At 40.9% G+C, this 72,089-nt stretch overlaps 1 long non-coding RNA gene and 1 pseudogene across 1 annotated transcript; both read right to left on the reverse strand.

The window, feature by feature from the left end:
- Positions 1 to 10,823: 10,823 nt before the first annotated feature.
- On the reverse strand, positions 10,824 to 11,182 carry LOC112130462 (small ribosomal subunit protein uS10-like; annotated as a pseudogene).
- Positions 11,183 to 18,423: 7,241 nt separating this feature from the next.
- LOC134760854 (uncharacterized) lies at positions 18,424 to 19,143 on the reverse strand. The gene is made up of 2 exons (XR_010138884.1): positions 19,012 to 19,143; positions 18,424 to 18,684 (listed from the first exon to the last, which is right to left on the reverse strand). It is a non-coding gene; the product is annotated as an uncharacterized LOC134760854 (long non-coding RNA).
- Positions 19,144 to 72,089: the final 52,946 nt, after the last annotated feature.

The raw sequence follows: 72,089 nt of genomic DNA on the forward strand, positions 1-72,089 counted from the left end.
TGGGGTTTTTGAACAAAAACAGAACCTGGGTAAGGACAGTTTGGAATTCAGTGAGCCAAAACATGAAGGAAGAATCAGTGAGTGAGAAAGTAAATACAGACAATACGTGTAAGTGTGTCAACAGTTTTTAGGGAAGTACACAGGTTATTAATCTTAGAGAGGAGAGCAAGCACCAGGGAGGGGTGAGCGCATTTAAGTCTTAATTATAGACTGTGCAATCTCCATGTCCAAGGAATCAAAATTCTTAGCTCCATGGATCCTCTTTCCAGTCCACTTGCCAATCAGCTTTCTGGAGCAATTTGGCACAGGAAGGAGTGGGAGAGTGATGAGCAGCCCAGACCCCCCCGCTAGCCACGTTGCACAGTCCCCGGAGGGTCCTTCCAGGGAGCTGGGTCTCTATAGAGTACTCCCAAATCAATCAACTCCCTTTAACCAATCTCTATGCTGAGCCCCATAGTACAGCACCCTTGGGATCCAGCCTATGCATATTCTCCAGGCCCTGCTGGTTCACGCTACCTGGGCTTTACAGTGCTTTACCTTCAATTATGGGGCCCAGCACAGCCTCCATTGGGGCATGCTGTGCTATAACCACAGTGATAGGTCTAAGGGTCAAAAGGGGTGGGGTAGGCACAGACTGAGGAGACGATTCTTGTTATCTTGCAGAGGAGAGAGGTCTCTGTACTATCTCCAGGCTAGAGGGGAGTTCTAGCTCTTCCCAGGAGGTGTGGGCTCCTTTTGCAACTTAGAGGGCCCAGGAGAACCCAGGGATTCAATATTTTAATGGCATCAACACAGATTCCTCTACCCGAGCAGAGCTGGGGATGAGGTGAGGTGAGGGAGGCATCTAGGGGACAAAATTTCAGGACTCGCATACTCCCCGCACATGCACGGACCTGAGAGTCAACACCTCCTTAAATTTTGCACTATAGGCCCCTTGCTTGCCTCACCCTAGCTGCTGCCCTGCATCTAAGTGTCAGGTCCTGTTCCCTTCCAACCAGGAACCTGACTTTGGCATAGAACACTGACCTTGCTTGGTATTTAACCTACTTCAGCAAGGACCCGAGAAGACTGCATAAATTGGCTATTAGGATGGAGCCTCAAAGCATGAGAAAAGTGATGTCTGAACTTAGTGAGGTTCCGATGCCAGAGATGCTGGGAGCAACTGCAGGGAACAAGCTGGAAAGGAGATATGACAGAAGACTCCCAGAAAACCCACCAGATCATCACATTCCATAGGAAGTCCCCTGCAGAAACTGTCTGGATCCTGGAGGATGATGGTAGACCACTCAAACTCAACTAAGCAGCAGCCATTTTTTCCTTCAATTCCTGACATGACATCTTTGTTGGAGAGATGAATAATGTCTCAGGTACATTCTACACAGCCACTGATATGGTGAAGCCATTCCTTTCTAATTCTATCAAAAAAGAAGATCAGAAGCTATTTGCAATGAAATCGAAAGAATAAAAAATATTCCTTTACAGTTTTGCCCCAGGACTATGCTAACTCTTGCACCTTTGGTCATATTATAGTCTGTGGAGATCTGGACATGTCTACACCTAGGCATTCCATAGAATGTCACACTGATATGCGATATAGATGACATCATTCTACTCAGGCCAAATGAGCAAGAATTGACTAGTACATTGCAGACCTTAGTAAGATGCACATCTTCCAGAGGATGACAGATAAAGCCCATGAAGATTCAGAGGCTTGCTACATCAATAAAATGTTTAGGAGTCCAATGGTCAAGGGGTATGCCAGGGCACTTCATTCAAACTAAAGGATCAAATACTGCATCTTGCATCTCCCCCCATGAAGAGGAAAGCCCAAAGGTGAATCCAAGGACCAACTTATAATATTCTCCACTAGCAATGATCATTCTACCATTAGCAGGAGAGGGGATTACCAACAGTGCTAGGTTTTCTGTATAAATAAACATTTGTTGAGGCTCTCCAAAGAACATTCGCAACAAGAAAGAACAGACAACACAAAACTTAATCAAATTTCCAAGCTAGTACATCAGTTAGCTATTCCTGCATAACAAATCTAAAACTTAAGCCACTAAAACTTAGTGGCTTAAGACAACCACCATTTGCTTAGCTTGTGATTCAGTCAGCAACTTGATCCGGGCTCATTTGGATGGGTACCATGATTTTGCCTGGGCTCATTCATACATCTTTGCTCAGCTGAGGAGTCAGCTAAGGATTGGCTAGTTTGGGGTGGCCTCAGCTAGAACATCTTACCTTTGCTTTATGTGTTTGCTCATCCCCAGCAAGCTACTCTGTCTCGTCTTATTCATAAAATATCTGGGCAGGGTTCTAAGAAAGAATAGCCACATGTAAGACCTCTTGAGTTCTCATGCTAGGCTCAGAAAGGGCACATCATGACTTCTGCTGAATTCTATTAGCCAATGCAAGTCACGGGCCAGTAACAGATTCAAAGATAGAGGAAATAGACTCCACCTCTTGAAGGAAGAGTTGCAAAGTCACATTACAAGGAACATGGATACAGGGGAAAGTGAAGGGTTATAGCAGTTTTTGCAGTCTATTAATCTGCTGGATTCTGTATGAATTAACATTTATGAGAGCTCCCAAAGAAGAGCAGCCCGTAAGAGGGTGAGAGAAGTAAGAGCCTGATCAAATTTCTAGACCAGTCTTTTCAAGGCAAGAGTCAGAAATTTCTAAACAGATTTGATGACCCTCCTTAGAAACGCAGCAGGAAAATGTGGCCCCACTCAATCCCTGACCTTTCTCTGTATTCAGTCCTACCCTCTGAAGTGACCTCTGTGTGTCCCTGTCCTCTTTTATAGTCAACTTAGAAATGACTCTATCACTTCTGCCTTCAGAACACAGCAAATTTGTAAACATACTGAAAAAGGTGGACAATGTGTTCAAAAAATTGGAACAAATTTCTATAATCTGCCTGTCACCCTCCTGCATGATTTTTAATGACATTCTTTGCTTCAAAGGAAAATAAAAATAAGGAAGTAATCTGACATATAAACTGCACTTAAATGCTAGTAAGTCTTCACACACAAAGAAAGAAACAATAAGAAAAGAGAAAACCCTAAAAATATTGAGGTCAGGAGCCAAATGCAGCATGTTTTTGAGAATCTAATCCTTCCAGTGAATCTCCCAGACAGCTGTCAGAGTGACTTCGGTGGTGGGGTGGATGAGGTGATAAGACGTGGTACTGCGTAAAGCTCCACCCTAGGCTTCATCGTTGGAGTGTCAGCCATCATCCTTCTCCTTTGTAATGAAACAAAGCACAATTTCTTAAATCCCAAATCCTATTTTTACTTCTATTTGCCAAATTATTTTCTCTGCTCTTACTTTTCCTGATTTTCCTTTGTCTACTCTTTTTTTTTTCTTTTTCCTTCCCCATTAAGGAACAAGGATTTTCAAGCTTTGCTTCCTTATCAAGCTAAAAGTCCACAGAATCAGACCTTTTGGTTTCCCTTTTCCATTTCAAGATATGATGAGGTCAAGTAGATTTGCAGGGTAGCAGAGGTACTCTGAGTTTACTCAATCATGGCTCCAAGAACAGGAATGCGGAAGAAAAAAAAAAGGAAGTAATAAGGCCTCTCCCTGTTCCAATCCCTTTAAAATGTAGATTTAAGAAAAGGTGCTAGGGAGTCAAGCAGGAGGAACTAAAAGAGCTTTTTGATTTCAAACACTGAGCTCAGAGCTTGAACAGAATTTAGAGACCTTCTAGCTGCAAACCAATCTGATCTCTCTAAATTTAAGCACATCCCTTCCTGGGCTCAAGAAAACATTGTCCACAAGAGCACCTACCCTGAGGAGAAGTCTTGGATAGGGATCAATAAGATACTCAAATCAAACTTGCCCTAATGAGTTTTATCTATTAAAAAAAAAAGGACCAAACAATGGGAGGCAGCATAGCATGGTGGTTAAGAGCACAGACCCAAGACATCATGGGTTTGAATCCTGGCTCTACCACTGTTATGGGTTGAATGTGTTCTCACCCTCCAAAATCCACATGTTGAAGTCCTAATCCCTAGCACCTCAGAATGTGACATTATTTGGAGATAGAGTCTTTATAGAAGGTAATCAAATAAAAATGAGGTGATTAGGGTGGGCCTTAATTCAATATAACTGGTGTTCTTATATAAAAAAAAGGAATCTGGACACATAAACAAGCACACAGGGAGACTGCCCTGTGAAGATAAAGACAGAGATTGGGGTGATGTGTCTAAAAGCCAAGGAATGCGAAAGATTGCAGCAACTCCCAGAAGCTGGGGGAGAGCCAGGAACAGATCCTCCCTCACAGCCTCAGAAGGAACCATACCTGCTGACCCCTTGATCTTGGACTTCTGGCCTCCGGAGCTGTGAGAGAATAAATTTCTGTTGTTTAAAGCACCTAGTCCGTGCTACTTTGTCTGGGCAGCCCTGGCGAGGTCACGCAGCCAGTCACCATCTATCTGTGTGACTCTGGCATGGCTTCTCCTTGCCCTGTCTGTCACATGTAGATGACAATAAATGTCTAAGTCAGAGGGTCGTTAGGAACACCACTTAAATAAATTAACATGTGCAAGTGTTTCAAATAGAAGTTGATGCAAAGAAAGAGGTATATGAATTTATTAGTCCATTCTCACGCTGCTATAAGGACATACCAGAGACTGGGTAATTTACAAAGGAAAGAGGTTTAATTGACTCACAGTTCCACAGGGCTGAGGAGGCCTCAGGAAACTTACAATCATGGTGGAAGGGGAAGCAAACATGTCCTTTTTTAAATGGCGGTAGCAAAGAGAAGTGTAGAGCAAAAGGGGTAAAAGCCCCTTATAAAACCAACAGATCTCGCGAGAACTCACTCACTATCACAAGAAAAGCAACATGGGGATAACCGCCCCCATGATTAAATTACCTCCCACCAGGTCCCTCCCATCCATGACATGTGGGGATTATGGGAACTACAATTCAAGATGAGATGTGGGTGGGGACACAGACCAACCATATCAATGAATATTTCTTAAATAAAAAAAATTAAAACCAACATCTGCATGAGTCATTATAGGTATTATTAGTGAATTTGCTTGACTCTTCAGTCAGTGTGGTATTAGAGGGAAAATAAGAAATCCTTTGGAAAGCCAAAATGCCATTGCTTATTCCAAGCATTGTCTACAAATTGTTATAATCAGAGCTATGTTGTTTTCTTTGTTTTTCTTTAAATTGTTCGGATCTGGCAGTGCCCAGGCCTTTAGGTTTCTAATAAATTATTAATCTAGGAGTTAATAATTCATGTTAATTGGTGGTATAAGCCACTTTCTCTGGCAAATGTGAGCAAAGGTCACAACTTTTTAACAGCAAGGGTGAAACCTTTTCTGAGGTTTTTTCCCTCCCCCATGGTCTATCATGGAAATATTAAGATATGAAAGAAAAATTTTAACCAGAGCTGGGAAAGCAAGATAATTCCAAGGATAAAAGTATAGACTGTCAGCCATACTTCCTGGCCAAGCACTGCCTCCATAGCCCTGCTGGAAGAAAACGAGGTCTCCAGGGAATTCAGGGGACTCCAGCCCCACAGGAGCCCACCCAAGAAGGACACAGCCATGCAGGTTTGTAAACCTTTGACAAGACAACTTATAATCATTAAACATGTTGACTCGTTGATCAAAAAAGTTTTTTTTTTTTGTTTTTTTTTTTTTCAGAAAATAAAAGAAGGCATTTGAGAGATTAGCTCACCAATGGGATTTTTCACATAGAATGATAATTTTCCTAAATTACAAGGCACAGGCTTAAGAATAGAGAACATCCATTCATACTGGGTGACAGCCATAGAATGCTAAGCAAACCCCTTCCACCACTGACTTCTTTGATTTTAATTAATGTATATATGCTCCGCCTTTTTGTTTCCAGAAAGAATTTCAGGTAATTCCTGATTGCAGGCCACAGAAGCCAAGAAATAAAAGACTTCTTACCCGAACTAATGTGCCTTTACTTTCCAGCTCATGGATTTGCCCCTAGATCTGTGAAGCAGCCACAAGTGGCCTAGATGTTCTGGGTGTTTTATACCTTTTTTGGCCTTAATGCTTATTTGCAAGGTTCATGTCAAGTTACAGGCTGATGTGATGAAATGACTTTTTCCCATTTGGAAAATAAGACTATTCTTAGTAGCTTGTTTCAGTCTTGATTAAAAGACAGATGTAAAATATGCAAAGAATGATGTCTGAAGACTTAAAGATAAAATTTACATGGAAGCCACTCATTTAAAGAGATTCAGTCAGCTCCTCCAGCTCTTGTTTTTCTAAAGAAAATTTGAATAGCATATGCTTTTCATTGTGCTCTTTTTCAGCCATTTACATATTGGGGAAATACATATTTGGCAACTGGTCCTATTTTTAGGAGTCCTTGAAACTTGCCCTTTGAAAATGTTTTCATTTTTGGCACATATGTGTGTCTTAAGCAGAATGAAAACACAAAGCAAAAAAGAAAAATATGTACAAAAAGGAATGATTTTTCCAGCCCCATGTAGCACAATAAGAAAGCAATCATTCAGTTGTGACTTTAAAAAATGGATTCTTGCCTGGATTTTCCAACGATTTCCTTCTAAATGAGCGTTTCTCTGCAGAACTGAACTAATGTAAAGAGACAGTTTGTTCCAGTGCCAGAAATGAACCAGCAAAAAAAAAAGGACGGAGGCTCTATTTTCATAGGAGGAAGTTAACAAAATAATACCCACTCTGTTTCTCTGCAGCCTCTTGTGTCAATTCAGAAGAAAGTGCCATATGCCCATTGCGTGATTTGAAGCGTGTTTTCCCAGCCTGACTCTTGGTCACCACTCGTTCTGTTATTTGCAGTCAGTAACAAAGATTCATCCTTGTGTCCATCACGCAGCAAGGAGAATCTTTGTCACTTAGTGTAATTAATAGCTGGACCTCGCAAGGGAAGGTGGGAGAAGGAAGCTGTTCATGCATAGACCTGGATAAATTCGGAACAGACTTTGGGGATCCTTGCTGCCTTTTGACCAATTAAGATGCCAGAGCCCCAGCAGAAGAGGAAATAAGGTAAACAAAGTGTTTTCTCTGAGGCTGTGTGTGTTATAACCCCAAGCTCTGTAACTGTGGTTCAGGAGAGCTCTCTAACTTTCCCTATCAAGCCAGATGACCATCAAGGACTCCCCTCTACGTCTATGTCCTATTTCAGTGTATCCTTCCCACTCTTCTTCCACCACACTGTCTTCACCAGCCTCTAGATAGATACCACTATAGGATAAAAATCAAAAAGAGAGGCCTAATGTTTGATGAGTGCCTCCCCTAGACTATGTGGTTAAATCACTTAGCAAGCTTTCAGTGAATGTGTAATGGGCCCTGTTTTCAAAATGAGAGGACTGAAAAGAGGTTTGGAGAGGCCACCGCTGAGGTTAGGCTCAGGGAACAGACAGAAATAGCCGAATCAGGACCACATCAAGGGCTCTCTAATGCCAGGATTCTTAGCTCACTTTTCCCTGTATTGTGATCTTTTCTTTCACTTTCTTTTTTTGTTTTAATAGAGATGGGGTCTTGTTATGTTTCCCAGGCTGGTCTTGAACTCCTGGCCTCAAGCAATCCTCCTGTCTTGGCCTCCCAAAGTGCTGAGGTTGCAGGCGTGAGCCACTGCATCCAGCCTCCTTAACTTTCTGAACTCCTACTTATTTATTTTTGTGACCCTACTTCTTTTATCTTTCTCCTCCTATACAAAAATGGCTGGATGGATTCCACTTGTCCCTGAGCCTTTAAATTCCTGCCCTCCATACCTGAAGAAATCCAATTTATCTCTCAGTTTCAGAGATCTCCTAAATACTAATAGTTCCTCACCATCATCTCACTTGCAATCCGTGCATCTCAGAGTTCCCTTCCCAGAGGCCATTTTTTTTGCCTTTAATTCGCAAATGCATACAATTCTAGGATCCATGAGATTTTTTTCCTGCTATTTCTGCCCAAGGAGAAAGCAAACACATACTGCTGCATTTGCCATCCCCGGTCCATAATCTCTCTGATCTTTCTTCACCTTTAAAAATCTCACCTCATGTATCTTTTCTTAGGCTCATCCCACAAATATTCAGGTTATTTTCCCCAGGCTTCCTCTCACCTCTCTCCTTGTGGCTACATTGGCGAGGAGTGTCCAGCCTCATTCATGAGGGGGTCGGGTCTCCTTTCCCTGCCCTGTTGCTTTCCACGGTGGAACCAGCATCCTCCCTGACTCCCTGCCCCTCCTCAGGAACCACGACTCCCTGTCGCCCTCCTCTGAACAGGACTGTTCTCCATCCATCCTCCTCCCTGCTCAGACCTCTATCCATAGCACTGTTTCTAAACCTCCAGCTCCCTCTCCCTCATCCCATCTGTGTTAGTCTGTTTTCACACTGCTGATAAAGACATACCTGAAACTGGGCAATTTACAAAAGGAAGATGTTTAATTGGACTCACAGTTCCACGTAGCTGGGGAGGCCTCACAATCATGATGGAAGGCAAAGAGGAGCAAGACACATCTTACTCCGCGGATGGCAGCAGGCAAACAGAGAGCTTGTGCAGAGAAACTCCTGTTTTTAAAACCATCAGACCTTGTCAGACTCATTCACTGCCATGAGAACAGCACAGGAAAGACTGGCCCCCTTAATACAATCACCTCCCACTGGGGTCCTCCCATGACGTGTGGGAATTGTGAGAGTTACAATTCAAGATGAGATTTGGGTGGGGACACAGCCAAACCATAGCACCATCTTTTCAAGGATCCTTTTCCACACATCTCACAGGGTCTGCTCCTGTCCTAGCCGGCTGAACAGTCATCCTAGGCCTCCAAAGTATTGCCAGTCAATGTTCATAGCTCTCTTTAACCAATTTGGGAACTCGTCACTGCCCCTGAAACCCACCTGCTTCATGATAGGCTGCAGCAATGACAATTTTGGAGACCCAGCCCCTCCATGAGTTTGTTCTGATTTGGGGTGTGCCCATTTGTGCTCTACCTAAGCTCCTAAGGATAGGGACTCCTGTTAGTCTTAGTGACTCTATGTGTATAATAAATTATAATGCTACAAATGGGCTTAAATTCTAATTTTTTTTTTTTTTTTTTTTGAGACTGAGTCTTGCTCTGACACCAGCCTGGAGTGCAGTGGTGAGATCTCGGCTCACTGCAGCCTCCATCTCCTGGGTTCAAGCGATTCTCATGCCTCAGGTTCCCAAGTAGCTGGGATTACAGGCACACACCACCACGCCTGACTAATTTTTGTATTTTCAGTAGAGACGGGGTTTCACCATATTGGCCAGGATGGTCTCTATCTCCTGACCTCGTTATCTGCGCACCTCAGCCTCCCAAAGTGCTGGGATTACAGGCATGAGCCACCGCACCCAGCCTAAATTCTAATTCTTTAGATATGTAGAAAGCATAGTCATTCCTTCCAAGTCCATGAAAGTGCCTTGCCCACAACATGTGTGTTATTTTTCAATCCAAGGTACTCTGCTGAAAGTTCAGACCAGCATGGCAAGCTGTGCGAGCACAATTTAAATTCCTACCACATCACAGCATTTTGGCTGATGTGTTCCTAAGTATTTAAGTCACTGAACATTCCCGTCTTCCCACACGACACCACCAATTTTGCCTTAAGGGAAACCTAAATGCAGATTCCTGTGACCTGGAGTGGACAAGATAGAGAGTTAGTTCCTGCTGTGATCCTACTATCTTCCATCTACCAGAAATCTACCAGAAAGTAAGCTAAAACTTAGGAGCAGTGGGAAATGAAGCAAGGCTGCCCTCAAGCCCATTTGTCTGGCCAAGACCTCTCTGCAAGTCCTAGACTGAACTGCCTTCCAGATGTCCACCAAGATAAAAAATGTCACTACTTCAGGCCAATTTCTTTGCTTCCTCCCCACAGGTGAAACCAGAGACCTGGGAGTTACCCTGGACTCCTTCCCTTAAATGATCCCTCCCGCACAGTCCAAGTCCTGTCCATCTCTTGCTGAACAGATCACCTAAAGTCACCTGAGCCTGTCCTCTGCTCTCTGTCCCCATCACATCCTCTTCAGTATAGAATTGGGAATGGGATTGCAGTCCCTTCACTGCCTTTTACCTGCACCCTAGGAGTATTTACCCTTCACCAACTCTCTGTTGCTTACACCATCAACTTGTGGAGAGCTCTGGGCCTGAGAGATGGATGTAGGGGTGACTAGAACCTCAGTTCTCACTCAGCCCCTTTGTCACTCACTCTCTGCCTCAGCTTTCACAGCTTAACAAAGACCGATGCAGCCTTCCGGTAGACCCATAAATGGAAGCTATCAGGACCATGGCAGAAGCTGATTCACATTCCATGGGGGCATGCAAGGTTTTCCAAGACCCAGCCTCCTCTGCGTTTTAATTTGTAGAAATACTGGACTGTCTGTAGTTCCCCAAACTCACCAGCCTTTGCACGTGTGCTCCCAGCACAAAGCTGCTTCCCACATCCCCTCAGCTCCATACAACCCCTCCGCATTACTCATAGAGGAAAATCTATTTACAGATTTTGCTTGCTCAGATGCAACAGCCCCTAGGATGGCCTTCTGATTTCAACTACCTCCTCCTTATCCCTGTCTTAGTCTGCTCCAGCTGCCATAGCAAATACTACAGACCCAATCGCTTAAACATCTGAGATTTATCTTCTCACAGTTCTGGAGGTCGGAAGTCTAAGAGCAGGTTCCTGGTAATGGCTCTCTTTCTGGCTTGTAAATGGCAAGTCCTCACCATGTCCTCAGGTAACCTTTCCTCAGGGCCTGTCCACACAGACAGAGAGAGATCTCTGGTGTATCTTTCTCTTCTTTGTTTTTTTAACTGGTAACCAATTTATTAAAATAGTTGACTTAAATATCTGCAATGATGGCTTCAACCTCAAGTCCTCGCTCAATACTGATGGAAGTCATCCGCTCAACAATCTCAGAAGGGCTGTGCAAGTCAATGAGTGGCTTGTGGATTCTCACCTGGAAATGATCCCATGTCTTAGAACCTTCACCTCAAGGAGTTTTTCTTGTAGTATTTCTCAAAGTCTTGGTAGGCATTCTAACCGATCCTTTCACTTTGGGATTCTTTTCCTTTGCTCCTCTGTTCAAGTCAGCACACATTTCTCCAGAGATTTTATGTGGCAGCTCATTAGCGTGATTCAAATTCAGCAAATCACCACCTCCAGCTCCATGGGTGCTTTTCCGGGATCTTTAAAAGCCATGGCTGCAGCACAGCTTCTTGACTGACTTGTTTGTTGGCAAGAGTGAACAGTGGTGAATCAGGAGCAAAAAGCTATTCTTTTTTTTTCCCCCACAGGTTATTGGGGAACAGGTGGTGGTAGGTTACATGAGTAAGTTATTTAGTGGTGATTTGTGAGATTTTGATACACCCATCACCCAAGCAGTATACACTGCATTCAGTTTGTAGTCTTTTATCCCTCACCCCTTTCCCACCCTTTCCCCACTGAGTCCTCAAAGTCTACTGTGTCATTCTCATGCCTCTGCATCCTCATAGCTCAGCTCCCACTTATGAGTGAGATCATATGATGTTTGGTTTTCTGCTCCTGAGTTATTTCACTTTTAGTCTCTAATCTCACCCAGGTTGCAGCAAATGCCACTAATTCATTCCTTTTCATGGCTGAGTAATATTCTTTCTCTTCTTAGAAGGCCACCAATCCTATCAGAGTAGGACCCCACCCTTATGACCGCATTAAACCTTAACCTCCTAAAAGCCCTACATCCAAATACAGTAATTCACAGCTTCAAGAGAGGAATTCTGAAGAACACAATTTGGTCCATAGCAACCCATACTCCAAATTCTCTGATAGAACAAAACACATTACCTACATACAGAAGAAAAATGACTTTCCTTGACTTGAGTACTCTACAAATTAGTTTGTTTAGTGTTTTATTATAAAAGTTATTATTTGCAATCTATCTTACTATAATTGCACTATGTTCCATTATTATTTTTTGATAAGTAGAAATGCAATATGTTTGCACGTATGTGTTTTAATTGGTAACTTATGAAACTAGTAATAGCTGGCTATTTTTTACCTAAATATGTCCATTTTGTAGAGTTAAATCTAATATATGTATGTGTGTAATTTATCTTTATACATTGATCAACCAGATAAACTTGTAAATTAACTTTTATTTGCTACGTGCATTATTCATTCCAAAAATTCTAACAAAAAAGGTCAAAACAATCCACATGATTATGTAAACATCAAACTATATTTTATGAAACTACAGAAGTTTCACTGTTGCCATCAATCTGTGAGTCACAGCAGGAAAAGGAATTGATGGGCTGATAAGGGTCCACTTTACCTGCTTTTGAAGGAACCACACCTCTTCTCTTTCATGAATTATTAAAATCGAGATATAAAAGTTGCCATTCTGGAAATGGACGGATGCTGTTAGCTGTCATGTGACAAGTAAGGTTTTATTTATTTTTAGCTCACAATTCCCTCTCACATACATACTGAGAGACTGAAAAAAATGCTGGGGATCATTAAACATGACTGGTTTTATGGTATCTAACTATATCTTCAATGTTTACTAAGACTAAAATTTAATCTTTAATCTCAATTATATTACACATCATGAATAATGTGGACCTGTATTCCAGCTCCTGATTTCTTATGAAGTCAGTCTACAAAATAATCAAATTAATTTATAGAAGTTACCCAGGAAAAATGGTTTGATGACTATGGTTACATCTCACTTGCTTAACTTATTCAGTGTTAAGCTTAATTTCCACAAGAGGTTGGAGCTACTAAGAGTTGTTTGTTAAGAAGCTGTGAAAAGAGCATACTTAGGTGGTCCCACACCAAACCAGACTGTGAGCCCCAGAAATGGACATGAGAGGCCTTACCAGACCTTCTTCTCCTTTACGGCCATTTCCTAAAGCAAAAATCAAAAGTCTGCATTACCCATGAGTTGAACCATCCTGTGCATACAAAATGGCCACTCAGAAGGATTACGTAAAAGCTGCCATTCCTTTCTAATAGAAATGATTTTGTGCACTGATGAGTCAGCAATTCATCCACATTATATCCCAGAGGACTAATTTCTGCAGCTAGAGAACTGGAAAACCTCAGCATTTTTCAGGGAGTCCAGAAACACTATCCTATAGCTCTCCCTGCACCATCCTATCCTCCTCCTTGCCCAGAGCCACTGACGAGTCAGTGATAAAAGACTCCGTCTTCACCTCAACTTGGATTTCATTTTTACTCTCCACTCCCTTAGACTTGAGGTTCTAGAACATTCCTTGCTTTTCAGACTACCTTCAACTTGATCCAAGATTCAAACACCAGTTTCCCTGGTGTTTTTCTTATTCTCAGAAACATATTCTCTGCTAGACTATATAACCATTAACTCCACACATTCTAAATTCTCAAAAAAAAAAAAAAAAAAAGAGACAGGGTCTCTGTCGCCCAGGCTGGACTTGAACCCTAGGCCCAAGTGATCATTCCACCTAAGCTTCCCAAGTAGCTGGAACTATAGGTGACTCCACGCATTCTGAAGAGGAAGCTAGCATCCTCCCTACACAGCCCATTTTTGGTCCTATTATAGTTCTACCTTTTTTATAAATGATAAACTGATAACAGCTTCAAGAAACAAGTAAACTTTGAAAGATTGCAAAGAAACCCTTCCCTTAACCCTCCTCCATCTCCCCTCCATACATTCACCTTATTTTCCAGAGCCTGCTCTCCTCAACTACCTCACTCCAATTTACCACACTTTGGCTTCTGAAGAAAGCCAATGTGTGGAAGCCAATGTGTGGTAAATTGCTCATTGCTAACTGAGGTGTATTTAAGTTTGCATAGTAACAATTATGAGCAGTATTTCATACATTCTTAGTAGTCAGAGAAGCCTTCCTGCGAATGACCACCACTCTTCCACCTCTTTTTCCCCTCCTCTCCCACCCATGCACACATCACTTTCTGTTTATGGAACTCATAAAAACATGTAGCAAGCTGAATCTAAAAAGTCCCTGGTCCCTCCTAAAGAGGTCTGTTATAAAGAATGGAAGAAACAGCCAAAGAAGCTATTGCCAATGAAAAGAGAGACCTCAAACCTTAATATTGTTTCCCATTTCTTTGCTCAACACATTGGAAGAGATTTTATGGGTTTTGTTTTTCCAGTACAGTTGACTCTTGCACAATATGGATATGAACTATGCAGGTTCATTTATACAGACTCTTTTTCAGTAAAAGTTACACTGAACAAGCCTCCTCTCCTGACTCTCCTTCCACCTCCTCCATCTCTGCTGCCTCTGCCCCTCTTGAGACAGCAAGGCCAACCCCTCCATTTCCTCCTCATCAGCCTACTCAACATGAACATGATGAAGATGAAGACCTTTATGATGATCCACTTCCACTCAATTAATAGTAAATGTATTTCATCTACCTTTTTCTTAATAACATTTTCTTTTCTCTAGCTTACTTTATTGTGAGAATGCAGTATATAATATATATATATAACATATAAAATATGTGCTAATTGACTGTCTGTGTTATCAGCAAGGCTTCCAGCCAACAGTAAGCTATTGGTTAAGTTTTTGAGGAGCTGGCTATTGGTGAAGTTATACATGGATTTTCAACTGCATTGGTAGGGGGGTGGGGGTCAGCATCCCTAACCACTACATTGTTCAAGGATCAATTATAATTTCTTTGCTGTGCCCAAAATTTGAGAGGTACTTAAAACTGCTAGTAGAATTTTTCCTGTGTAAAAATACGTGGCATTTGTCTGAGAAAACCAAACCTGGGAAAGCACAGGTTCAATCTGACTTCCAAAAGGGTGTGCTTTCCCATCTGTACACTAAAAGATTTCCCTGTAATTCCATTTGCTGGTGCCTGCACATTTTTCAAATTAAACTTGAGGAAGGAAGAGAACACTTGTCCTTGAGAAGTTTATAGCAACAGAAGCACCAGAATAGAAACTTTAGATAACTTAGAAAAATTAAACACCTCTAAACAGCACCCCAAAAAAGTTAGCCATTTTTAAGATATGAACATTTTATTTTTTCTTAATTACAGCATTGAATATCATAAGTAGATCAAGTGTGTTTGCTCCTGTTATTAAGAACAAGAAAGGAAGATTGGCCAGGCACGGTAGCTCATGCCTGTAATCCCAACATTTTGAGAGGCCGAGACGGGTGGATCACTTGAGGTCAAGAGTTCAAGGCCAGCCTGACCAACATGGTGAAACCCCGTTTCTACTAAAAACACAAAAATTAGCTGGGCATGGTGGCAGGCACCTGTAATCGCAGCTACTCGGGAGGCTGAGGCAGGAGAATCACTTGAACCGGGGAGGCGGAGGTTGCAGTGAGCCAAGATCGCGCCATTGCACTCCAGCCTGGGCCACAGAGCAAGACTTTGTCTCAAAAAAAAAAAAAAAAAGATTATCCTTCTAGTGCTTGAAAGTGCTCTGCCCTTTAAAAAATATACCTTACAGAGACTAGAGACATATAACTAAATGCAATGTTAGACTGAGTCCTTATTGAAGGAAAAAAAAGTGTTATAAGTACATTGTTGGGTCAATTAACAAAACTGGAATATGGACAGTAGATTAGAGTATTATATTGATGCAAAATTTACCAAAGTTGATAAGTGCACTACAGCTGTGCAAAAAAATAAATATTCCTAGTCTTAGGAAATACACACTGAGGGATTTAGGGGTAAAGGGTCATGGTGTATGCAACTTGCTTGCAAAGGAGACAAATATATTGTTTCTATGTTATGCATACATGTATATGTGTATGTATGGAAAGAGAGAGCAAATGATAAAGCCAATGGAATAAAATGTCCACAACAGGTGATTCTGGATAAAGGGTATTTGTTGTGCTTCTCAATATTTTTACTATTGCATTTTTCTGTAATTTGAAATGAGTTCCACACTAAAAGTTTAACAAATATACATCTTACAGTTTGAAATTATGTTTTAAAGAAAAGTTTGAAAGCAGAGAGAAAAAAGGGGGAAAAAACAGGTAAAAAATTAATTTCGGGAAAATAATTATCCACACATCTAGGTGGCTTCTTCGCATCTTCTGAGACAGGTCAGCATCATAGATGCCTACTGTACTCCAGTCCACAGCCTCATTCTTATCTCTCCAGTCTTCCTGATCAGGAAACAGCTTCAAAGGGCAGTCAGGTTGGCTCAAAAAATCCACAGAAAAAATGGGTGAAAATGAGTATCTTGGAAATGGTGTGTTGCATCCTCTTGGTCTTGAGCACTCCGCCTCCTCGTGCTGCTCCTGGAGCCGCCACTGAATCAGGCAAACTCATTTCTTTTCTTTCATTTTTTTTTTGTTTTGTTTTGGTTTGGTTTTTGATTTTTGTTTTTTGTTTTTTCTTTTTGTTTTTGTTTTTTTTTTTTGAGATGGAGACTTGCTCTGTTGCCCAGGCTGGAGTACCATGGTGTGATCTTGGCTCACTGCAACCTCTGCCTCCAGAGTTCAAGTGATTCTCCTGCCTCAGCCTCCCAAGTCACCGGGCTAAAGGTGCCCACCACCACGCCTGGCTAACTGTTGTGTTTTTAGTAGAAACTAGGTTTACCAAGGCTGGTCTCGAACTCCTGACCTCAGGTGATCCGCCCGCTTCAGACTCCCAAAGTGCTGGAATTACAGGTGAGGCAAACACATTTCTTTGCCAGACCTCTAGGGGGAACTCCTTGGGATTGAAGCTCAAAGGCATGAAGCTTTGAATTTCTCTGTCAATGTTACAAAACTTAAAACCCCCTTCGAAATAGATGGCTATGCTGCAGACCAAGGTACTAAACAATATTTTGTTATAACAATAATCATTAGTTATGTCAATTGAGAAAAATGACGATACAAGTCTCAATCATTTTAGGAAGTTTATTTACCAAAGGTAAGAATGCTAGCCTGGGAGACAGGTCTATGCCTTTCTCCAAAGATGATTCTGATGGCTCCAAATTTAAAGGGGAAAGGGCAGGATATTGTGAAGTACCCAATTTTCATGTAAGAGGGAGCTAGGAAAAATTAGTCATTCGTGCCTTTGTCTGGCTCAATAAATCTGCATTTTTTTAAAGTAAGATGACATAGACAAATGAGGCAGAGGGAAAAGGCAGGCAATCTGCATTTTACAGAAGATAACATAGACAAAATGGGGCAGGGAAATAATCAGATAGGCATTTGGGTCAGGTGAGCAGGAGGATGGCTGCACCTGTAAAGATAAGCTATCAATTTGCATTGCCATGGTGAAATTTTAACAGAAACACCTTAGAGTAAAGATCTTGCAGCTCACCAGGAATTTACTTGTAGGCAAAATATGGGGGAGACATGTAGCTTTTCATCTTGTAGCCATCTTATTTAGGAACGAAAAATGGGGAGGTAGGTTTGGGTGACCCCGTTCCTAGCTCCACTTTTCCCTTTGGCTTAATGAGTTTGGGGTCCCAAGATTTAATTTCCTTACACAATATCATTCTATTCTAAGCCACTGAAATGTGTTAACTCATTTAATCCTCAGAACAACCTTGTAAGAGAAGTATATGATTACTTCCAATTTATAATACAAATGAAGAAATCAAAGCCCAGACAGAATAAGTAACTTGCCCAAGGTCATGCAACTGGTAAGCCACTGAATTTGAACCCAGGAAATTTGACTTCAAAGACCACATTCTTAATTACCACACTCAGCTTCTCAACTGCACCATCCTAAGACCCAGACATCAACCTTCATCTGTTAGCCAGTTAGAACAATTCAAATTATTCCGGTTGAGCAGCCTAGATGTCACTACAGATGCAATATTGCCTTTGTTTACAATCCCATTGTCTAAGCTTCATAAGGCAAACCCCTATTGAAAAGTCAAGTTTACTCCATGGTTGCTATTAAATTTCTAGGGCCATGTTCAGCATTTGTTCTTTTCACCCCCGTCAAATGAACTGGATAGACTAAGCAACTAATTGATTTTCTCCATAAAATCTTCAACAATTTTCTCATAACCCAAAATGATCTCTCCCCTCTAAATCCATTATGAATCATCAGGTGGTGTTTGGCTTCCATAACAATAGAAAATGTGCCATTTTCTTGCACATAATCCCTGGGTGGCAGGAGCTAAGATTTGTTCGGTTCGCTTAGCTCATACTTCACATAGATTCTGATCAAGAAACCTATTTTCCCCTCTCTGGGAAGCAGGAGATCCATGGCTGGCTTTCATGGAAAACAAGCAACCACTTATCTCATGGGCGTTCTAGTCTCAAAAGAAAGCCCCACAGCTATAATAGGGAGGGTGCTGTAGTAGAGATTATAGAAGTAGTAGTAGTAATAGTCTCATAGCACCAGTAATAGGAGTAGTGGCTAACATTTCACCAAGTATCAGGTCCGACTTTAAATGCTTTACCTCATCACATCCCTATGATGTAAGTACTGTCGTATCCCATTTTATAGATAAGGCTGAGGCACAAAATAAGGCAGGTATACTGGCCATTGCAAAGTCAGATTTTGCAGCCACCTTGTATTGGTCAGATAGTCTTACCACTGTAGCAAACAACCCCACTTCTCAGTAGTGCCACCTAATGAAGATTTATGCCCCACTCATAGCAGAGTCTGATGAAATACTCAGCAGCATCCTTCCACAAGGTGATTCAGAAGCCCTGGGCCCTCCCTCCTAGAGGCTCCATCATCCTCTGGTCTTTGGAGTTCTCCGTGGATCATGTCCAGTTGACAGAGAATAAGGAGGCCTGAAATATGGTCTCCTGTGTGATCAAGAGAAAAATGAACAGATTGATGAACACGTGGCATGTTCTCAGAGCAATCTTAGAAGCGTGGGTCACTTAGGGACAGAGGATAGAGAGCAAGAGAAGAATGCTGGCCCCGACCACCTCTCCAGTGTGAATGCCACCTTCCCTCCCTCACCGTTCCCCAAGCAGAGAACCAACATTCACACAAATTGGATTGTGACCTCTTGTGTTTTCAAGAACAGTCAGTCCTCTGAGTCTTCCAGGCCAGAGTCTCCCTTCACAACTAAACGCAGAAGTGGGGTGGAATAAAGGCCAGAGGTAAGTGAACTTTCCCTGACTCACCTGGGCTTTGGCTGGAAATAAGCAAAGTGCTGATACCTGACGTAGCCGTGCCCTGGGCAAGGTATTGTTTCACATGATCCTGTTCCTGAGTGCTTAGGCAAGGCTCGACCAGCCTGAGTCTCACTCTGGTTCCCACCACACCTTGTTTATTAAGTCACAAAACTTTCATGAAGTTAAGCCAGGCATAGCGGGGCTCATCTGACTACAGTTACAAGCCTCCAGAAGAGCGCTGGCACTAAGACAGACATTTGTCGAAGGGTGACTACCTCTCTGCTTGCCATTCAATTATGTCCTGTTTGTTATAAATTTTATTTGATTCCTCCATCAGAATTTCCTTTCCAGTTACGGACAGTGAAGAGATATCTTATCAAACATCAGATCCAGGACATTCAGACTTCCATGTGTCCAGAAGACAAACCCTCGTGTTGCCTTTAAAATACCTCTCGGCCGGGCACGGTGGCTCACACCTGTAATCCCAGTACTTTGGGAGGCCGAGGTGGGCAGATCACCTCCTCACCTGAGGTCAGGAGTACGAGACCAGCCTGGCCAACTTGGTGAAACCCTATCTCTACTAAAAATACAAAAATTAGCCAGGCACCCAGGTGGTGGGTGCCTGTAATCCCAGCTACTCAGGAGGCTGAGGCAGGAGAATCGCTTGAACCCTGGAGGTGGAGGGTGCAGTGAGCCAAGATCATGCCATTGCGCTCCAGCCTGGCCAAGAAGAGTGAGACTACATCTAAAATAAATAAATAAATAAAATACCTCTCAAAGATCTCAACTTTGCCTATTTTTATTGTTTCAGGAGACATGTATATAGTAATGCCACTATCCAAAGATATCTTCAATGATGTCGCATCATTGTTCAATGTTTTCTTTTTTAAAAAAAACTTTTGAGTCAACATAACTTTTTCCCTGACCATTTTGTTCCTTGATGGTCTTACCTTTACCTGGTGTCAAAACCCATCTGCGAGCACAGTTAGATAAGGCTTCTCATTGTTCTCTGGGTGCATAAAATCCCTCTCCCTCCCTTCCTTCTCTCCCTCTCCCTATGCCTTTCTCTGGCTCTCTCTTTTTCTGCCTACCTCATCTCTACCCTTCCTCCTTCCAGAAGTTTTCAAATACAAACTGAGAAAGAAAAAAACTTCCCAAATAAAACTATAGAAGCAAATCCATTCAGCATAATATCTGTGTCATTCTGTATGAAAATCACTAGGTAAGTGTGACCTGAGAGAATTAGAGAAAATAAATAGGAGCAACTAGAAACCAATGCACCTGGTATAGCTAATAAAGAAAACATGAGATTTTTAGTGGAAGGAGTTAAATAAGACCACTGAAAGTTGATGTGATAGGAACTACATCAGGACTAACCACCTTTTAAATAAATTAATCCTGAACTTTCGGAAATCAAAACTACAGCTGGCGGTATCCAGTTCACATCACTGTGCTGAGTGCCTACCAAAATGAGGTTTTGTGTTCCCATGTATATCCCACTCACAATAGCAAAGATATGGAACCACCCTAAATGTCTACCAACACATGAATGGATAAACAAACGGTGGTATATGTACAAAGTGGAACACTATTTGGCCACGAAAAAGAAAAAAATCCTGTCATTTGCAGTAACATGGATGGAACTGGAAGTCATTAGGTTAAGTGAAATAACCCAGGCTCAGAAAGACGAATATTGAATGTTCCCACTCATAGGTGGGAGCTAAGAAAAGGTGAGCACATGGAGGTAGAGAGTGGAATGATAGATACCAGAGACTGGGAAGGGTGTGTGGGTGGGAGGCAGGGGCATGAAGAGGGGTAGGTTAATGGGTACAAACATACAGTTAGATAGAAGGAATAAGTGCTAGTGTTCCATAGCAGAGTAGGGTGGCTACAGTTAACAACAGTATATTGTATATTTCAAAATCACTAGAAGGGAGAACTTAAAATGTTCCCAACACGCAGAAATGAGAAATACTTGGGTGATGAATATACTAAAAACCCCGACTTGATCATTTCACATTTATGCATGTCATAACATTTCACATGCACCCCATAAATATGTACAAATATAATATATTGATAACATAAAATGAGTGCTATGTTACACACTGGGGTTGGAGGGCTAAATCAGAAGTGATCTCTGCCCTTGAGGAGGGAGTCAGACTAAGGGTTCCCCTACAAGATGGTCAGCGTGATGACAGACGTGCAGGAAGAACAGAGGACTGGACTTCAATGTCCTGGGGACAGGGATGGGATCTGGCATATGTAAGAGGAAACAGCCAACCTCAGGTGTAAGCAGAGTAGAAGACAAGAAAGAAATAATTAGCAGAAGGTTTGCCAAGATGTCACGGGGGAAGTGTGTGGATAGAACAAAGGCCGGGGGAACGGGAGAATGTGTGGAAGAAGAGTCTGGCCTGATGTAACTCAGAGGCCACGCAAGAGGCATGGAGCAGGCGAACTTTCACCTGCAGACTGTTCTAGAAAGCAGCACATCTGATGCGTTCTTCACTCTCCTTGGTGATAACTTCCTCTATCCGAATGTAGAGGAGACCATGAGAAATGCTACCTAGGACGAAGTTCTGATTAACCAAGATAAACCATCTCTGGGAGAGTAGAAGTGGCAGAAATACAGAAGAAAGCTTCTACCATCACCTTGGAGTTTTACAGCCAGGCAGGAGAGTGAATTTGAAAAAGCCTAAAAAAAGCTCAGAAAAAAAATTACGGCCAGGTGTGATGGCTCACGCCTGTAACCCCAGAACTTTGGGAGGCCGAGGCGGGCAGATCACTTGAGATCAGGAATTGGATACCAGCCTGGCCAACCATGGTGAAACCCCCCCCTCTACTAAAAATACAAAAATTAGCTGGGTGTGGTGGCATGCACTTGTAATCCCTAGCTACTCGGGAGGCTAAGGCATGAGAGTTGCTTGAAACTGGGAGGTGGAGGTTGCAGGAAGCTGAGATAACGCCACTGCACTCCAGTCTGGGTGACAGAGTGAGACTCCGTCTCCAAAAAAAAAAAAAAAAAAAAAAGCCGGGCACGGTGGCTGACTCCTGTAATCCCAGCACTTTGGGAGGCCAAGGTGGGTAGATCACGAGATCAGGAGATCGAGACCATCCTGGCTAACATGGTGAAACCCCATCTCTCTAAAAATTTTAAAAAATTAGCCAGGTGTGGTGGTGGGCGCCTGTAATCCCAGCTACTCGGGAGGCTAACACAGGAGAATGGCATGAACCCAGGGGCGAAGCTTGCAGTGAGCGCAGATCATGCCACTGCACTCCAGCCTGGGTGACAGAGCAAAACTCCGTCTCAAAGAAAGAAAAAAAAAATTACATAGACTTCCATGGGCAAAGTCATGAGAAACGAAGACAATTCAAGAGGAATTCAAGGCTCTAGAAAAGTAAAATTGGTTGTAGTGATACAGTCAGAAATAATGCCTGTATGACTACTTAAAAATATCTTGTATTAAAAACATTTTAGAAATTATTAATAGAAAAAGTTATAAAAATGAAATTAAAATCACTCATAATTTCATTAACCAGAAATTTTTTCGCCAATAAATACACTTAAATTGGAAAATAGTATAAACAGTACATCCTACTTTTCTTTCACTTAGTGTAAGAGTATCTGCCATTAATTTAGCTTTCTTTGAAAAATGTGACTTTTCCAAAAACTAACAGATCCTGGCGAGGTTGTGGAAAAAACGGAAACTTATACACTGTTGTTGGTAATTTAAATTAGTTCAACCATTGTAGAAAGCAGTATGGCGATTCCTCAAAGAGCTAAAAGTGGAACTACCATTCACCCCAGCAATCCCATTACTGGGAATACACCCAGAGGAATATAAAGCATTCTACCATAAAGACACATGCATGCCAGTGTTCACTGCAGCACTGTTCACAATAGCAAACATGGAATCAACCTAAATGCCCGTCAATAACAGACTGGATAAAGAAAATGTGGTACATATCCACCATGGAATATTATGCAGCCATAAAAAAGAGTAAGATCATGTCTTTTGCAGGAACATGGATGAAGCTGGAGGCTATTATCCTTAGCGAACCAACACGGAACAGAAAAGCAAATACTGCATGTTCTCACTTATAAGTGGGAGCTAAATGACAAGAAGTTGTGAACACAGAGAAGGAAACAACAGACACTGGGGTCTACTTGATGGGGAGGGTGCGAGGAGGAACAGGAGCAGAAAAGATAACTATTGGGTACTGGGCTTAATACCTGGGTGACATAATAATATGTACAATAAACCCCCATGACACATGTTTACCTATGTAACAAACCTTCACATGTGCCCCCAAACCTAAAATAAAAATTAAAAAATAAAATGTGTCTTTTCATAGCTGTGAATGGTGTCCATTATATGGATGTTAGACAATGATTTTAGCACTTCCTTATTGCTGGAAAGAGGTCATTAATAATTTATTGACATGATAAATAACACCATGATGAACATCTTCAAGGCCTTTGCTATTCCTTCACAACAGGGTGGGCTCTTCCTCAGCTTCTATGTGAATATGGATTGCTGATGTTCTTACTTGGACTGCTGTGAAAATATTCCTGGCTAGCTAAGGCACTTGTCTAAGGAAAACACTACAGAGCTTACTTTTCAGTTATCCTTGATAATAGAGGGAAAAGGAGATGAAAACAGGCGCTATTTCATCTACTTTCTGCTTGGCCTAAAAATGCATAGGAACAGTTCCAGAGAATTCCCAGACACCGTGGGTGGCTCTGAGGGGCTATTTTTACAATAACTAATTTTGTTCGTTTTCTTTTGTGCCAATCAGAAGTTTGGCTAGTGAATCTTCCCCCACCCTCCTCATTCTAGTCTCTATAAAACAGATTACTTTTTCTTTATACATTCCCATGTGGGAAGGGAGAAATACACAAGAAATGGAAATGCAACTAACTTTGTCTGGGCTCTGCAAGTTGTTCATGAAATTACAAAGCCAAGGGAAAAAATAAAAACACTGTTGGAAGAGAAGCCAGAACTCTGAGCTGAAGCATTGGCTTGTGTGTTACAGCAGGAGCCTGCATGTGGTCAACGGTTAGAGAAGACAGTAGCCATGAGGTCAAGAGGACAGATGGGCATGGGCAATCCAGGAAGCCTAGCCTGTGGTCAGTGGCCTGTGGGGAAGCTGAGACTCTTTTTGTCCACAGTTGAGTAAATTTGCTGTTAGAAGAAACTCCTTTGAGGCAGCTTGAGGCCTTCATGAAAAATGCAGCCTAACCTCTAAGGAACAATGTCTATGATGGTTCTCATGAAATCTGCAATGAATTGTTGAGCATCTTTAAAGGCTGGTGTCCTGCACTGCCTGCCAAGGGTAAAGCCAGTGGACCTGTGTATCTCACAAATCTCAGAAACAGCTGGTTCTTTAGAGCCTTGTTCAAATGAAAATACTCCCAGAGGTCTTGCGACTAGGCTGCATTGCTCACCACTCAGATGGGAGCCTTCCATGAGCAAAGGAGAGACACAGCTTTACAATGGCTCCAGCTGCGAGGAACTGCATTTGTTTGAGAGCCAGATGTGTTTCTCCAGATAACACACCGTCCTCCCTACTGGAAGCTCCAGAGAACTCCAGGAGGAGAAGGAAGAAGAGGCTTTAAAAATGTCTAGCCATGCAGTGAGTCACCAAGCAGCTCTTTGCCTTGTGGTTCTCTCTTTCCCAATGTCAGTAAGGTCACCTCTGAACAGAAGAACACCCATCGGGGGCCCATGGAGGAGAGAGTGTCCTGGGGAGCGCAAGTAGGCTTCTGGCTGCAGCCGGGGAAGAAGAGGGCGGTGAAACGAACAGGCTCAAGTAGCAGCCTGCTCTTGGCAGGAGCTGCTGCTAATTTTCCTTGGCTGGCTCTGACTACCTGTCTGAAAGCAATGCAATGCAGGAAGGAAATTTTTCAAGAGATTAAACTATTATTGTTTCCTGTGTGGCTGTCTTCACTGGTGTATGAAAAAAGAAAAAAAAAAAAAGGCTTTAAGGGCACTTGAAAAGAGATTTGTCTGAATAGCAGGGTGGTTGTGATTCATCCCCCACCTCCAGTCGGGATTTGGCCAATTTCCTCAGGAAAGTGGTTGATTAGGACCCATGGATTTATCCGTGGCCTAAATATAAGATGTCATAAAGGTGATTAATGGTAAGCTCACCATCAGAGGGAGTTAAGAGTTTATAAAAGCTATTTTTAACGGGTTGGAAGGCGAAAAAAACTCATTTGTCCTGTTGCCAACATGTTTCAATGGTTAAAAACCTCTTTGTAGGCCCTGATAATTCATGCTACCAACTGTTAAAGGTCGTTATATTTTCTGATTTTACAAGTTTGTTTGAAAAATTGATTCACTGTGTTTGGCTATTTATATAAAAGCAATGAGGGGGAAGGAAAAGACCACGTTATTTCCACCATGATTAGCGATTGCTGCGCGTGGTGACACTTCAGTACAAGAGCCTTATTTCTTCTTTGCACCCTGCCTCAGGGGAGAAAAGGGGCCTTTCTGTTTATGCTCCTACCACATAAATAGCAATTGATGGAGGGTGTCCCGAGACGGTTTTCAGAGCCCAAACAAAATTAGCCTGAGGTTCCCAAATCAGGGAAAATTGCAGTAGTTCAAAAAATGGAAGATGGCATTGATGGCTCCTAGCAGTGTCCAGTGTGGTTCCTTTGGGTCACATCACACAGAGATGCTCCAAAATGTTACTTCATTCTGATGGTAATTCCATAAACAAAGCATCCCTTTAAAATATGACATCTTCTTCCCAGTCACAAACTAATCACCTTTGTTTAAAGGAACATATCTCATCTACCTCTTCATAGGAAAGCTGAATTTCCTATAAAGTACCTACCAAATTATCTAAAATGAGCATTTAACATTGGCAGAAGAACATGGTCATACATTAATGAATAGTTGCTGAATACAAAAGGTTGTCACTGATGTCTAGATATTTGGATGTTTCACAGATGGTAGAAACATAAAGTCCATTCTTCAAAGCGTATGGCATGGGGTGGGATGTGGGGAAGGGCTAATTATTGAAATACAATCAATTGCTATCAACAATTTTGAGTTACTGGCAAAAATACATAAAATACTTTTTTTTTTTTTTTTTTTTTAAAGAAACAGGGTTATGCTCCACCTCCCAGGCTGGAGTGCAGTGGCACAATCATCACTCACTGCAGCCTCAAACTCCTGGGCTCAAGTGATCCTTTCACCTTGGCCTCCCAAAGTGCTGAGATTACAGGCATGAGCCACCGTGCTAGCAAAGGTAAGATACTTTCTTATGATTCTTGCAATATTTTGAAAGATGACACCAATCAACATGATGCAGTACAGGGTATTCCTTGATTCATTCATAAACATTATAGGACACTCTGATGTGCCAAGTATACTCAGGACTAGAGAGGCAAATATGAATAAGACTTCAATGAGCTCCACAGGAAGCCTGGCAGATAAAGAAGGCTCTTACAACAGAGGGAAATAAGAGATATGATCATATGTATATATGTACTCCTTCCCTGGGAGTCAGAGAGAGGCAAAATTTTTTCTCCTAGATTGCTAAAAGTAGAGATAATAAGAGCAATAATAGCTAACTAGAAGCTTCTGTTTTAGGGCACAACACAAAAGCTCCAGGAGTGGCTTTTTCTCATATCTCATTGTCCTGAATTTACTCTGACCACCACACCTAGCTGCAAAGGAGGCAGGAAAATGTAGTTTCTCTCTGAACAGCCATTGCCACCTGAAGGACAGAGTTTCTATTACCAAAAGGAAGAAAGGAAAGACAACTCTGGGGAACAGGTAGCAGGTTTTCCACATATTATTTTAAACTATCGCCATGTAGGAGTCGAAAAGGAACCATAACATCAGAAAATAGCCATCAGCACAACCGTTTCTGTTGAGCGTGCAAGGCATAAGGCCGTGTACTGTACAGTCTGCAACAAAAGGTAAGGCATTTTCTCATTATTTTTCATCAAAATTGTTTATAATCATTTAATATTTTATAAAATAAATATTTATAATAATGTTTCATTTATTTTCTCATCAAAAGAGAGAGCAATACAAGCTGTATGAGTTTTGTTCAAAAAGTAGTAGAGAATTTAAGAGCAAGGAGAAGGAAAGGAGATGAAATAAGCTTTGAGTCAGAAGACTCATGGAAAGATAGCAAAAGCAAGGAAGATTATCCCAAATCAGAGTTAGCTGCTGTGATGGGCTGCTTCCTCAGTCATCTGTGAGCCTTGCCAGAGGAGGTTGTGTTTTATTTATCTTTGTGTCCTGAGCGCCCAGTAGGGCTCATTTCCTGGCATTTGATTAATGTTAAACTGAGGGAAATAACACTTTATTTGGCCTTTAAATAATGAATAGAATGCACTAAGGGCTATCACAGAAGAGCCATTTGACCTTGACCTAACAATCGCAGGGTCTCAAATTTTAACTTTCAAGACACTTATATGACATATACAGATGACACGCATAGTTGAAAGATGATGATATTCATCATATAACTTTGATTTCCTATGTTATTACCAGGCCACACCACGTGTTACACACAATAAATAGGTTTTTATAAACCCTATAAATATCTTGTGCCCAACACCATTATCCTGAGTTGAACAGTTTGTCTTTAGGTTAAAAAGAATTTGTTTGGGTCAGGTGCAGTGGCTCACATCTGTTATCTCAACACGTTGGGTGGATCACTTGAGATCAGGAGTCCAAGACCAGCCTGGCTACCAAAAATTACCCAGGCGTGGTGGTGGGCACCTGTAATTCCTGTTACTTGGAAGGCTGAAGCAGGAGAACAGCTTGAACCCAGGAGGCAGAGGTTGCAGTGAGCTGAGATCGTGCCACTGCACTCCAGCCTGGGCGACAGGCAGAGACTCCATATCAAAAATAGTAATAATGTGTTTGTTAAATGTAAACTCAGATAGTCCAGAATGTTTGAAAGGTTATTTTGGCTTTTTTTTCTTCATCTTTTTTAAAAATGGGCTTTTGTTTATTTCTTTATACCTAGGATCTCAGAAAAACTTGAAGTATCCCAGGCTTTTCTCAAGCTCTTTAAGTATTCTAAGGTCATTCAGTTCCTCTATACTTTTTTTTTTTTTCAGACAGTTTCATTCTTGCTGCACAGGCTGGAGTGCAATGGCGCTATCTCGGCTCACTGCAATCTCCGCCTCCTGGGTTCAAGCGATTCTCCTTCCTCAGCCTCCCGAGTAGCTGGGATTACAGGCATGCGCCACCATGCCCTGCTAATTTTTTTTTGTATTTTTAGTAGAGATGGGATTTCACCATGCTGGCCAGGCTGGTCTCAAACTCCTGACCTCAGGTGATCCACCTGCCTCAGCCTCCCAAAGTGCTGGGATTACGAGCATGAGCCACTGCACCAGGCCACATCATCTGTACTCTTAAATGCAGGTACCCTGAAAGCCCTCTCTTCATGTGTCCCATTTAGATTTGTGAACTGGGCTTCCCTCCCTTTCCCAGGTGAAGTCACTAGGTTCAGGCAATTCCCTGGCCCTTTCCATCCTTCATAATTGCTACTCTTAGGCTCAGTACTCTCACTGGGCCTCAAGATAGTCAGGCCGGGACCCTAGCTTCTGGCTCAAAAGCAGGTAAACAAGGAAACAAACAAAGAAAATTCAGATGGACACAGTCCCCAGTTTCCTCCCTCCCCCAGGAGTGCCTATTTGGACATTACAGTGTTTGGGAGCACCTACAACACTCCCCATTCAAACTTGATAAATGTACACCTAACTAGATCCAAATCCCAAATCTTATACAAAGAACTTAAATGCAAGCAACCTCTAAATGGATTTACTAAAAACATGTGATTTTTTTGTTTCATCCTAACCCCCAGGGTTCATTCTAATTAGAAAGGTCTATAAAAACAATACAATGACAGATGGGCACGGTGGCTCACACCTGTAATCCCAGCACTTTGGGAGGCTGAGGCGGGTGGATCATGAAGTCAAGAGATCGAGACCATCCTGGCCAACATGGTGAAACCCTGTCTCTACTAAAAACAAAAAAATTAGTTGGGCATGGTGGCATGTGCCTGTAGTCCCAGCTACTCACAAGGCTGAGGCAGGAGAATCACTTGAACCCAGGAGGCGGAGGTTGCAGAGAGCTGAGATCGCGCCACTGCACTCCAGCCTGGGCGACAGAGTGAGACTCTGTCTCGAAAAAAGAAAAAAAAAAAAAACACAATGGCAAAAACAATAACCCTTTTTCAAGCCTAAGTTTCACATATATCAGTAATAATGGCATAAGAAGCAGATTTTGTAAAACTGTGATTCAGTTTTACAAAATCTAGGCTCTCTCACCTTTCCCAACTATACTTTTCCTCTCCATGAAAATGTCTACATCTGTGACTTCCATTAACAACTGCTGAGATGCAGGGTTGACCTCCAGATCTTCAATTCCAGCCTCAACCTCTCTCCTGGGCCTGCAAGTCATATGCCACTGCCTGTGACGAGTTGACACTTGGGTATCTCAAACTTGGGCACTTCAACCTCAGCCCATTCAAACCTATGCTCATTATCTCACTCCAGACCTGCTCTTCCTTCAAGTTCTCCTGGTCGGTTAGAGACATTACCACCTTTCTTGGTGCTCCAGCTAAACATCAGGGCATCACCAACCCCATATCTGATCACCCTCCAAATCTCATTGATTCTGTCTCCTGTGTTCTCAAATCCACACACTGATATTACCTCATCCAGCCAACTCTGAGTCCTCTTTTGCACAATAACTTTCTAACTGGCCCCTCTGCATCCATTCTTGTCCCTGAATTACCCATTCTTCCCTCTGCAGCCAGAAGTACTTAAATATCCTTTTCCTTATTCATTCGACAAATATTTATGAAGTATCTATCACAAGTTAGGGCACCATGCCAAGTACAGTATATAGTGGTGAGCAAAAGAGCTGTAGCTCCCATCTTCATGAAGTAGACATGCATCCGATTGTCATCTCCGTGCTTAGTATCTGCGGCTTGCAGAAGACAGCCCCCAAAGATGTCCATGTCCTCACGGAACGGGGGCACAAGCTAAAACATGCAAGCAGCCACCAAAAGCTGGAAAAGGCAAGAAAAAGTATCCTCCTGTAAAGCTTTCTGAAAGAACATAGCACTGCCAACACCTTGATCCTAGCCCAGTGAGACCCAGTTTGGACTTAGACTCTCTAGAACTATGCTGTTTTAAGCCACAAAGTATATGATAATTTATTAGGACAGCCATAGAAAACTAATATGTTGGTTTCCTAATATTCATAGTATCAAAACAGCACAGTATCCTTCAATAGCTACCCAGTGCCTTTGGGATAAAGCAGAATCCTTAACAAGGATGGCAAGGCTCTTGTGCCCTGCCAGCCACAGCCTCACCCGGCCACTCTCATTTCCTCTGTCCACCACCAGAAAGCTAAACTGCTTCCAGCTCTCAAAGGAGCTCTTCTTTCTGAGCCTGGAACAAACTCTTCCCACTTCCTGGAACCCTCCCTCCCTTCCTCCCTGCTTTATCTGCTGCACACCTACTTCTAACTTCAACCTTCAAGTTAAAGACCCTCAGCCTGTTCGTGTTAGAGGTGCCCATGCTCCCTGTACTTACATGTTCACACGTCTCTGTGTGTTTTAATGTCTCTAATCCCCACTTAATTAAAAACTAGAGGGCAGAGTCTAGGCTTCTCTTATTCACCATTGTGAATGCCTACCATGGTGGGCACTCAACACAAATTTTCAAAATGAATGAATGCACCAATAAGGGACAAAAGGTAAGTTTCTCTTTCATCTAAAGCATAGTTCCCATTGTGTACATCTGGCCACTTGTCACACTCAAACAGCTGCTTTATCATCCAAAATCATTTTGACATCTTAAATTTTGATTGCTTTACCTAAACACACACACACACACACACACAAAAACCCTCCACTGTTATGCATCTTCTTATTTTTTACACATTGCACTTTTGAGTTTTTATCTGGTGACATTTTCTCACCTTCTAGCATCACCTACAAGGTGCAGCTACACTTCCTGGGACCCTGTATTCATTCATTCCAAGCAGATCACCAATCATCAAACACAATATGACCAGTCATGGGCAATATCTAAAATAGCCATTAGCCAATGGCCCCTCAGAATCACTTTACCCCTCTAGGAAGATGGCGCTTCCAACCTCCCATGGCCAAGTGTTCACATGGAGCATCTGCTGTGGTGGAGAAAAGTGCGTACAAGGAAGTGGACTCCTCCCATTGTGTCCACTCAGCACCTCCTCCAGTAGGAACCTCATCTCCTTTCTGAGGACTCTTCTCCCTTCCCCCACTATACCTCTGAATACAAGGTGAGGCACATTTGTGGCCACATTTCAGGCCAACTACAACAGCTCTCTGGAAAATTTAAAACTGAGAAAGAGATGCTGCTCTCTCCCATTTCCGACAATGTGCAACAAAGAAGCTAAAAGAAGCAGCTAAAGTCCAGAAGGAAGTGAGAGAGGGAGGAATAAACCAAGGCAGAGAAAGAGAGGATTATTTCTGAGGGTCACTCCTAACCTCAGGAGTCCTAACCTCATCCTTGGGTTCCATGAGGCAGCCCAACATCCATTTAGCACATTCTCTTTTTTTGCCTTAGCTATTTAAGTTGTGTTTTCATCACTTACAACTAATGTGTTGTAAACCTTTGTAAACCCTTATAAACCACAGCAAAAAGTGAGTCCATCTATGGCTGTATAGAAGCTGGCATCATATGCAAAGTGAACCATTTGCCAGGTAGCAGCATACTCTCTCTCAGAGAATGTAAGATCATCATTCATCCGTCTTACTGTAGTAAGTGCAGACCTTACTACAAGAGACTCTAACCCCACTTGGTGTTCCCAGTTCTTGACACCACAGCGAGAAAGAATCCAGGGATGAGTCAGAATGAATGAAAGGCAAGAGGCTTTTATTGCAAAGCGAAACTACACACTCAACAGTGGGCGTGCAAGCATTCTCAGGAGACTGAGTCATGTACAACACAGGTGGGGTTTCACATTTCTAATTTTATGAGCTCTTCTAATTAGAGGTGGAATAGTCATGACGTTTTCTAGGAAAAAGGTGGGGATTTTTTAGAATTGAGGTCCCACCCTTTTTTTTTTTTTTTTTTTGGAGTGCAGTGGCGCCATCTCGGCTCACAGCTACCTCTGCCTCCAGCGTTCAAGCGATTCTCCTACCTCAGCCTCCCGAGTAGCTGGGATTAGAGGCACACGCCACCATGCCTGGCTAATTTTTGTATTTTCAGTAGAGATGGGGTTTTGTCATGTTGGCCAGGCTGGTCTCGAACTCCTGACCTCAGGTGATCCACCCTCCCACAATGCTGGATTACAGGAGTGAGCCACCGGGCCCCATTACCACTCTTTTTTTTGTTTTTTTTCCTTGAGACAGAGTCTCACTCTCTCTCCCAGTCTGGAGTGCAATGGTGCGATCTCGGCTCACTGCAAGTTCCACCTCCCAGGTTCACGCCATTCTCCTGCCTTGGCCTCCCGAGTAGCTGGGACTACAGGCGCCCGCCACCATGCCTGGCTAATTTTTTGTATTTTTAGTAGAGATGGGGTTTCACCGTGTTAGCCAGGATGGTCTCGATCTCCTGACCTCGTGATCCACCCACCTCGGCCTCCCAAAGTGCTGGGATTACAGGCGTGAGCCACCGCACCTGGCCCGTCACCACCCATTTTTATACTAAATATGGGTATGCTTGGCCCTTCGTCATGTTCGCTAGTGGGTGTGTGACTTAGTGCGGTAATGAGCATATAATTAGGTGTGAGGTAGGGCACAGGGGCAAATCCAATGCCATGTTGGATCTAGCCAGGTTCAACCAGCTTAGCCCTCACCCTGTTTGTGAGGGTCTTATCAGCCCAAGCTCGTCCTTGTCCTTGTAGCTAATTCTAATAGCTCCTTTCTTGCTGCTGTGTGAAATTTCTGTTTGATATTTTCCCGCTTCTCCGGTGACCACAGAGCATTCCTATTTTATGGGTGTTTCTTTAGTTAGGAAGTGGAATAATCATGAGATATTCTGGAAAAAGAGGGAATTTCAGGGACCTCTGTTTACCAACCCCTTTCTCCTTTATTTGGATTTGCCTGGAAGAGTCATGGACCTATAACCCTGACCAGGGTTTTGGCCATTTTCTCTCCCTTATTTTGGGTTTTCTGTTCTCCTGCAGCTTATTTGGCTATTAGACATGTGTTTCAACAGCCTAAACTAGAACTAAGTATAACATGATAATGCCCCAAAAGTAGAGTGTTGGGGATGGAGAAGACAGATGCAAATAATAATAACCTTAATGATAAATTAGTGGTGTATAAGTATAACAGACACATCTAAACTGAGTTAATGTGGAGACAAGATAGAGAGATGATGCCTCCAGGCTTGAAGCCCATCCAGCCAGTTTCTGTTGCAAAAAAAGTCCTCAGTCAAGTTAAATGAAGGAATGAAAATGAGATGAGAAGAGAGATGGTAGCACCAATTCTCCTCCTTCTTCTCTTCTAGTCTTAACATTCTGCACCCCATTCCTTGTTATTTATTTTCAAGGAAAACTTGAAGTAATTTTGAATAGCCAAGTTTTCTTCGCTTACCATACACATTAGGGTATGACCCTGGGCAGCCCAGGACAATAGCTCTGAATCCCGTGCTTTCCAGTGCCTTAGAGAAACACACACTGGATCACCATGGATACGATGGCAAAACAGCAGGATTGAGAGCAGGTCCAGACTGCCATAGTCTCAAGGCTCTGCTTCTAAGATGTGCAGAATCACACAGGGAAACACTATGGGACCCTAAGGCTTCATGATACTCCTGACCGGGAAGCCAAACTCTCCTCCTCATCAGACTCAGGTCACTTCCTGTAGCCACTCTCGGCATTCCAGTCCAATTCCCACTACAGAAGCACACCTCACTAGAGCAACAGAGAACTTAGCCCTTCCCAGAACACAAGAATCGGAGGACAAGTTCACTCCTCAGATGTGTGGATCTAAGGCAAAACATTGTCTGTGCACCCCTCAATGCACACTCCTCACCACCATCTCATTTTTTATTTTGGTGTGTCTCAAAGAAAAATTTAACCTCAATGGCACCTGTGAAGAAGAAGAAAAGTCACAAGTGGAAGGAGTGGACGTAGGAAAAAATTGGAATAGAAATGGAAGCTCATAGATGCATGAATGAACCCTAAATTAATTTTCACATTAGCTGGAGCACCATGCATTTATAGAGTTACAACCCATCCACCAGCAGCAACATGGGGCTCCACTGCCTCCCCAGGGTAAAAACATCTATTTACCATGACAAAAAGATCTATCTCAAACAAGGAGCTAGTTTGGATGTTAGTCACTTCCAAATATCAGTTTGATAGCATTACAATGGACTAAGTGTTGATTTCAGCTCATTGGTAAACCCAACACTTCATAGAGTCATTTGAAACAGAAAAATTAAGCAGATAAATGTTGGGATAGAAAAAAATATTAACAAAACTTCAAGTGGGAAATGCATTTATTAAATTAATTGTGTAGGAAAATGATAGAAATGGTAGGAAGAGAGAAAGGACATTTCCCTAGACACAAAATGTCTTAGAGGCCTGGAGCAGGACACTGAAGCCTAAAATAACTCTCGATTCCTTAGGTTCCATGTCTTTTAGCAGAAGCTAACTTTTCTGGCTCAGAGTGTATAACTGAACTCCAGTGTGAAATATTGAAAGAAAATGACTACAGAGGACCTATTTAGACCTTCCTGGCAAGAGCCAGGTTAGAGGAGAGGAGGGAAAGGGCTGTTTATCTTGACAGAGGATTTCCTTACCAGAACATGGAAAACATTCTTTTTGTCAAATATGGTTAATAGTCACCCAGTAACACAAAGAGTAGTTTCAGTAGCTTAACATCAACATGGGGTGACTGGGAAAGCTGACCGTACCCCAGCAGATGGAACATGTGCTAACTCACAGCCATGTCTTGGATGGGAACAGTGTTGTTGATGAGTGCATAGGAAAAATATCATTACCTAGTACATTTTCCACCAAGGAAAATGTTGTCACCTACTTAGTAGGTAATGTAGACATGCCCAACCAAAAATGAGGCAAGCAGCAATATTAACACATCCTCAGAATGCCTTGAAAGACCCGGCTGCCTTTTCAAATAGGAAGAACAGAGGATGCCCTCACACGTACAACTTCCCCATTCTGATGGGAATGACTGACTTTTTGCAGCATTGCAACCAACTCCCTCGCTAAGCTCTGTGGGTATTTCCCCTGGAGGTTGAGGCCTCTGAACAGAACATCTGTGATGAGAACAGTACGGAGTAATGGAAACATCTTGGATTTTAGATTTGGTTATGTAGCTTCTAGCCCTGAGTCTATCACTAACTGGGTTTCCTGAAACAATTCAGAGTCTCTCTGGGCCACAATTTCCTAAAAACCTTCTCAATTCCAACACGTAAAAAGACAGCCACAGAGACAGAAACCCTCTTAAAGGTTATGCATATTAGAGATAAAGCCCTGAGCTAACCCTCTAGTTTCAAGTCAAATATCAATATTAAGGTTTGGTTTTGTTTTCAAAGACATCCAACATTTTTGTTTCATTCTTCAGGTTTCAGAATTAGCTCAAGGAACTTTTATATGTGGTTCATCGTATTTGCTCTTTCCTCCATCCACATCTCTTAAGGCACAGTTTTCTGTATCTTCTCTCTACATGACCCCAAATTAAATAAATAAATAAATATGAATTTTGTTCTCAAATTATTTGACATTCTAATTATCTAAAATGCTCTTCTTTTATACCTGAGGTTTTTTTTTTTCTTTTTTAAAAAGGGTCATTACTACTTCTTACTTGAGAATTATGTAAATTTGGGGGGAGATTTTATATTTTTTTATGCAAATAAGAATAAGAATATTATGATGTGTGTAGTGTGCTTATTTCCCTGAGAATCTGAGCAATTATTAGTTCATTTTGAGTTTTTTCATTCAAATAACAAAAGCTGGAAGCACTAAACTCTAAAACCAGAAAAGTACTTGGGAATATCATGTGCTTGTGTTTGGTTTAGTAGATTGCAATATGGTCAATATACTTTGTATCTGTTCCCATCAAGAGACTCAGTCTATATCCCCATCTCTAAAATCTAGCCATCTGTCTTGCTCTCGCAAATAAAAGGCAGCAGAAGTGCTATTTGGCCACTTCTCATGGGAACTTCTCAGCTTTGTCCTCTAGAGGTCTTGTAGATACTGTCTGATGCTTTAAGAATCCTGCCACCACCTGAACAAGCCCCTAATAGCTTACTGAAAGATGAGAGACCTTTGGCAGTCACTCCCTCACCTCAGCCTCTAACCAACCAACTACCAATCAAGTGAATGAAGCTATTGGGATTGGACAGCACAAGCTGACCCACAAAATGACCACGCACTCACAAGCAAGCCCAGCCAAGACCAGCTGAGCTCAAATCAGACCAAAGGAACCACCTAGCAGAATCATAAGCTAACCAAATGGTTGTTGTTTGAAGCCATTTGATTTTGGGATTGTTTCTTATGCAGCAAATACTAACTGATACACCCAGTTTGTTTTTAACAAAGGCTAATCTAAGCATCATTCTGCATTATGTTTTATTTATTTATTTAGAGATAGGGTCTTGCTATCTGGGCAATAGCCCAGCGTGGTCTTGAAATGCTGATCTCAAGCCAGCCTCCTACCTCAACCTCCTGCAGTATAAGATTACAGAGAAGTCACCACACCCAGCCTGCATTATGTTTTAGATAATATAAAGTAGTTACTGTTCTCAGTAACCCCCTTTTATCTTGCCTTTTCTTTGCCCTCAGCACACACCACTCTCTCCAGATACTGCCATTTTCTGCCATCCTCAGTATTCCTGTCCCAAGAGAAACTATTTAATAAAATCGATTTGAGCAAATACATGAACAGAAAGAGCATTTTCAGATGCATTATCTCATTATATTTCATTTTATTTTCACAACAACCCATGAAGTGATAAACATCATTCCCATTTTACAGATAAGGAAACCGCAGCTCAGAAAGGAAAAAGCTTGTCCATGGCCACTAAACTAGTAAGCAGTCTCTCACCTCCAAACCTTATATTTCCCTACCCACCACACCTCCACCTCAAGTTTCTCTCCATCTAAGATACTGGCATTTCAAAAGAAAAGAATTTGCATTCCTGGAGGAGAGGCTCCTTGCCACCAACCCTATTGAAAATTCATACATTAATAGTAGATTACAGAAAACATTTTGGAGAGGTCATTCCTGATGTTCCTCAAATTACAATTTATATTCCTCAAATGTAAAAGAGTGCAAGCTCCTCCTCTGTCAGAGACCCAAAGAAAGGAATCCATTTAAGCAGTATGTCCTTTAGTTACAGACTCAGAATATGATTGTGCACCACTGTTTGACTGAAGGATAACTTAAGGACATTTCTTTAAGGATGTCATTATTGCCTCCATTTAATGACTGTTAGCCTAAGCCTGTGGTTCTCAAAGGGTGGATCTAGGACCAACAGCATCAGCTCCACCTGGAAACTGTTGAAACTACAAGTTCTAAGGCCCCACCCCAGGCCCACTGAATCAAACCTCTGGAGATGGGGTTGAGCTATGTGTTTTTTAACAAGCCCTCCACATTACTAGGATGCATACTTAGAAGTGAGGAGTGAGAACTCCATGACAATTGCTCAATCCACTGACTTCGTAGAGTAGGGGCTGGTAAACTGCAGCCCGTGGGCCAAGTCCAGCCAGCCACCTGTTTTTTGTAAATAAAGTTTTATTGGAACACAGAAGTCAGTTTGCTTCCATATTGCTTATGACTGCTTCCACACCACAAGAGCAAAGTTAAGAAGTTGAGACTGAGACCATATGGTCCACAAAACCAAAAATAGTTACAATCTGGCCCTTTACAGAAAGAGTTTATCAACTGCTGTCCTGGGGGTTGACTACATTCAGGTGCAATGGATAAGAACATAGGTTTTATATTCAGACAATATAAGGTTTAATACCAATCTTCACCATTTACTAAGTGGGCTACCATGAGAAGTTTCTTAATTGCTCTAAGTAGGACTGCATTTCTTCCTCCTCTATACACTGGAGACAGTAAACTTGTAAGGTTATTGAAAAGATGAAATGATATTGTGTATATGAAGTGCTGAACAAGGAACATACTGCAGATTCAATGAGTGGCTTTGCACTCATCTCTGTAAATAAATACAGTGTCTATCTATCTCCTTAAGGCATCATGTGAACAACTGGAAAGCTGTGCATTTGGAGTGGATGCTAGGATGCACCCACCTCAGATCCCCTTCAATAAAGGACTGGTAGTCCCAGCTGCAGTCAGCATCCACAGAAGCCTTCAGCTCCCAGGGCCTGCAGGAGTGGCCTCAGAGGCCTCAGTCATGCCCTTCCTGATTGACTGGGAAGGAGCATAAAAGCCTGACCATCTTAGCTCCAGTCAGAACTCTGAGGTTCATTTGAGCTCCAGAGTCCCCTGCGGGGTTGACTGAGGCTGCAACTCAACTTCTTTCCTGCCCACTCCTGCCCCCATCCAACAGGTGTTGCTTCCATCCCGAGGACTCTCCCCAGTGAACATGCTGCATGCCAAGGTCTGCCCTCTTAGTGAGCCCAACCATGACATCTCAAGACTTGGAGAAAATGTCCAGAACTGCCTGACATAAAATACCATGATATTCCCATGGCAATAAGCCTCGAAGATGAAGGTCTAGGCAAGTGGGGAGAGGTTTTTGAGAATTTCCACTGGAGGGTGCTGTCTTTAGTGGACAAAGTTATATTTCCATGGTGGCAGTAGTTGCAATAAGAAAAACCTGAGTTCCCTGGTGCACCGATTACAGAGATGTTTAAACTCATCTTTATAGCTCAGTGCCCTGGGCAGCTACCCAGCTGGCCTATCCCATAACCCATCTCTGATTCCAAAAGCTCCTTCAAATCTTGGTAGATAGGAAACAGGGCATCAAAATGACACCTAAGTCCAGCCCAAGGAAAACACTAGGTTGTTGCAGAGAAGTAGCAACCAGGGTAGATGCTGAGTAAAGACCCTCTGATGTGTAACCAGGCTTATCCCCAGAAAGGACCATCACACTAGTGCCCACCTGGGTGGACTTTCGGTAGACGATCTCCATTTTAAAAAAGAAGAAAAAGAAGGAGAAGAAGAGGAAAAAGGAAGAGGAGTACCAGGAGAAGGAAAAGAAGAAGAAATGGAGACAAGGAAGAAAAAAAGAAGGAAAAGAGGAAGGAACTAGGAAGGGAAGGTGGGGAAAAGGAAGAAAGGGGAAAGGTAGGGAAGGAGGGAGAGAAGACGTGAGGGAATGGGGAGAGAGGAAAAAAAGTAGAGCTTCTATTCATAACGGTCAAACTATCAAAATGCCCATCAACAACAGAATGTAAACTTAATCAAGCTGTACACTTAGGATATATCCATGGCCACTTTTCTGTATTGTGTTATATATCAACTGAAACTGCTAAAAGAAGAGTTCTCACTGGCTCCGTATGCCCCAAAAACAGCAAGTAAAAGCTGAGGCTTACAGAAATTAATCCTGAAATTAGACCTCCAGGATAATTCATGGGGTAAAAAGAAAACAGAAAAATGCTTCAAAAACACCTAATTGAAGCCTGGTGACTTTGTCTACAAAGAAACACACTATTTTCATCACTAGAAGTAAGCTTTTATTCCAGATTCTTTCAATATGCACATTTGCAAAACTGTGGCTTATTTCTCCAAAGGCCTTACTAAATGCCCCACTGTTTACTAAAGAGCCAGTCTTGAAGAGCAAGGGAAAGTTTGCAAGCTGCTAATGAGGGCTTAGCACCCTGGGAAGGACAAATAGCTCCACTCAGCAGCTCCACAGAGGGAAATGAGCCCCTGTGCCTGACAGGTGCCAGCCAGGAAGTACAGTCCTGCATTGATTGCTAGGTAGCTAGAGCAGAAGGAGGTCTGGGTGAATTATCATTTCATTGACTCAGTGCAAAAGGTATGCTGAGCTTAGGTCACTGGGTTCTCCACAAGCCAAGGCAGATAATAAGAAAACAACACACCATAGTAACAGCTTGATTATAACTGCTCTATGCCACTTTTCCTTTTGACTTAAGGGAAATTGTCTTTGCAGGGAAATTAAGGGGAAGGGACACAAGGAAGACTGAGTCCCATTTATTTGCTTGTTTCACACATTCAGCTAACAAAATTTTTATCAAGTACCAACTTTGCACCAGACACGCCTATAAATGCTGCATTTGCAACACTGAACAAGATCTTCAAAGTCCTTTCCCACGTGGAGTTGATATTCTGGTGGGTGAAACCAAAACACAAATAATCAAATAAATACCTAGTATAACATCAGGTGGGAATAAGAGATAGATCTGGTTGGGAGCTGTTGCTTTACAAAAGGGTGTCTCATAAATCTCTCTCAAAGGAGGGAGCATTTGCTATATAGGCCAGAATAATACATCCCTATTTTTTCTTACATTATTGAAAATTATTGGAAGGCTATAAGCAATGGAACGATATCATCTGATTATGCTTGTGAAGACTCACTCTGGCTGCCTGTAGATGCATTTTAGGACAAGAGTAGAAGCCTAGAGCTATGGGGAAAAGAGATGGTAGAGATCAGAGAAGTATATACAGATTTGCAATGTTTTAGAGGCTGAAGCAAAACGATCACTAACAGCTTGAGTAGAGGTTTTGAGGGAGAGAAGGAAATCAAGGAGAATGGTCACTTTTTGGCTTGAGCTGAAGTGATTAGCGGTGCCATTTACTAGAACATTCCTGCCTCTTGATCCCCATGATAAAAAGAACCTTTCGTCTATGGAATGTCTCTGTCTCTACTGTCTAGAGAAGACAGAACTGGCTTGGACATATTCCTAAGAAGCAAGAAATGGCAGCCTCGTTATTTTATTTCAGCCCTTGTAGGCTGTAACTTTGGGAGCACACAATTCATAAATAAATTCCAAGTACCTTATTTATCTCTTTTTTTCCACTTGATTGAAATCCTGGGCATTTACTTCTACTAGGATGATGAATTTGGCTAGAACTTTGTCACATTAATTCAAGACTAATATGGTGTTATCTAGTACAAGAAACAGATGAGAAATCATTCCTGTAGGACTGAAGCTCAGACACGGCGCAAAGGAAACACATGAGACATAAGGAAATCATTGGAACACAGACATTAGACAGTCTTGTGCTGAATTAGACAATGTCTTAGTTCACCCAAAATGTAGTATTTATAGGCATGGCAAGGAATTGGGAATTAACTTGGGCCCACAGTGGTTGTGTTTCAAAGGCGAATTTTCTTAGCACCATTCAAGAGCTCTGAACTTTGCATAAGCAACTAATCAACCTAGGAAAAGCATCCAGCCAACAAGTATTTTTTGAGACATTTTTGTCTTCCAAGTACCAAGAAGAGTACAGTGGGGATCCAAATAAACCAGCTCAGCTCCTTGATGAACCAGGGGTCTAAAGGGAAAGTTAGCACTGGCAAGGTGATTCTAAATCATGAAATACTTGCAAGGAGAAGTACAGAATACTATGGGAGCGCATACCAGGAGACCAACCCAGTACAGGGAGTCGTGCTGAGATAGGACAGGTGTCAACAAGGCAAAGAGAAAGCAGACACCTCAAATAGAGCCAACAGTCAGGAAGCGGAAAAGAGTGTGGCGAGGAACTCTGAGGAGTGGGGCATAGTTATCTAGAGGAGAGGGCTTAGGAGAGAAGGAAGGACAAAGAGGCAGGAGAGGCCAGCAAGAGCGGGATCAGGTGGCTAAGGCCTGATAAACCACACCTGTTGTTTATTCTAAAAGCAGTAAGAAGCCACTAAGTGGTCATAAGTAGAGGAATCAAGGGCTGGGTTTTTAAAGATCACTCTAGCAGCAGGATAGGAAGGGATGGCCTAGGACAAGTGTGTTCATGGCAAGAGAGGGAGGAGGCTTGATGAGGCAGGAGCAGGGGTGGGGAACTGCAAGAGTTGCTTGGGCAGTAGCATGATGGATAGGCGTGTGCCACGCACAGAGCGGGGCAGAGGTGGGAGCTGTGGCAGGCAAGGAGGCGGCAGGGTCACCAGGATTCCCGGGTTTCAAGCCGGAGCATTTTACTAACATGGAAAACTCCAGAAGTTTGCATGAGTCTGTCCATTCAGTTCCAGTTTCCACCCTAGGTAATAAGAATGCAGTCTAGAAGGAAATGTAGAATGAAAGTCGAAGGCACCAAAGGAACAAAGAGAGGATCCAAGAGCCTAATAGAAACAGAAAGTAAGAGAGAAGGGAAAACATGTAACCAAAAACATATATAATTAAGCCCCCCGCAACACCCCCGCCACCTGACAAAAGGAGAGGAATTGACAGCATATAGGACTCAGTAGGGTTGAGAGAAGCAAGTGCAGCAACTGCCTGGCCTGTGATTTCTGGATGGCTAGAAGGTACAGAGTTATTCTAGCTTGGGGCCCACAAAGATAAGGCAAAGGCCAGTAGAGAAAAAAAGGTATCAACTGTGTGGAGATGGAAAGGAATCTTCCACCCCATGGAGTGAAGTCTTAAACCATGCATGAGAAGGCTGGATATAGAAGCCATAACACCACATTTGTACCCTCTCTTGCCCATTGTTGGACAGAAATGAAAATATCAATGATTGGCCCTGAAATGAAAAGGTTTTGTAAAAAAGGATGGTGTCCAGGGAATCTCAGTGCACAGTTAAAGGCTTCTTGTTTAATGGCTGACATGTAAGATGTCTAATATTTTCTGCTCACTTAACCCCTTATTCTGAGAATGGACCGATTGTCCAAGATTGCAGACATGCTCGGGAGTGCTGGCAAAGGGCTAAAATATGTCTTCTGTAAGACTCCATGGAACTATTTCCCAGGAGAATTCATGAAAAATGTTACAGATGATGTGTTACACCTCGAATGAACCTCTTTGTCCCACAAGTGTGTTTCTCTACTGCTTTGGAGAATCTCCCAGATGGAGAGAAAATGGGAATTAATTTATTCCAAGAAACCCTATTGTTTAATGACACATACAGTAAGAGATCAAGAATCACAATCACCCAAACCATGCAAGCAATGGCAAGTGCTCAAAAGAAAGATGGGGACATCCAAATGATAGGTAAAGCTTTTCAGCAAAGACACTGGAGAAGGGAACGCAATGAACTAAAACTCTGCAATGTTAACTGAGGGTTTCCCTTTGCATTTCTGAGAACGATGGAAATTCTCCCTGCCTTCCCCAACTCAAAGAGTCAGTAATATGCAGTCATTGAGTCAGGGAAGGAACATTACAGTAGGAAAATGAGAAAAAAAAAAGTTTTGAATGAAACTTTGAATATGGCTTTCCTTGTTCAGAATCACAGCCTTCATCTTTCCAGAGACTAAGATTTTGAGCTTGAATCGCCCACGTTCTAAATCCTTCAGGAAATAAAGCCCAGTTTGGTTATTTCTCTGGGTCCCAGGCAGAGAAATCAAGTGAATCCTGCTTCTCAGTTCTTAGCTGTTTATTGCCAGCATCAGCCTGTGCAAAACTCCTCTCTGGTTTTATTTTTTCCCCTTTTATCCCTAATCCCCACTCTATTCCCTAGAGTCCTGCAGGTGACCCACTCTGGAGGGTCTGTTTATCCCTAAATATGCATATGTCCTCGTAAAATATCCAGAGCCATTACGTATATGTTTAATTAATTACTCATAAATTAAGTTATCAATAATAATCTATCCACATTGCCATGTTTACATCTATATTGTGGCTGCTCTCTGCAACCACACACACACAAAAATAAACACTCAGGGCATCAGATTTATACAACAAACAAGATTGGGGATAAAAATGAATTATGAGCTATGAGCCAGATTGTCTTGTCCCAGATAGGACATCCCTTCTGTGTGCTACCAGTGCCTTTCTCTGTTCTGGGAGAAGGGAACACAAGAATCCAAGGGGAAGAAAACAGTTAAGACATCAATGAGAGTCCTGAGAGAGAAGCTCCTTGCCCTGTCTCCAAGAGCAAGACCGGGGGGTTCACAAGAGAATTCCAGGTAGGTCCAGAGAATGAGAGGTCCTTTTCCATGTATGAAGTTTGTGAAAAAGGAGCAAGACCTCAAAGTTTTCTCATGCCTCACTCAGTATAGCAATGGGAAGAATGTCTGCATGCGATGCCTTGGACCCCCTGAGCCCCAATGTCCATGCAGGATGCAGCCTGCTGGGACTTTGCCTTCACTGGGCCAGCCTTGCAGGTTGGGTGGGGCGGGCAGATGTAGCATCAAACACCTGACAATGACCCTGGCCCAGCGGCTTCGTGCCTATGGTGTCTTGGCTCTCTGTAGCCCCCAGGATGAGGATGAAGCCACAGGGAAAAAGGGAAAGACCATGAATTCACAGAAATTTAGTTTCTAACATCCAGCAGAATGGGGAGTCAGTAAAAATTAGGTAATAGAAATATGAAAAGGTTACATTTTGTGCACAACTGATTTGTTTTGTACCTACTACACACCTCCCTCCTTCCCCGGGATCATGGGGTTTTTTGTTTTAATTAGAAAATTCAAAAATATTCTAAATCTGGAACAGTGCAGGTCCTAGAAGTTCTGGATACGTGATCTTCTCTATACCATAAAATATAAGTTTAAAGGAAGTAATTCTCTTCCTCAAAAAACTAAAGACAGAACTACCATTTCATCCAGCAATCGCACCACTGGGTGTTTATCCAAAAGACAGGAAATCAGTATATCAGAGATACTTGCACCCCCATGTTTATTGTAGTACTATTTACAATAACCAAAATATGGAATAAACTTAAATGTTTGTCGACAGATGAATGGATAAGTGTGGTATATACACAATAGAATATTATTCCCCCATAAAAAAGAATGAAATTTTGTCATTTGCAGCAACACAGATGGAACTGGAGGTCATTATATTAAGTGAAGCAAGGCAGGCACAAAAGACAAATGTCACATGTTCTCACTCACGGAACTCACCGAGGTAGAGAGTAGAATGGTGGTTACCAGAGGCTGGGAAGGGAAGAGGGGAAAGGGAGATGAAGAGAAGGTGGCTAAAGGGCACAAAAACTCAGAAGAAATAAGTTCTAGTATTTGGAAGTACCGTAGGAAAATTATAGTTAATAATTTATGAATGTTTCAAAATAGAAGAGAAGAATTATAATGTTCCCAAAACAAAGAAAAGATAAATGTTTGAGGCGATGGATGTCCCAGTTACCCTGATTTGGTCATTACACATTGTATACAGGTATCAAAATATTACATGTACCCCAAAATTTATACAATGCTTATATATCAATAAATCAAATTAAGTTAAATAAACAGGAAGCACCAGGAGGAACTCCTGATGCATTTTATGCTTAAAACAAAAAATCCTAGGTCTTTCCATAGATAAACCTAAGAATGATGATAAATATGGTGGAAACAAGGTCTCTTGGTGCTCCAAATATCGTTTCCCAAAACAAAGGAACAGGACATCCCAGAGTAATGGCTGGCTCTGGGCCTGAAACAGGGTATGTAGAAGAGGGACCTTCAATGCACCGTCACACTGGAAAGCAAGGAAGCCATCAAAGACAGCCAGAGTGCTTCAAAGGACTCAGAAATCAACTTATGAGGCCCCACTGGTCAAGGATGGCACAAGGTGAGCATGAGTAAGGACACTAACTATAACAGATGGAAACATACCAAATAGATTTCATCCAAAATTTCACAACAACACTGAAAAATCATTGATTGCCTTTGGAGAAGACTAGTAAACCAATTTGTTATTTTGAGAACTGATGAGTAAAGAGAAAGAGTCAAGCACATACCCTGCATTTCCTACACAAAGAGAAAAACCAGACATTATGTCCCCCACAGAAGAACCAACCCCACCTGTAAAATAACTTGGCTGAAAAGTGTGAACCTTAGTCCATTTGAGCATTTGGATCTAATACCAGCTCTTAGGAAATCCAGGTAACAGAAGAACATGTTAAATGATACCACAGGTGTCTACAACTGGGGAAGCATCAGCAAAATACAAACTAGGGGGAGCCCTTAAGGTTGAAAGGTAAAGAGCAAGGGAAAACATAGATTAAAAAAGACGTAAGAGGCATGTTAGCAAATCACAGTATATGGGTCTTAGTTGATACTTTTTCAAATAAATAAAAGGTTAAAAATTACAGTACAATCAGGGAAATGTAAACACTCGCTGGATACTTAGTGATGTTGAGGGAATATTAAAGTGAGATAATATTGTATTTTTATTTAAAATGGGGAGCCTATGTCTTTAGAAATATGTTTAGATAAAATATGATGCTTGAGATTTGCCTCAAAATTACCTGGAGGGGAGGTGCTATGTGTTGCTTCTGTGTTGCTGCTCAAATCTCATGTCAAATTGTAACCCCCAGTGTTGGAGATGGGGCCTGGTGGGAGGTGATTGGATCATGGGGACAGATTTTCCCCTTGGTACTGTCCTAGAGATAGTGAGTTCTCATGAGATCTGGTTATTTAAAAGTGTGTGGTACCTCCCCCACTTCCCTTCTTCCTCCTGCTCTGGCCACGTGAGATATCTCACTCCCCCTTTGCCTTCTGCCATGATTGGAAGCTTCCAGAGGCCCCTCCAGAAGCAGAAGTTGCTATGCTTCCTGTACAACCTGCAGAACTGAGTCAATTAAACTTCTTTTGTTTATAGATTACCCAGTCTCAGGTATTTCTTTATAGCAATGTGAGAACAGACTAATACAGGAGGTGCTGGAGGTACAGAGAATATGAGATTGTCCGTAAGTTGGTTGTTGTTAAAGCAAATTGGTGGAAACATGGGAGCTCATTATACTGTACTGTTGTACATAAGTATTTGAATTTTTCCATAATAAAAAAGTTTGTGCAAAAAAAGATTTTTTAGTATGGGAAGTCATTTTTCAAGTTACAAGATAATCACTCTTACTCTCCTGAGTGAAGAAGCTATATTAGTCAGGGTCCTCCAAAGAAAGAGAAGCAGTAGAAATACAGAGTTATACAAAAGGGATTTATTATAGGAATCAGCTCATGTGATTATGGAGACCAAGAAGTCCACCACCTGCTGTCTGCAAGCTGGAGACTCAGGAAATCCGGTGGTACAAATCAATTTGAATCCAAAGCCCGAGAATCAGGAGTCCTGATGTCCAAAAAGCAGGAGAAGATGAGATGTTCCAGCTCAAAAAGAAAGATTGAATTCACCCTTCCTCTACCTTTTCATAATATTTGAGCCCTCAACAGGTTGATAATCCCCACCCATATCAATGACGACAATCTTCTTTACCCTGTCTACTAATTCAAATACTGATCTCTTCCAGAACACCCTCATAGACACACTCAGAAATAATTTTTTATCAGCTATCTGGGTATCCCTTAACCCAGTCAAGTTGACATATAAAATTAACCATCACAGAAGCCTAATGAAAACACGAGGGAGACACATCCTTGGTTGCTCTGTGTGTTCTATAACCAAGGCTGTTTGGGGGGTCTGAGGCAGGAACCCCACTTCAAAGCTTTGCTGTCAGAACTACAAGACCCAGACACATCCAAAAGTCAGCTCTGACTACCAACCTTCTTCCATGACAGCCAGGGTCAGATTTAGCAAGGATGACAGTCCAGGGAGGTTATTTCTTATAGTAACAATTTTTTTTTTGTTAAGAAACTGCAATATATATAGTCTGCTCACTCATATATATATATATATATATATTATTTATCAAAATAGTAATATTTTATTAAGTTTTAAAAATTAAATCTCTGATCTCTGAGTGACATGTAAATTCCTAGGTCTAATAGATAAGGATTGCAGAATAAAGTATAGTGGAACTTCTTTTTTAATCCAAAAGAAAACAATTAAGAAGTAAATATCAACCAAAAGTCAAAGGAGAAAAGAATAAGCCCTAAGTTCATGGATAGAACTTATATTTTCTTCAACCATATCATCAGGGTATAAAAAGATTGATGAGCAGCTTAACGTCTACTGAGAAGAAAAATAATTGGAAAGTTCTTGAGTTATACATATGTTTGCTCTTCCATTCTCAACTTTCATTGGCTTTTTACCAAATTCCAGGGAACCATACCTTGGTAGCATCTCCTTAAATTAGTGAAAAGAAATATAAGACAGACTATTTGAAAATTAAAATAAATAAGAGCAAAGTCTGTCTTATGCATTTGGTGAGTAGGTTTATGGAATTCAGTATTCCCAGGAGGAGGGAGAGCTGTGAGGCCATTCGCAGATGACAGAATCATAAAGAATTATTGAGAAAGATTTTGACTGGGCCAGTCTTTGTCCTGAGTTTGATATCATAGCCTCCAAGAAAAATGACATTAGACTTCACCTACAGTAACAATCTGACTATAACTTCTTCTGAGAGAGTTGGTTCTAAAGAAAGATCCAGTGCCAAATAAAGATATCATTATATATCATTCCATCACAGATAGAGTCACCTTCAATCACAGTTAGAGTCACCTTGCATCCATCCTGTCAGAAAAGATATTTCTGGAGCATCACAGACCACATTAACATGGCCAGATAAGAATATGATCCCAAGAGATTCCTCCTAACCACTCCTACCAATAACCAGTCTAATATGCTTTCCCTAAAGGGTCTTCCAACAAGGAGTTCACATGCTCCAGAAGCAGCCCATCCTGCCCATCGTAGCTCCCACAGCTCCCTGTTTCTGTTCTATTTCCAATCACTGCGCTGGACACATGAGCCCTTCTGTAGACTATCAGAGAGAGTTCAACCCCTTCTTCCAGGTGTCATTTACATCAGGCAAGAAGGCACAGCAAATGGGTCATTCACATCTAACTCCAACAAAGTACACAACAAAAAGCAGGGGTTGTCAATGGCATTTGTACGTAGAAAGTCCCTAGTATTCAGACTTGCTAATTTTTCGATAACTATTATCCACAAAATATCTACTCAAACTGTGGGGACCTTCGTTGATGTCAAAATTCTTTCTGAATGACTATGAGGTCTGCCCATATAGTTTATACCCATATAATAGTGAAGGCTCACTCTCCACATTTTCTGTGAAATTAAAAACTTTGAGAACTTGCAATCTACCAGCATTCCCAGCTGTAGGTAATAGATAGGATGTCTTATTTATTTAGTAGTCTTTATGCTAGCCATCAAATCTCTTTTTAAAAAAGAAATGCTTCTAAAACTAATATTTACTTGTTCCTCCAGAATACTTTAATTGCCTTTGTGAAATCAATGGTTCCCTTGATAATTGATAAAAGAGTCTCTCTTTTCCCTGTCCTGGCAATATCTTGCTTTAAATAACAGGACAGATCATTCTTTCACAAATATGAAAAAAAGATTTTCGGAAACAAGCTTATTTTATTAAGCCATGTTATTTAATTTTATCTGACATTTGCAAGTCATTTTTGCTAGTAAGCACTCTACATTAATACCTTGAGTTCACATAGAGTTTAACAATATGAATTTCCTATCAGAGAAAAGTACAATATATGTTTGGCAGAAGCCAAAGTCATGAAGAATTAACAGTTATCAAATCCCAAAGGGGAAACAAATTCTCCTTGCTCCTCTCTTGCCAGCTGTCATGAATCCAATTTGCACTTTCAAAATTCTGCCTGTTATCCAGATTCGGGAACGAGAGGACTAGTAACTTAGCATACTTGTGCCCAACCATACCAAATCCAAACATTTACACACAACCCAATTGTCAACAAGGTAGAAAAAGGGTATCAGCTTAAATGATTTTTATATCAAACATATCTAGAATGTACCACAGAGTAAGTTATTTTCATACGCTTAAGTAGATGTGACAAAAACCAATCTCAAATTATAAATTAAATGGATTCCTGAAAAACTGTACTACATGAAAATCTACTTTCCCATTGACATTATTTTACTTTATTTTGAGATGAGGTCTCATTCTGTCACCCAAGCTGGAGTGCAGTGGCATGATCTCGGCTCACTGCAACCTCCAACTCTCAGACTCAGGCAATCCTCCCATCTCAGCCTCCCGAGTAGCTGGGAACATACGCATGTGACACCACGCACAGCTAATTTTTGTTTTTTGTTTTGTTGTTGGTGGTGGTTGTGGTGGTGGTGGTGGTGGTGGTTGTTGTGATTAGAGTCAGGGTTTCGCCATGTTACCGAGGCTGGTCTCGAACTCCAGAGCTCAGGCGATCCACCCGCCTTGGCCTCCCAAAGTGCTAGGATTACAGGTGGGAGGCACCCCACCTGGCCCGTTGACATGTATTTTTAAATACATAAAACAAGATTCAAAGTTTTAAAATGCAGGAATCAAGTAGTAATACAAACAGCAAATATCAAACAATCATAGATTTTAAGGAAGAGTGTTCTTTCTTATAAGCATAACTCATGTGAAAATACACTTTGTGCGGGCCTTCAAATCTCCACAACTTTTCTGGGCCTTCAGAAACACAGTTTCATCTGCATAGAGCCACGCCCACATGGGAAATTCCTACTCAACCATAAAGGCACAATCCAAATATCACTGCATCTACAGATCCAGGTTTTCCTGCCCTGTGATCCCTTAAGAAAAAAATGTCAACACCTTTCCATGAACCCCAAGGCAGAATGAGGGCTTTCCTTTCTCTGCTGGCCCCTGAGAATTCCTCCTTGGTAGCCCTGAGCACAAGCACAGGTTGTTGTCATCATTGCTGAAAGCTGTTATCTTTCAGGACCATGTATACCCTTCGGGAGGAGATATATAATGCACTTTGGGGCTCAGTGCCTACATCCGTGCCTGGCATCTCACTGGTGCTAAGAAAACACTTATAAAATGAGTGACCAAAGAAAATGAAGAAATTAAATGTTAAATGGTATCTTGAATTCTTAAAAGCTTATCATAGATACCCCATAAATTGGCCTCAATGGCCAATTCAGAAACATTTCCAGTTAGCAGGTTCCTTAGATCTCCTGGCATCAATACAGGGGGGTATTTTTAGTTTGGTCGCTCTTAGTAAACCCTGAGCTCTCTGATTTCAGAAAGGATCCACAGACTTTCAAGACCCTGAGGTGCTCATCAGTTTACTTCAGGGTGACTCAACAAGAAGCTAGAGCCCAGGGACACCCCACTTAAGAATATCTTAATTGGCAGGCTTTTTAAACTGCTCTCTCAGCTGATTAATGAGTACTACCAGAGGGATTACGTAATTTACAGAGCAGGAACAGCTCTGGAACTGAAGGTTGCCAATTAAAGGTATGTGCAACATCCCAACAGCAAATTCAGAAAGGCACGGTGGCTCATGCCTATAATCCAAGCACTTTGGGAAGCCCAGGCTGAAGGATTGCTTGAGCCCAGGAGTTCAAGACCAGCCTGTATAACATAGTCAAACCCCAACTCTATAAAAAATATTTTTTAAAAAACACTAGCCAGACATGGTGGCATGTGCCTGTAGTGCCAGCTACTTGGGAAGATCTCTTGAGCCAAAGAGGACAAGGCTGCAGTGAGCCGTGATTGTGCCACTGCACCCCAACAGCAAATTCTAAAGAAATGCAAAGAAGACTGCATATCAAGGGCCAACATATCCTCCCAAGCAGGCCATGTGGTGCCCACGTCACATGCTCATGCTGGGGGAGCTCTCCCCTGCAGTCTTTAGAGAGCTGTTTAGACAGATGGCAGAGCATGTACCAGCTTTTAGAGTCTCCCTGATAAAGAGCTTAGGGTTAATATCTACAGGACTGACATAGTTCTTAAGCTCCACAACTCTCAAGGAACAAAAGAAACCTTAGGATATCAAAGGGCTGTTAGGTGTTCTGAGGCAGAGCAGTGAGTCAGGTAGTGGGCAAAACTAGCCAAGGAAAATGACCCACAATGCTTTTCTGTAGGCTTATATCATGGAAAATTAAAATCCACTTAAAGCTACACCGTGTATTGATGGAATTCCAACCAACATAACAACAGAGGTTCAATGTTTTCAATAGGTGAAGACAAGATAAGGCCATACTGGAAATAAATTACCAGCAGGCCTCACAAGGGGGTGGGAAATTGGAAAATTCTCTAATGAATATTAGATGGCAGACAGAGAAGGTATTTTTCCTTTTGCATATTTTAGTTTGCAAATTATGAACCTAAAAGCTTGATAACCTAGAGTCCATATTCTGCCTGTCAACCTTCAGCCTACAAAAGGGCTGTTATATTATCCAACATTCTGGTATCTGCTTAATGCAACCACCATAACTCATAGAGGATGAAGTCACAGATTGGCTTGAACTGAAACAACCTCAGGAAGGTATAACATAAGACAGGCACATGAGGTACTCAGTTGCTAAAAGCTCTTGACGTCGGTGGGTGCCCTTCCTGGACAGTCAAGTATGCAACTGAAGCACAACATTTTTCTAGTACCCTTAGAATAACTATGTGGCAAAACTTGTTTACAGAATTTATTCCAATATATCTTAAGAATTCCTAATTCAGCTGAATCAAAAGTTCAATTGCTCTTTCTTCTGACTTTCTGCCTCTATAGTCATATTTTGCTATCAATCTGTTTTCATTTATTCAAACTGCTATACAGCTCTGCAGTGTTCACCATTGCCAAGAATTACTGCCACTTTATTTATTTATTTATTTACTGAGACGAAGTCCTGCTCTGTCGCCCAGGCTGGAGTGCAGTGGCATGATCTCGACTCACTGCAATCTCCGCCTACTGGAGCTCAAGCGATTTTCTCTTGCCTCAGCCTCCCCAGTAGCTGGGATTACAGGCACACACTACCATGCCCAGCTAATTCTTTTGTATTTTTAGTAGAGTCAGGGTTTTACCATGTTGGCCAGGCTGATCTTGAACTCCCAACCTCAGGTGATCCACCCGCCTCAGCCTCCCAAAGTGCTGGGACTACAGGCATGACCCACTGCACCTAGCCTATTGCCACTTTCTAATAGCAAGGTCCAGATTTTGAAAATCTGAAGAGTTTACGGTACCTGTGGAAGCACTCAACAAAGTCGGTACCAAAGAGATGTTTACAGCTGCTTTTATTAATTTTCTTTATTCTATGGTTTCAGCCAACGCACAGAACTAAAAACTGATATATAAGCTACTAGGTTTTGAATCTGTAATTTCTAATTATTGTTAACAAACTCTCCCAGAGAAAATTATGAAGACACATGTATTAGTCCGTTTTCATGCTGCTAGAAAGAACTGCCCAAGGCTGGGTAATTTATAAAGGAAAGAGGTTTAACCAACTCACAGTTCAGCATGGCTAGGGAGGCCTCAGGAAACTTACAATCATGGTGGAAGTGAAGGGGAAGCAAGGCACCTTCTTCATAATGCAGCAGGAAGGAGAAGTGCCGAGCGAAGGGTCAGGGGGAGCGGGGAAGAGTCCTTATAAAACCATCAGATCTCGTGAGAACTCACTCACTATCATGAGAACAGCAGAGAGGAAACCTCCCTCATGATTCAATTACCTCCACCTGGTCCCTCCCTTGACACGTGGGGATTATGGGGATTACAAAATGAGATTTTGGTGGGGACAAAAAGTCTAATCATATCAACAGTCTTCTACTTTCATACAAAATAAACATCCATCCTTGTGTACATATGTTTGGAATTGCAGAAAGCAAATAAATTTGAGTACAACTTAAATAACATATTTCTCATGATGACAGGATTCCCAAATGTATGTAAGATGTCCTTAAATTTACTTCACCTTTAGATATATCCTTCAAAAATTTGTTTCTAGTATTTCAATCATTCCTCTTAATATTTTGTTTGCTTTCCACACATGAACACACAATTGACAAGATTTAAAGTCATGCACGCCTAAGGGTAACTCACCAAGAAATTTTCCATTTTTCCTCCAGTTGTATGAATTTTTTAACCTATACTTCTTATCACAGTTATTAGCATTTGAATATTAGCATTTTTCACTTATTTCTATAAATTAAAGCCAAAATTCTAGAAATAAACAATTGTTCAAACACTGCCTTTCAGTCAAAGATAGCAAAGTGACTACAGGTGAAAGTTCTTGTCAAAGGCAACACCGCACACATGGCTCATTCAGCAGCTGACATCCGAAGTCTGCCTTGAAATCATCAATATCTCCAAGTGTGAGTAAATTTAAATCCAGAGACCATCTGTACTTCCAGGTGATGGTAGGACAGAGTGACCCAAATCACTGGGCCCATTCTCTCCTGTAGCCACACTGGGACATTCTCAGTTACTCACAAAGACCATGCTCTCTCAAATTCCAGCTTTCACACAAGCAGCTTCCTCAGCCTAGAACAACCTTTTCCCACCCATCTTCTCCAATTTTCTTCTAGGGCATTCCTGCTCTTCAGTTCTCAGCTTAAATGTAACCTTCCATGAACCTCTACATCAGACTCTGCATCCTCCAACATCACTCTGCACCTGAGGCTCAGCAACAGTCCCAGGCTTGTAATGATGCTTGGTGGCTACCTTCCTGAAATGACCAACAGCTCTACATGCACAATCTGGAAACCCCTTTCCTCTGTCCAGCCCATTCCCATTGCCAGGCACATAACACACACCCATCTTTGAAGAAATAGATTAAATCAAGTTTAATGAAAAGCTCAGTGAACAGAATTTTTTTCTGAATTAGTAACTTTCCTTTTGTCATGCTTAAGGAGAAGAGAGAGAGAGAAAGAGAGATAGAGAGAGACATTTGTGTCTGCATCAGGGTGAAGCAATACAACTGGGCCATGGAGGTTGTTTACATGGCATTCCAGTGGGACAAGTCTTCTTTCTTACAGACAGGTTTCCAAGGCCAAGCAAAGCAAACCAAGGCATGCTTTGGCCAAACATCTGCGATATTTTGATCGTCATCCATTTCTTCACACCAACAGAGATCTGGCCTCTCTGTGTAGCAGCATCAATGTTCTCTAATATTCTGTGTTGGCCACATGCTCCCCCAAAGCCAAGGAAACAATCCTGTCTTCAGCGGGGAGCTGGAGAGTTGATTCAAATGTAAAGCAGAAAGCCCAGGTTCCAAAATGAGAGCCACAGTGAGTCCTGTGATTTTCAGTTTTGAAGAAAGGGCAATATAACAAGGACTGATTCTCTGTGATCACCAATGGCCCCTGTGTTAGTCTGTTATGCTGCTATAAAGAACTGCCTGAGACTAGGTAAATTATAAAGGAAAGAGGTTTAATTGACTCACAGTTCAGGGAGGGGGCTGGGGAGACTGCAGGAAACTTACAATCATGGTGGAAGGGGAAGCAAACACATCCCTCTTCATATGGCGGCAGGAAGGAGACAAATGAGAGCGAAAGAGGGAAAAGCCCCTTATAAAACCATCAGATCTCATGAGAACTCACTATCACAAGAACAGCATGAGGGTAACTGCCCCCTTGATCCCATCACCTCCCACCAGGGCCCTCCCACAACACATGCGGATTATGGAAGCTACAATTCAAGATGAGATTTGGGTGGGGACACCTCCCAACCATACCAGCCCCTTCTCAAGTCCCAGATACACAAAGCAAACAATCAAAACCACAGGTAAGGAATTCCATATGCTTTATCTTAAACAATAAAGAAAAAATTTGAAATTTTTATTTAAATAAATATTATATTTAATTATACAAATAATTATTTATGTAATTATATTTATATTTACATATTTATATTTATATATTATATATCTATATTTATATAGTTATATATATTTCATATATAATATATAATATATAATATAGTTCATATATAATATATAATATATAATATATTATATATTACATAATATATATTAATTATATTATATATTAAAATATATATTTATATATTATATATTATATATATTTATATTTATATATTATATTATATATTTATATATTTATATTTATATATTTATTTATATTTATATATAACATATATTTATATTTATATATTTATATAATTATATATAATATACATTTATTTATATTATTTATATAATCGTATATAATATATAAATTATATTTATATAATCATATAATTATATGTATCATAAATAATAATATTTATTATTTCCCAAGTTAGAAATAAAAAAGGGAGGAGTAATAAAAGAAATACGAGGTCCAGGCAAGGTGGCTCACTCCTGTAATCCTAGCACTTTGGAGGGTGGAGTTGGGAGGATTGCTTGAGGCCAGGAGTTCAAGACCAGCCTGGGAAACAAGGCAGGACCCTGTCTCTACAGAAAACTTTAAAAATTAGCCTGCGTGGTACCATGCAACTGAAGTCTCAGCTACTTGAGAGGCTGAGGCAGGGGGATCACTTGAGCCTAGGGTTTTGAGGCTGCAGTGAGCAATGACCATACCACTATACTCCAGCCCAGGAGACAGAGCAAGACCCTCTCTAAAAAGAAAAAATAAAGAAAGAAATATAAACTTGCTTCTAAGATAATAATATTAACAATGAGCTTTTTAAACAAATATTTTTTAAAATACATCGTTCAGCAAATCCTTTTTTATCAAAATTTTTCTACTGAAAGCTAACTTGATATTGTTGCAGAGGTTCTGCAGCTTGGCTCTTTGCCTCCAATTAGGGGTCATTGTACCTTAGTCACCAGCAGGTACGGGAATACCAACAGGCCTCTGCCTCAATGCGGTAACATAAAGCAATACAGAAACAATTTTTGGCTTTGCTGCAAATGTGCATAATGGAAAGCAAATATTATTAAAAAGACAATCATTTTTAGTGATTAAAATAATCCAAGGCAGAAAAAATTTATCCCATAAGTTTCTAAGTTCTCATTTATCATCGTTTTGCTGCAAGAAGCCAGAGTAATTTTATTTTTCCTGACTTCTATTAAAAAGATCAATACATATGATTCCAAAGAGTCTCGGCTCATGAAAAGATGGAGCAGGCCTGTAATCACATATGAAAGTATTGGTTGTCATTAGCAGAAAGATTGATCTGAAAAGACAGCCGGCCCAGAGTGAAAGGACTTAAAAATTTCCATCGGACTGCCCAGCAACTTTCACCTTCCAGATAATTAAATACAGATAACAGATTACCATATTAGAGGAAAGAATTGGATTGGGGATATTCAGTGGATACCCACTGTAGCAAAGCAATACCAAATTTTTCAATAATAATTTTGTCTGATGCAAAAAAAAAATTAATGCTGCCTGACAGTACAAAGTTATTGTTCAAGGTACACTTAAGTCAAAGTTGTTGGATGAAATTCTTATAGTTACCTGTGGCTTCAGAGGCTCTAATGAATGCACATGTTCAGTTGACTTTTTAAAACGGAGTTAAGGAACATATTCAGACAAATTCCGTGGGCTTATTCCATGAACAGAGCTTCTTTCCACTGTCTTCAGTGAGTTATTGACATGACCCTTGATGATGATTGTACAAAACTCACAAGAACTGAACTCACAGCCGTGTAAAGGGCTTTCTTCACTCCATAGCTCTTCTTTCCAGAAATCTACTTATGGTATAGTAAAAATGCTAGCTATAAAACAAGATGGAATTTTTATGGGACCTTGAAAGGGCGTGGTAAACTTGGAAATTCAGAGTTGTGGTCCAAGGACATTGTAAACTAGAGGTCAGTGTTTTTAATATCTTCATCCTTGTCCTACATATGTGCAATATTGACAAACCTCAGGATGATGTTCTCATGCTCCAGAGTTGAGAGAAAAGATGCAGGAGAGGCTGAGACCAGGAGCAAGAGGGATGCTCTTAAAAAATTCTGGCCTGTACATTTTCAAGACTTCTGAATATTTCATCACTCTTCAATCCTTTTACTTACTTAGCTGCCAGCAAATGAATACCTGGGAATCTCACAGTATTCAGAACTGTTCATAATTATCAACCACTGATCATTTGTAATGACCTAAAGATTGGTATTGAAAAAAGATGCCAACATCCATTCCCTAGAACAATAATATTAAGAGTAAGTGTGCATTGCATTTGTTAAGTACCATTGTTTGTAATGGACTTCAAAAGTGTTTGAGATATTTTATATAAGTGCAATACTCTATCACACTTCTACAAATTCCTAAATGCCTTCATTATCTAAGTTTTACACAAAATCTCATTGTCATGGTATCTACTGGACACTTCACTGCATAGAAAGCAAAAGTGTTTTCCTCCATGTCTAAATTAAACAAAACATAAACACTTGTTTTTTATGAAAATATCAGAAAACGTTCATGCTTTTGGAATTTCCTGTAATAATAGTATCAGGAGTAAATTCCTCTAAATACAGAAGACAGGAATAAGACTAGCCAGAAATTATTTTTAGTTTTCCAAACTTAGTAAATTCTTCCCCATTTTAAGCTGAAAGGATTATTTTCTTTTCTTGCAACTAAGAAAACTTCTCCATTTTACTAATTAAGTCAATATTTTTAAGATAGAGAGAAATGTAATTTTTCCCATGCTTTGTGTAAGATTCTGTGTAAGTATAAATGTGCATGGTCATATTCCAGGCTGGTAATGAAGACACATCTTTTTAAAGCCAATTATCTTTTTAGGACTATCAAGATAATAATCACTGAAGGGGATTACTGCCTTAAAAGTGGAGCATGATGGTTCTCCAAGACTAGAGAGGGCTATAGAAACTGCCCATCCTGGACCTAATGAAGGGTTCTCAGAAGGTGACTCTTCAGTCATCAGACACCACAATGGACAGACAGTCTGTGATGTAGCCGTAAGTGCTCAGTGACAAGAGCATCTGTTGCCAGGTCCCTGTCCCTTCTCTGCCCTGCTCTGTCTTGTGCATGTCTTGAGGGAAGGTCTATGATATGACATCCTGGGTTGACAACGCATCCCAAGGAAGATGGCATAGCTTGTACAATGTTCCAAGACACGGGGCTCTGATTTGCACTGGGCTGGGTTGATGGCAAGGTGTATAAGTTATATCACATTCCTGTCCTCTGTGCAGAGTCTGACAAATAAAAAGTGGCTGAGGCACAAACCATGAGCTAAATAGGACCTCAAGCATTCTACTTTTCCAAACACCATGGAAATTATAGCATTAAAAAAACCAAGAGCTAGGAAAAGCTATAGTGTAGCTGTATTACTCACAGATCTCCAGAGAAACAGAAGCAATAGAGGTAGAGAGAGAAAGTGATTTAGTATAAGGACTTGGCTCACATAATTATACAGACTGACAAGCCCCAAGATCTGTAGGGTGAGTTGGGAAGCTGCAGACCCAAGACAGCCAATGGTGTAGTTCCATTCTGGGTCCAAAGGCCTGAGAACCAGGTGAGCAGGTGGTGTAAATTCCAGTGCAAAGGCTGGTAGGCTGAAGACCCAGGAAGAACCAACATTTCAGTTCAAGTCTGAAGGCAGGAAAAAGCCCATGTTCCAGCTTGACGGACAGTAGGCAAAAGAAATTCTTTCTTACTTGGGGGAGGTTCAGCCTTTTGTTCTACTCAGGCTTTTGATTAATTGGATGTGGCCCACTCACATTAGAGACAGCCATTTGCTTTACTCAGTATACCAATTTAAGTGTGACTCTCATCCAAAAACACCCTCACAGAAACACGCAGAATAATGTTAACCAAATATCTAGGCATCCCATGGACCATCACAGTAACCATGTCAAATGCTATGCAAATACTTTTCCTTTTATTTGTTTGTCTTAATACAAGCGAAACTTTTGTTTATTCCTTTTTTTATTATTCCTTTTGTCCACCTGGTTTAGTATAAACAAATATTTCTTTTGAACTTCAACAAATAAGCAATAGATGACCAGTAAAACTGCACAGAAAACTCTTTTCCTTCCAGCTAAAGCAACTTCAAAATACATTTATTTGATAAAATAAAGAATCAATAAAATTTTAATTTTAAGCAGTCAGATTCAATGCCAAGTTGTCCTGGAAAGAAATTTGATAGGAATGCATGCTCTTTCTTTTCTTTGTTCAGAAATATAAAATTAAAAGCAGAATTAATTTAATAATCATCATACTGGTTGGCTTCATGATGATAAGTTTGACTGAGAAACACACATCTAGCTTCTATTCCTTTGAAACTGCATTTTCTAACTCTATTACACCCTTGTGGAACCTCAAAGGGAGTTCTACTGACAGCAGCATTTGCATCACCTGAAAGTTTGTTAACAAATCAGCATTGTTAAAAATGCTGATCTGGGGCTCAATCCCAAGCCCACAAAATCAGAATACCTGGAGGTGGGGCATAGGAATCTGTGTTTTAAGAAGCTCTTCAGCGTGTTACTTGTATTAAATTAGCATTTTTAGTAGAGATGGGGTTGTATTGAATGTATTAATACATTCAATACTTGTATTAAATGTATTAATACATTCAATACTTGTATTAAATGTATTAATACATTCAATACTTGTATTAAATGTATTAATACATTCAATACTTGTATTAAATGTATTAATACATTCAATACTTGTATTAAATGATACTTTATCCAGTTCACAGAATCAGATATACCACGGGTTAAACCTCAATGAGAGAAACTTAGTACAATCTTCCAGGAAAAACTGAATTTACCAGCCAAGTAAGCACACACTCCAATTTGACTATTGAGAATTCTATGCTTAACTGTGTTTGCTTATTTCCTCTAAATTTTGAACAACTATATTCATTTTGATAAAGTTGGAGGAATTACAGGATATCAATGCATTGCAATATTAAAATTTCAAGTTTCATATTAAATTAATGTTAAAATAGTGCATTTGCTTTGCATTTTCCTCTACCATCTTGACATAACTACCTCTCAGAAAACATTTCAAATGGTGTCATTTCTCTATTCATATTTCTTTTTTTTTTTTTTTTTTGGGGAGACGAAGTCTTGCTCTGTTGCCCAGGCTGGAGTGCAGTGGCATGATCTCGGCTCACTGCAACCTCCACCTCCCGGGTTCAAGCAGCCTGGCTATTATCTTTTGTATTTTAGTAGATACGGGATTTCACCATGTTGCCCAGGCTGGTCTCGAACTCCTGAGCTGAGGCAATCCACCTGCCTCAGCCTCCCAAAGTGCTACGATTACAGGCATGACATATTTTCAATCAAAATTTAGGCACTGATCAATAGGAATGAGCAAGGTGTTGGCTAAGAGGGCCAGCACAGAGAAGCCCTGGATTAACAGGGTTGGCCTATTTACTGTGGATCATCTGTTAATTTTGCCTCCCCATTCCAGACTTCAAAGAGCTTCTTGCCTATTTATAGCCTTTAATCAGCCCAAACCCCCTCTTTGCAACAAATACATTGAAAGAGCCCACATTTTGAAATAGCAGAGGCCAGGTATGGGGGCTCATGCCTGTAAACCCAACACTTTGGGAGGCCGAAGCAGGTGGATCACCTGAGGTCAGGAGTTCGAGACCAGCCTGGCCAACATGGCAAAACCCCATTTCTACTAAAAATACAAAAAAATTAACCGGGTGTGGTGGTGTGCACCTGTAATCCCAGCTACTTGGGAGGCTGAAGCAGAAGAATCACTTGAACCTGGGAGGTGGAAGCTGCAGTGAGTCAAGATCGTGCCACTGCATTCCAACCTGGGCGACAGAGCGAGACTCCATCTCAAAATAAATAAATAAATATATATATAAACAAATAAATAAATAAATGAAATAGTAGAGTTTTCTTTCTCTTCCCTGGCCTCCATTCACAATGTCTTCTTCTTGCCCCTTCTACACAGCAATAATTCTCCATCAAGACATTCATCGTCTTTATGTTGGGCTCTGCTGCCTGTGGAGCCCTTCTTGCATGATGGCGCCTCCCCAAGACCAACCTCACTAACAAAGCCCTGCTCTCCAGAACTCTCTTTTCTCCCCTTCCCAATAAAAATGTTCTGTATAATTTCCCATTCTCAAGAGACCTGCTTTCAACTACCTATATATTCAAAAATCTGTCTGACACTGTTCCCTTTAGGATAATAATAATCATGAACAATATGTAGCACATGTCAGGTTACAATCTGGTGCAAAGAAAGATGTGGAGCTGCAAAACTAGAGTCCCAGATCCAGCCATAATGATGTAACCTTGGGAAAGATTTTGCTCTCAAATAACTCATAATTTGATAAAGTGGATAAGACAAACAAAAAAGACAGTAGACTGGTAACTACCTAAGGAAGGTGCAAAGTACTGGGGGAATCAAGAACAGAAGAGCCCCCATCCAGATGGACATGAGCTTCACAAACAGTCTGTCAGAGGAAACCACCCTGATTTACAGTAAACTCACCCCTTTCTGGGGTCACACTTGAAACAGAATAGCTATACCCACAACCACTCCATCCAGGGACAAGAACTGTGTTCATGCAAACTCATGCAACATTGTTTTTTCTCTCGGCTCTGCTCAGAGTGAAGTTCATCGTGCAGCAATGAGAAAAGCCCCCATAAAGTCATTCTGACATAAGTATCTGTAGACAAGAACTGTCATCATTGTCCTTGCGAACTCGTCTTGAAGAAGTATTGCAAGATGTGTGCAAGGGGTGTATGCCTGTGCCTGAATGAGGACAAGCAGGTGTGCAGCTCTTCTATGATTCTTGCCTCAAACTAACTAGATAGCTTTCCTATCAGTAAATAAGGGCATACTGAGTATTTGCTGTGAACCAGGCTCCCTCATGAGGCTGTAAACAATGCACTCAGACCCTGTCCTCCAGGAGCTTGGAGTCCAGATGGTCATAGAGTATTAAACAAATAATGACAAGTACAGACATAAAGTATAGTTACAAGTTTAAAACTAAAGCCTACACAGCTGCCATACAGTGACTCTACCTCTGTTCTATGATTCTAGGATCTACTGCTGCAAAGAAAAGGATTATTACTCTTGTCCTTGTATTGGGTTGTGTTGCAAATGCCTGTCTCAGCTCCCTGAAGACAGTCCTGTGGTCTCAGCACGGAGTCCTCACTCAGACCCTGGGACCACTGTACTAAGCAGTGGTTCGCAGCCTGTATGAGCAAAAGGATCACCTGGGGTACTAGAGGGTAGATACCTGGCCTCACTCTCCCAGAAATTCTGATTCTGTGGATCTATGCTGTATTTGAAAAAGCCACCTGAGTATTTGAAAACCCACTTCACATAACAGCAGACAGTATATGAACTACCCCAAGAAACCCTGTGACCTAGAGACCAATGAACTAAAGCCTCCAATTTTCCTTATCCAGACAAATTAAAAATGTAATTTCATTGATACGCTACATTCGTTTCAGAATATCTCAAAAAACATACACAAATATTCACAAAATAGAATACCTTTTCCTGCCTTCAAAAGACAGTGAGTTGCAAATGATTACATTCTAAAAATAGAGGAATGTTCACAATCCTGATATTTAAGCTCTTTGTAATGAGGTTTTTTGTTTAGTATATAACTTTAATATGTGCTCCAAATGAATAAAAAGATTATTCATTTATCGTTCAGTTTTTTTAAATATTCACCGGTAAATCCCTCTTTTAGGAGGCATAAATAAATATCTAAGTGTAAAAAATATGCTAAACCAAATACTAAATACTGCCAACAATTCATAATGGAAATAAAATCAGCTTCAAAATCCAAGCTAAACCACAGATTAAACAGAGGGTTTTCATGTGACCTCGAAATCAATTCTTTTGTTTTCTTTTGCCATTTTTAATAACAAACAACTGAATTTTTTTAAAAAACATATTTTCATAAAATTGAATGTTGTTCTTTCACATAACATTGATTCTAAGGCAATGTCATCAATAGTCACAAGAAAAGGAACCTCCAAAGCCATAAATTTGATTGGAACTGAGATACCAAGTTTGTGAGTAAAGATCTGCAAACAATTTTTTAATAAGATATTAAGACTTGAGATAAGCCCAGAATGATACAAACTTAAACAGACAGGCAGGAAGAGTAGGAACAGGAAAAATGTGTTTCCCAACATGTCATTGAGGGTTATTATTAATTCAGAAAAAGGAAATTTTGCGTAAAAAATTTCAAAACAATGAACATTAAAACTGCTCAGCTGCAAGGTCAGCATTGAAAATAAATAGAAATGGAATCATTCTTTCAATTAGTGAACAGTTATCACGTAGATGCCCCAGTTCTGATACAGAGATCTATGTTAGAGACATAGGGTAAGTAATACATGCACTCACCACCTAGCCTGCAAAGTGACAGACAGATGTGCAGTTCATGTTGTGGCAAGATGTCTATTGCACTGGTCCTATGAAGCAGCGATTCAGAAACAGTAAAGAAGGCGTGGCGACTTCTTCCTGGGGAGTATAATTAGGATGGCCTCACAGAGGTGAGTGTGTTACAGACTTTGGGTTGGGCAAGTCTCTGGGTCAAAGCATCATTAGCTTGGGGCAGTTGCTTGTTTAATTTGCTTGGAGTTCCTTCTTTGGACTTCATCTTGATTTTCATTACAAATTCTTCCTGGGGAGTCCTACACATCCATGTGTTCAGCTATCATCCATATGTTTATGACTCCCAAAACTATGTCCTGAAACAAAAACCTCCTTCCTGTGATTAAAAATCACAGCCAAATTGCCTTCTGGATAAAGTACAGGCCTCTCAAATTTGACACTTCTAAATCGAAATTCATCAACTTTTCCCCTATCCCTGCCCTCAACCCAAACCTCTGTTACTTGCTTTTTCAATGACTCGCACAGCCCCTCAACTAGTGCCTAAGACAGAAATCATACATAATCTCAGACTCCTTCCTCTTCTCACCATATCCCAGCCACCAAGCCTGGCCTCTCCCACTTAAATCTCATATTCCTCTTATTCTTCCACAGTTACAATCATAATTGATGCTCTCAGCCTGGTTTACCTGGTATCTCTGTCTCCAGTCTCATTCCCTTGCAATCCACCCTTGGCACTTCTGCCATGATGGACGGTAATTGACAGCTGATGATTTTGTTTCTCTTATTAAAATCCCCCAGTAGTGCCTCAGGATAAATTCTGTACTCTTCACAAATAAATTCTGCACCTTTCATGAACTGAGGCCTCTCATCCACCATTCTTTTTTCCCTCTGCCCCAAGCAGGCACTCAAGAGCTCTTCCCATACAACACTACTTCCCATGCCTTGGCATACACCGTCTTCTCTCCCTTTCTATCAACAGACCACCTTCTTGGCCAGCCCAACTTCTGCCCAGCTCAGTGACTTCCTCCTTTGGGGAGCCACCTCTGACATCCCCAGGCTGTGTCAGGTCACCCTCTTTTCCCCCTGCTTCCTGTGGCTGTCACTATTGAACACACTTTCCAGGGTTGGTAGTACTAGGACTCTTCGTCCGCCTCTTGCAAGCTGACATGTGAAGCTTGAGGGCAGAACTGTGTTCTGTTCATTTTTTTTTTTTTTTCACTTTAAGTTCTGGGATACATGTGCAGAACGTGCAGGTTTGTTACGTAGGTATACATGTGCCATGGTGGTTTGCTGCACTGATCAACCCGTTGTCTAGGTTTTAAAGCCTGCATGCATTAGGTATTTGTCCTAATGCTCTCCCTCCCCTTGCCCCCTACTCCCTGCAGGCCCCGGTGTGTGATGTTCTCCCTCCCCGTGTCCATGTGTTCTCATTGTTCAACTCCCACTTATGAGTGAGAACATGCAGTGTTTGGTTTTCTGTTACTGTGTTAGTTTGCTGAGAATAATGGCTTCCAGCTTCATCCATGTCCCTGCAAAGGACATGAACTAATTCTTTTTTATGGCTGCATAGTACTCCATGGTGTATATGTGCCACATTTTCTTTATCCAGCCTGTTCATCTTCATAGTCCTTGTGCCTACCACAAAGCTTAACACATAAGAATACTTCAACTGTTTGTGGATTATCTTAATTAAACAATGCCATTCACTGAATTTCATGATTATTCCCATTCAAAAGGAACAGTTTTAAAACCTCAGGAAGCATGTGACTATCCAACAAATTATACCCCTCGAAAACAAACTACCAACAGCAAAAATCCACACTTTCAACTCATATAACTATCATACAAAAGCAACCGATTAGTATGGAACATTTGGGTCAATCAGTTGTTTTTTTCTACACTGTGCCAAACACTTGATTTGGTGGTGGTGGTGGTTGTTTAAGTGTTGCTTAAACCATTATATTATCTTGGGCTTGCAAGGCAGCTGAGTCAATGGAGCAGTTGTTTTAAGTATCACGTGGACTCAGTCTGTGCAGCTTTGGCAGATATTACTGAGTTACTGCAACCAATTCTCACCAGTGCTTTTTTGAGCATCTACTTCACAGCAGATGAATCCATAGACCCTACCTCCATGTTTCTCAGAATCTTAGCCCCTGGACCACCTTTATCCAAATTACCTGAGAGTCTTGCTAGAAATGCAGATTCTGGCACCCTACCCAAAATATCCTAAACCAGAACCTCCAGAGGTAGGGCCTGGCCATGTGCATTTTAAGAAGGTCTATCCTACTGATATCATCCAAACTCAAGTGTGAGTGGCACTGGTCTACTCTTCAGTCAGTCCTACAAAAAGTGGAAAGAAAGGATAAAGTGGGGTGATGAGGGAGTGAGGGGAGCCAAGCAGGAGAGTGACATGGTAGAACACTGGAACAGCTACTCACAAAAAGATCCAATACAGTAATGGTATACACAAAAAGAGTTTATTTCTGTTTCACATAAAAGTCTGGGTGTATTTGGTCCTGGGCTGATACAGAGGTATCACAGTGTCAAGGACTCAGAATTCTTCTATTTCTTCTATTAGCGCTTTTCTTCTATTAGATCTTCTAATACTTTGTGGTTCTGCCATCCTTAGAGTCTTTCTCTTAATCTATATAGTCTAAGATTGTTCATTATCACCTCCTCATTTCAACCAGACAGAAGGAAAGGAAGAGGGTCCCTTCCCCTTAAAAGCACTAGCCAGAAGGTACCCTCGCCATGGCTGTTCATATTCCACAGTTTACCCGCGTATCTCCATCCAACTACAAAGAGAGGGAGAAATGTACTGGGGAAAGGAGAAGCCCATGTGCCCAGCTAAAATGTGAGTTCTGTAACAATGGAGGGGAAAGAAAAATAGATAATGGAGTCAACTTGCTGTCTCTGTCACCTGAGAGGAGAAGGGGAAGCGGGAGGGGAAGAGTTGGAAGGGGAGGTAAAAGGGAATGAAAAATAATATAAAATTTACTATTGTCCATTTTTCAAAAGCCCCTACCCCTGCCCCCCAGCCTCCACACATCTATTCTAGTCTGCTGTTCCTGATTTTCTAAGCTTCTTTAATCAAGCCTGTTGCATTCACTTTCACTCACACCCCTCTAGCCTTGGCCTTGGACATTGACTTTGATTGGAAAACAATCTGCTGCCAATTCTTCCAATATTATCAGCATAATGGGCTGCAAGCACAATCTGTTTCTCAAAGTTCTATGCTTTATGTTAAAAGTCAGGGGCCCGAGGATGAATTTTAAACAGTGCAGTTGCCTTATTTGCAGTTCGAGATGGTTGGTCAGTCAGCCCTATCCCAGCACTCTTTGTAGGTGAATGGTGTGGGCAGTGTTGCAGACCTGTGCTTGATGAACTGAATCTCCACGTGCATAATCACCCTGACTTTCAGGTGAAAACTTCCCTTTGGTTTATAGTCTGGCTGCTGAAGAAAGTCTAAAGCGTGAAGGAACAGGTAGCCTCAGTGTTATCCAGACACTCTAGCTACCTTCCTGTGGAGTAAGGATTCCTGTGGCCTCATGCCCAAAATGCTGATGTCTGAAGAACAACCCCCTCCAGCCTTTCACTGACCCAAGATGAACCACGTGACATTCATTCCATGGATCAGACATCAGGTCAGACCTTAATGCTTTTGGACAGCAGCCATTACATGATTTACAGAGCAAAGGATAGGTACGATACAAACCTCAGAGTACGTGACAAAGTTAGAGGGTATTTCTAAGCATGAAAATATGCAACATTTCAGGAGTAATGTCATCAAAAGAGGGATCAGACCAATAGATCACTGTCTCCATTAACTGTAATCTCTAAAAATAACTTTAGCTCTCATTTCTGAGTCAGAGAGAAACTTTAGAAGTTACATTCATGCTTTTAGGAGGCAATATGTAACCCAACTTCTCCAAAACTGAACTTAAATATAATCTAAGTCAGAATTCAATCCCCCAAGGACATTTCAGTATAGATTCAGATTCACAAAGCAGAGGAAGAGATAATGTGGTTTTATTCTAAAGCGCAGACTTAAACACATGGCAACCCTCATCATTCTCAAAGTTCCCAATTGCTTCATTTGCTCCCAAGAGTCAAGTGGCTTCTATAAGAAAATTACATGCGGTCAGAAAATTACAGGAGGCCTGGTTCTTTGGGAGTAATGATCCATTCATTTGATAATTTGCTAAATGCTTACTCTTTCTGCTCATCATTTTTTCCTCCTGGTTAGTACATCATGCATATGGTGACAAGAGATAAAGAAATGGACAAGCTCCCAGAAAAAAACAGACAAGAAATGGGACCAAAAAAAAGATATAAAATGTCTTTTAAAATAAACTTAATATTTTGAAAAATGCCTTTTATGAAAAATACCAGTGGAATAATTTAGATGTATCCTTGTAGCCTCACAGATGCTGATTTTTCAGATGGTGGTGCCACATACCCCCACCACTGGCATAGATCCCACTGAAAAGGGCCTCTGGGGACATCCAAGCACAACCCCGAATAGACATCTGGCCATAGACAAATCCTCCTTGTCTCCAGAGACTTCTATAGGATTCCAACTCTAGTTTTTAAAATGTGAGTATATGAGACACACGTGTCTGTAGGCTCTGGTTTTAGAGGTGAATCCTTCACATTAATGATTCTCAGGTTGATTTTCTCCTTTGTTGGCCCCTCTTGACCATTTTTACCTTCTCAGTGACCACGTTTCAGTGCTCACTAGGACCTGGACCGGGGGCAGGGTAAACCGAGGTAAGTAGCTCTGTGTTACTGCCTGCTGCTATGCCCACGGATGTGTGGTGATGAGAAGGGTAAAACTAAAAGCCAGAATTCCTTTCCAGGATGAAATAAATGCAAGATAAGCACAGGGAGCTGCTCAGGTGCCTGAGGAAGGTGGCCAACTCCAGATGTCCACAAAGTGTCCATGTCAGGTGACCTAGAGGTGCAAAAAACAGGCAGATTGCTCCTGTGCCCAGTAGCAAGAATATCAAGTATGTCAGCTCTTTTTGGTGTGACTTAATACAGCCTACTTAAAAGGAAAAATAGAAAATCTATGTGAACAGTTTCCAGCTGCCGGCTCTAATCTCCCATGATAGCCCATGACAAGGAGTGCACAGTGTTATTGATCAGTCATGACATTAGCAGAAAAGGGCTGAATGGAGTTTGCTCTCACTCTTTTCTCTCTTTGCTCTTTGTCAGTGTCCTTAGGAAATGTATCTAATTCTTAGGCTTCTCCAGCCAAGCAGGATGGGCAAGAAGACATTTATACTGGATGGCTTCTAAAAACATGTTATACCAGTTTCAATATTTTAGGAAAATAACTGTACAATAATCCAATATTAACAGAAGAAAGAAAATATTCCTTCAAAAATGCCTATATGCTCATGTCCTATGTATTTCATGTCTTGGACCAAAATATTCTGTTCTTCTCATGAAACCACTTATAGTTACCAAGCTGAAAAATCAAACAGACATTATGTTTCAGCAAATTTCTTCATTTCCCTTTTGAGTTCTTTGGGAAGAAGAGAACAAAGTGCAGAGAAATACTTATTCTCTAGGCCATAAAATCAGGAGGGCAGACCTGTGATCTATTCAATGTTGAGCACCAAGCTCAGTACCTGGCACATAATAGTTGCTCAATAAATTTTGTTACCACATGCTGAATGACTCTTTCCAACAAGTAATTAGATTTTTCTGCCACTCCCCTCTATTCAAAGCTCTAACAAAGAACTTTTTAAAGGTGTGAGGCCATGGTCTCTATTAAAGAGTTTTCCATTGCAACTTTTCTTCTTCTAACTAGTAGCTTTCTCTTGTATACTCAAAAGTCACCTTGTTTAGCTTAGTAATGGAGCATAGAGGTTTGAAGTCATGCAAACATGGATTCAGCTACCTGGTTCTGCCACTTGCTAGTGTCATTACAACTTCAGCAAGTTGCCTAATTTCTCTAAGCCTCATTTTTCCCACCTATAAAGCATCATAATATTTCCACAAGGCTATCTATGGATTAAGTGAATAATATGTACAAAACAGCTCACAAAGTGCCTGATAATAGTCTATTTATGATGACCACTTTATTTTAAATATTATTATAATCATTATCATCACTGTTATCTACTTGAAGCTTTAGAATAATCCTATAGTATGCTTTATAATTAAAACACTGTTACGTATCTAATTAAGAAAGTTTTCTTGCTCATACATTTATAAGCTGTTATTTTGTACTGTATGATACCAAAGGAAAGTTACCTATAGTTTTTGTGATGTTCAGGGACAGACAACATTCAAGTATGCAAATTCTTGAATGCAAATTTCTTTAGTGCTTTCTTTAGTAGTCTATACAATACTTTAATATATATGTGTGTATATATTATATATAATATATACAATATATAATATGTGTATTATATATACACATATGTTGAATATATTATATATTATAAATTACATTATATAATTAAAGATAATATATTAAAATATGTAATCTATAATTATCTAATAAATCATTATATATCTTATATAGGTCATGTGCAGTGGTTCATGCTTGTAATCCCAGAGCTTTGGGAGGCTGAAGCAAGAGGATCCTTTGAGCCCAGGTGTTCAATCCCAGCCTAGGCAACACAGTGAGACCCAGTCTCTAAAAATAAATACATAAAATAAATAAAAAATAAAATTATACATATATTATATATATACATACATATTATATACATACACATATATATATAATTTGCCATTATAAGCTAGCTGTAACTTTCCCAAGGTCAACAGCCTGTCATTGGCCACAAAACACAAAGGAGAAAGTAGTACATATCTACACATCCTCCAAAGTCTAAGGCTGCAAATAGCCGGCAAAGAAAACATCCAGTCCTACTGTACCTGAATACTCCCTCTAGAAGGCTCTTAGAATGAATCAAAGGTGAAAGAGGGCATAGATGGAAGCCACTGATCAGCCCCCAACTCCATACATACTGCACTCCATCCTTTAGAGGCAGAATAATTGGTTCATTCCTACTTTCAATTCGGAAATATTAATTGAGCATCTGCAATGTGCTAAACACTGCTTTGCTTTCAATGATGGAGATGAAGTGGTAAGCAAAACAAGAAAAGTGCCTGCCCTCATGGAGCTTGCATTCCAGAGTAATTTGTTTCTTGGTAGCAAAAACAAGGAGGCTGAGTAATAGACCTTACAGTTGGTGTATGATATATTTTTCAATCTTTCTAAAAGTTTTTAATTATCTGCTGTCTAACTTCTAAGCCAAATTTCATTCCTTCTGTGCAGAATGACATGGCCAGTCTGACCACCAAATACGATGGGGCTTTCTTAACTATTCAAATACACTGTTGGCAAAAGATAGTGGGCTATTCAAAATGACACGCCGAAACATGTAGGGTGATTTTAATCAATTATTTTGGCCAATTTCAAAGGTATTTATCACAAAGGAACACAGTCTTGCTAAAATAGTTCTTTAAACACAGAGTTCTTTGTTCCTAAACCTTTAAGAAGTAAAGGGAGTATCCAGACACTGTACTTGTTTTGTAAGTTAAAGTGAAAACATACTGCACTGAAACTTATAGTTGATATCTCTTCAGAAGAGAAATTCATCAGCAAGGTAATAATTCCCAGTAGCTACACAAAGAAACCACAGTCTTCAGAAAAACCACATAACAGAGAATGGAATACTGTGAGCAGCCCACATAATTACTCATGATAGATAAGTGTATTAAAAATTAAATATAAATTATTGCAGGCATTATAGTTTTGGCACAAGATGAAAAAAGTGCTTTATGTTACTTAAAAGTTTTAATAACTGCCTTAAATTTGGCTCAGTTGAAAATAAGCTTATCCTGAGAGTAAATATAAAGCATTTATTATTTGAAGTATTGCTTTCAATACAATTGTAGGTTTAAAAAAAAACAACCTCTTTAATTTTCTAAAGGTTGCTATGTGGCATTGATCTTTTTTTAAAAGTACTAAAAAGAGATACAAATAGGTGAATTTTAAAAAGGGTTGTTCTAAGGAGGATTACTTTAACATATGAAAATCTCTTACTAAAACTCTGCTAAATCCTAAAATCAAACCCAGATGATTTTGAATCTAAATATGAGAGGGGAAAAAATAAATCTTTTGAAGAAAAACATAAGAGAGT

The sequence above is a fragment of the Pongo abelii genome, chromosome 22 (genome assembly GCF_028885655.2).
Source record: "Pongo abelii isolate AG06213 chromosome 22, NHGRI_mPonAbe1-v2.0_pri, whole genome shotgun sequence".
In the NCBI taxonomy this organism is placed as follows: Eukaryota; Metazoa; Chordata; class Mammalia; order Primates; family Hominidae; genus Pongo; species Pongo abelii.